This window comes from Hemiscyllium ocellatum, chromosome 49 (genome assembly GCF_020745735.1).
Source record: "Hemiscyllium ocellatum isolate sHemOce1 chromosome 49, sHemOce1.pat.X.cur, whole genome shotgun sequence".
Lineage (NCBI taxonomy): Eukaryota > Metazoa > Chordata > Chondrichthyes > Orectolobiformes > Hemiscylliidae > Hemiscyllium > Hemiscyllium ocellatum.
Genome location: NC_083449.1, coordinates 6879788 through 6951876, shown reverse-complemented (window position 1 = coordinate 6951876; position 72089 = coordinate 6879788). Strand labels below are relative to the sequence as shown.

Below are 72089 nucleotides of genomic sequence, written 5' to 3'. Positions count from 1 at the left end.
TTATCATAGTGAATCTGGGTCTTCAATATGACCAACAAATGAAGCACAATGCATAGGAGGAAATCTCTGTAAAGAGAGCTGAGGTGCCTCTTTCATACCCAGCCTGGGTTTTCTAACTACATTTTCCAAATTTTGCCAGAACATTTTTGAGAATTTTGAGAGGCTGGATTTCTCCTCATACCTCTTATAGAATCAGCAAGATATACAGCACGGAAACACGCCCTTTCGTCCAAGATGTCTACTCCGAACAGTTATTCTAATCTGATATAGTCTGACTTTCCTGCAGTTGGTCCCGTTCCCTCTATAAACTTCCTATTCATGTACCTGTCCAGATACATTTTAAATGTACAATTGTAATGGCCTGCGCCTCTTCCTCTGACAGCAATTTCGGTGCAAGCACTACGTTGTGCATGAAAAGGTAGCTGCTGAGATCCTTTGTAAATATTTCCCCTTCTCACGTTCAACCTCACCTTCTCTATCCTGAGAAAACGACCTTGACTATTCAGACTATCCATGTACTTTTGATTTTATGTACCTCTATAATGTTCCTTAAGCCTGCAAAACTCCAGGGAGGATAAACTTTAGTCTGTTCAGTCTCTCCTTATAGCTCAAACCCTCAGTCTTGGAACATCATTGTAAATCATGTTTGTATCCACTCAAGTTTAACAAAATCCTTCCATTGTCAGAGTGAACTAAATTGCATGCAGTATTCTTAAAGTGGCCTCACCAACGTCATGCAGAGGTGCAACATGCCAGCCCATGCCTCTACTTAGATCTCTGACCCGTTAAGGCAGGCGTGCTAAACACATTCTTAACCACCCTGTTTACCTGAGATGGCACGCATAAAAAAAAAATGCACCACTACCAGTCGGTTTCTTTGTTCCGCAACACTGTCCAGAACCATAGTATGCAGTGTATGAACAGTGCCAAGATTTATCCTTACACAATGCAGCATCTCACATTCATCTATTAGATTAGACTTACAGTGTGGAAACAGGCCCTTCGGCCCAACAAGTCCACACCGACCCGCCGAAGCGCAACCTACCCATACCCCTACATTTATCCCTTACCTAACACTACGGGCAATTTAGCTTGGCCAATTCACCTGACCCGCACATCTTTGGACTGTGGGAGGAAACCGGAGCACCCGGAGGAAACCCACGCAGACACGGGGAGAACGTGCAAACTCCACACAGTCAGTCGCCTGAGTCGGGAATTGAACCCGGGTCTACAGGCGCTGTGAGGCAGCAGTGCTAACCACTGTGCCACCGTGCCGCCCACAAACATGTTTATGTTTGCTTTCGTAATTTAAAAGTAATCTATTTAACATGTTCAGAATACAAAACCTGTGTTAAATGGATGCATCTTATTCTTTAACAAATACCGATATTGATATAAAAATGTTCATCAGTTGTGGCAGCATCCAGATGTCTTTTAAATGTTGAAATTGTACCAGGTTCCAGCACTTCGTCTGGCAGCTCATTCCATAAACACAACACTATCTGAGTGAAAACGTTGACCCTCAGTTCCCTTGTAAATCTTTCTCCTCTAAACTCAAAACAATGCCTTCTACTTTTACAATCCACTACTCCCGAGAAAAGACATTGACTGTTCACCCTTTCCAGGGCCTTCATGATTTTATAAATCTCAGTAAGGTGCATCTTTGACTCCAATCAATACGAATGGCTGGGCTTCCAAACAACCCATGCCTAAATTCTGAAATTCAAAACTATCAGCTCTGCTTTTTCAGTCAAGCTACAATTATATTTTTAAAAATATTCAATGTGTTCAGACATAAAACGAAACACCTCCATGGGATTTGAACATGGACATTTGAGTTCAGTTTTAAGAACACTGCCACCACTCAACAATACCCCTTAAAGCTGCAACATTACAGCTCTGTGTTTTGTTCATCAGCCTGTTCTGAAATGCTGTGACACACCTCTGCAACAGGCAGGACTTGAATCCAGACAATCTGGCCCAGTGTTAAGGACATTATCGTGCAAATTCAAGTACTGGAACCAAATCCAGCGCTCTGGCTCAGAGGCAGAGCCGCTACCAACTTCACAGCATCTAAATTATGCTGAGATGTTAGGTGACATTTTCAGCGTACTATAGATTTTTTAAAATCTGGTTAACTTTTCTGAACTACATAAAACATCTTGCATTCTTAAGAAAACACATATTTGCTTCATCAGTAGGATGTTGAATGCATGCATTGTGCTATTGAGATAAACTTTTAACATCTTTAATTGTTTGACTATGTTTTCCAGGTTCAATGCCTGTTATGTGTAGTCTGCAACATTAGGAAAAGAAATCCTCTCGACACACTCCGCACTATGAAGGGTCTTGATTAGATATTACTAGAACACCATCGAGGAAGCAAGAGTAGAATTTCTGGCACCAAACACCGATAACTATTTCCTGCCTCTAACTTGTGACTGTCCTCATCCGAAAACCATAAAATGACACAACGCCGCTGATTGCTTTCTTGCCTCCCCGCCCCATTGACTGGGTCGACCCTCCAGCCCGCGCCTCCTCCAGCTCACAGAAGGCAAACCAAAATCAGATTCTTTGTGAACATCAAAGCCGGAGTTTGTAGGCCTCCAGGAGATGGGGACCGCACATTTAAAACTGAAGGAGGAGGTGCGGTAATATCACTCACTGGACTGTGGGTTGACACATGAAATTTAACTTGGATAAACTAGTGGTATCGGATTCTGGTAAAACATCAAGGGCAGGGCTTATACAATTAAACGTAGACTCTTTGGCAATGTGGTGGAACAGAGGCTGAGGCCGTCAAGGTATCATTTCTTAAATTTTGCATCACATATGTATAGCGCCTTTAAGAAGGCGTTTGGCGTAATTATCATACTGGCTTTCATTATTTAGAAATTTGAGTAAAGGATTTGTAACGTCATGATAAATTTGGACAGGACATGGTGAGGCATCTTATGGAATACTGTTTCCAGTTCTGATTGCACTATTATAAGAAGGATATTACTAACCTGGAGAGAGTTATCAGAATGTTGTTCAGAGTAGAGATGTTGAGTTATGAGGAGAGGTTCCATAGGCTGCAACGTTTTTTTTACACTGGAGAGTAGGAGGTTGAAGGGTAACCTTATAAAGGTTTATAAAATCATGAGGAGTATTGATAAGTTGAAGGACAGGGTGGGAGATTTGAAGACTATGGGGATATTTTATTTTAAGGGGAGAAATTTTTTAAAAGGAGATGGGGGCAATTATTTTACACAAAGACTTGCTTGATGAGGAATGAACTTCCAGAGGAAATGTTGGATACCAGTATGATAACAATGTTTACACGACGATTAGATCAGTATATTGATAAGAAATCAGTATGATCGATGCTCTGAGGTGCTGCCTTCCTCCGCTCGCTCTCTCAATGATGGTTTTCACCCTCTTCCAATGCCTGTTCACTGACGTGTGGAGATCAGCAGAGGATGGCATTACATGACCACAAAGACTCTCAGACCTGACCCACACAGAACCACACAGATGCACAAACAAATGCACTGATACGAACACAGATAAATGAAGCCTAAACTGGAGTTATTCTGCTCCATGATTTGCCAATATTTCGTTCGTTCTGTCTGCTGTGTGTCAGATTTCTGTTGCTCCGTTGAGAGCATTTTATTATTTGACTCACTCTGTGGGAGTATATCAGTATTTCACTTGCTCCCACCAGGGAGTGTGGTAGGATTTCAGTTGTCCCATGGGGACTGTGATTCGATGACTATATCATTGCTTGTAGACGCAATCAAACCTGGAGGAATTGTAAAGTGTTTGGAGGACAGGACAGCGACAATTGGTACAATGGTCAAGTAAATGGTGGATAAGCATCAATGCAGCGCAGTGTGATGTGATACACCTTGGTAGGAAGAACATTGAAAGACAATATACATAAGCTTTACAGTTATAAAGGGCGTGCACGATTGAGTGGCCTGGGTGTATAGGAGCATGGATTGCTGAAGATATCAGGACAGTTGGAGACAGCAGTAGATGTCGCAGATTAGTTTCAGTATCTGAGCTACTTACACGAGAAGGTGCATGAGGGAGCATTCCTGCGCCCTTACTGAGAAGTGGTGAAGATGACCTTCTTGATCATACCCTCTTACCCACCGAAATCGGTGTGGATTCTATTTGTACCAGCTTGACATAAACGGTAGATAGCATCAGGCCCACGGACATCTATGTTGTGCCAAGTGTAAATGGAACTGACAGCTGGTTATAAATGAGAATTTCACTCCACTGAACATTGCTCCTTACTCGATTGGTGGGACATGGATGTTAAAGAATCTCCCTCGGAGTCGCCCCAGTCCTCTCTGCCTTGTACAGTGTGCTCCCAATGTGGCGTGAGGTGGGTATTGAGGAAACGGATATCAGGTACTCCATGACCTGGCCTTTTCTGTCCTATTACTGGCTGCTTCCCCTGGAATTGGAGAACCTGGGGAGTGAGGGTGGGTGTAAGTAGTCCTATAGTTAGTGCTGGAGTAGGTGGGCAGGGAAATGGTGCAGTATCTCGGGCCAGTCCTTCCACGTGTTCTATCCATGGAGTGTTATTAGTGAAAGGTGCAATGGAGAGGAGAGCGGGAGAGAGAGTGTGAAGGGCAGTAAGCAGTAGTGAGAGGAGTGGAGGCCTTGTTCAGGGTTAGGTGCAAAAACAGATGTATAGTAAATGTGAGGGCGCAGAGAGAATATGGCGATACAGAATGGGAAAGATTATTGATGCTGGTTCTTCCTTGCAAAGCAGACCTGCAGAACGCAGACATTGCACTGATCTGCGTGATGAGCTCAGACCATGCATGGAACTAGTGGTGTGGCCTGTTCTCAGAAGAGAATTGAGCCGTGAGGTAGCAGTTCTAACCAATGAGCCACTGGGCCACCCTGGTAATTCAATTGATCTAAATTGTTGATGTCAGTTTCAAATCGCTGAGGACCCAGCACTAGTCATTACAACTGGTATTTTTATGTTTTAGTGACAAAGATCAGTTTATCCCTAATTTCACCTTGCTTCTGGCCCAGTAACCAGAATTCCCCGTATTTTTGTGTAGCAGCATTTAAAGGGCGAAAATTCTGTTCCATTTCCTGCGTAACAGTTATGTGAGATTAAACTATCTGCTCCAATTGCTGAGTAACAAGATCAAATGTCTGAATGGCCTCATTATGTTCATGTTTAAAACTTCTGATAAGCCCAATAGCCTTTTCAGTGCAAGTGTTGTTGTGAACAATGCCGATCATTTTGGATCCATCAGAGAACAGCACACTTCTGATGTTATGAAAAATGGAAGCTCACTGATGTTGCAGCTACTGATGGTTAACTCTTGTTCATGGATGTCCAGTTTTTTACTTACTCGGTCATTTGGAAATATGCCCTCCTTTGCAGGAAGTAGTTCAACGGAACACAATTTTCAGTATCTTTAGTATGAGGCTAAAACGTTCCCTCTATTCGGACTGTGCGCTGGGTGCTTTTAGTGACAGATACATCTCTGAGAAATTTGCTGAGAATGTTTCCCTCTAGTTGGTTCACCCATCACTTCCCACAGTGTGGTTGCTGTGTCTTTGAAGCCTCGCCCTTCTCAGTCAGCGGTGGGCCTGTGGAGACACTCTTAGTGATGGACAGTGAAGCATCACACCCAAAGTATTTCTGTGTACTTGTCCCCATCAGTGCTTCCTCCGATTTGTTTCAACATCGAAGGGAGCAGGTCTATCACCAGGGGCTTGTGTGGAGGGCAGGAGATGCCCTCCACCATTTGCTTCACTATCTTTGACCTGTTGTCATGAGATTTCCCCGGTCATAAAAGGTAACCCCTTTCCTTACCGTATAGCATGGCGACCCCACCACTGGAGGGTCTATTCTGCTGGTGGGACAGGATACCCCGGGATCGTGATGGCGCTTCATGAAACATTACTCATCAGGACTGGACTGATTATTTGAGTATGACGGTGTCAGACTGTTTGCATACCAGTCAAATTGTGGAATCAAGTTGATAATAGAGCAGGGAATAACTGTTTAAAAAGCTGAATGAACGAGACTCTATCTGAATGTCCATTGTATTCTCAAAACAGATGGAGGAATTCAGTGTATCCATCGAGGTAATTGGTAATGTTATAATGGCATTAGAGAGACATTTGTGATCGATATTGGGAACTGAAAAACCAGAACATTTTGCAGCTGGGAGGGTGATATAAAATTGAAAAGGAGGTAGGGGAGGTCTCGGAATAAAGGATGACATCTGTATGATCGTAAAGAATCATCAAATAATTGTCTTCATCTTATTGTTTTTGTATGCAAAGTGTCAGTTGAGTTGGTTTTAGAGAGAGTGTCCCATCGTGAGGCTGAGTGAGAATGACCACAAGTTATGGGCAGAACGGCCTTTATGATATGGGTCTTTATGACTCTATTATATTCCATAGTCGAATTCTGCAGAACATTGTATACCCGACCTTCACCAGAACATTGTATACCCAACATTTCACGGAACATTCTGTACCGAACATTCCCCAGAACATTGTATGCCCAAAATTCCCCGGAATCTTCTGTACCCAAACTCCCAGAACATTCTATATCCGAATGCGCCAGAGCATTATATAACAGCCATTAGCTAGAACATTCTATACGCGACATTACCTTGAACATTCTAAAGCCAAATTGTTTGAAACGTCCCTATAACCGACATACCCGGTAATATTCAAGATGTGACATTTCCCAGAACATTCTGTATGTGACATTCAATGGAACATTCTATATTCAGCATTCCCTGGATTATTCTAGAACTAATATCATTTGTGAACAGCCCGACCATCCGTGAATTGAACAAAGGATAGGATCCTCAAGGGAAGACAACCTCTTCCAGGGAGAAGAAGGCACTCTCCTGAAGCCAACTCAGGCAGTTAAAGGGGTGAATACATTTTACCTGCATTTAACTTTTTTCGTGTCAGAGGGTCAAATACAATTTCGACTAAAAAAAAGGAATTTCCAAATTGCACTTGCCTTCAAGGAGCTGGGAGCCAGTCTTTAAGGGTGTTTATGTTTTCAATCTCCATCTTAGGAACTGTAAATAAGTGACCTGCGTCTGCACTCGAGTGATTGAGTGTGGGGGAATTTTCTAGAAACTATGCTTTCTCATGTATGTTTGTCTGTGTGCTTGGGGAGGAGGGGGGTATATTTTGTTTACATCACATTTTTCTAAGTAATACAGAAAATCTCACTTGTAATTTCAGCTCAAATGATTTCAGTACCTCTCTGAATGCGGTGACATATTTGAAAATCTATCTCTGCCATTTATCACGTTGAGAATTTTGACTCAAAGCTGATGTATAATTTGTTTCCCTTCCTCACAGTTAACGTAATGACGATCTACATCCTGCTTTATAAAGATTGTGGATTGTCTCCATGTGTTAGATGTTACCTGGTGGCCATGGCAGTGGCGGATCTGCTGGTCATTATCCTTGACCTGATTTTGAGACACATTCCCATTGTTTATAAGGAACAGTTTCATTTCCTGGAGTCCATCCCCGTGTGCAATATTCACGCTGTTCTGCTTTATGCAGCCGCTGACTGTTCTGTCTGGTTCACCGTCGCTTTCACCTTTGATCGATTTGTGGCCATTGGTTGCCAGAAGCTGAAAATGAAATATTGTAGTGAGAGAACGGTGGCTGTGGTTCTAGGAACACTGACTGTGCTAAGCTGTTTAAAGAATATTTTCTGGTACTTTATGGTCTCGGGTCGGTATTGGATGTGGAACTCCCCCTGGTTTTGTGAGGGAAGAATTGGTGTTCTTGAATCTCGTGCCTGGGCCGCAATCAGGTTCCTCCACCACATTCTAAACCCAGCACTCCCATTTCTCCTGATTCTGCTGCTTAATGTTTTCACCGTAAGACACATTTTAGTGACCAGCAGAGCACGCAGGAGACTCCGGGCTCACACCAACGGGGGTACTCAGTGTGACACAGAAATGAGAAATCGAAAAATGTCAATCATTTTACTGTTTGCGATCTCGGCCAATTTCATACTGTTATGGTCAACGTTAATGGTGTATTCTATATGGATAGAGATGAAGTGGATTGGGTATCGCTCTGTTTATCTTCGTCCTTGTATGAGGAAATTCGGATTCACACTGCAGCTCCTCAGTTGCTGCACAAATACCACGATATATGCCGTGACCCAGACAAAGTTCAGAGAGCAGCTGAAGCATGTGCTAACATATCCCTTTACCAAAATTCATGAAACAATCAAATTCACTCATTAACAAATCCATCCATGCTTTTCTCATTTCAGCAATGAAGCAGGCTGTGGCTAAGGTGAGAGAGAGAGAAACAGTTTTGCTGGTTTGTCCAACCTTATCCCACAGGGCGTAACAAGGACACATTTTAATAATTCTCTACACAAAAGGCACAGTGAGAGAAGACACCATCCCACTGAATGTATGTATCACTTGAATTTGTGAACAATAAAAATGTCAATCAAAAGTGAAATACATTGTTGTTTGTCTTCGTGTTGAAGAATCTGAGCTGGAGAGAGGCAGACCCAGAGAGTAGTAGGAGAGTGCAATACGCTGTCTGTGCCAGCAGACGTCTCGTCAACTTTAAGGGCATTTAAGTAGAGTTTGGATCAACATATTTATGAAAATGGAATAATTTAGGTTGGATTGGCTTCAGAATTCTTTCACGGGTCGCCGTGACATTGAGGGCCAAAGGACTGTAATTTACTTTAATGTTCTATATTGGACCAAAGGCTTGTTTCTACACTATAGGGAATCTAATCTAATCTAGACACAGATCTAAGTTCTGGTTCTAAGGGAAGGGGATTGTTTGGGATGGGATAAACCACTCTGTCCTTGTTTTCAAACCTGCTCCATCCAGTCAGACCTGGCCTCAGCAGAATTAATCTTAACGCCTTTGTTCTCTATCAACTCATAATGAATTTGACAGTTGGTGAGAGTGAGGAGAGCGATTTTGGTGGGTAGGCATGTATGGGGAAGTAAGCCTGACTTTGGATAAGTATGCGGGTAAGTGAGCATGATCGTGGGTGAGTGTGTACGGATATCAGCATGACTGTGGGGAACTGCGTGGGGAAGTGAGCATGATACTGGTGGTGTGTGTGGGGGAGTGAGAGTGACAGTGGAGGAGTGCATGAGGGTGAGGGTGAGAGTGGGGCAGCGTGCACGGGAGTGAAGGTGAGTTTGTGATGTATGAGGAACCATGAGTGTGATGGTGTGGGAGCATATGGGTGAGTCAGGATGACGATGGAACAGTGTGCTGGAGTGTGAGCATAACGGTGGGGGAGTGTATGGAAGTGTGAGTGTGATGGTATGTGAATGTGCGGGCAACTAAGTGTCACCGTATGGAAGTGTGCGAGAGTGTGAAAATGACAGCGGGCGAGTTTGTGGGAGAGTGAGCATGATGGTGGGCGTGTGTGTGTAGAAATGAGCATGAAGGTGAGGAATGTGTGGGGGTTTGAGCGTGACAGTGTGGGAGTGTGTGGAGGAGTGAGCGTGATGGTGAGGGATTCGGCAGGTCTTGCAATCGAGAGGATCGCCAACAGCGTATGCTACCTGGGCTTTGGCTGATGCTACGTGCAAATATGCTGAGATAGAGAAGGTTTGGCTATCATCTTTGGGATGATAAATTTCCAACAATATTTTTATGGACTTGAACTTGGTATAGCAATGGACCACAAACTTCTGAAGTGCGAGGCAAAGAAGACAAAGCTGTGTCGCCCGTTAACTTCTGGTCGAATTCACCTGTGGATCCTTATTCTCAGTGCTTCAGATTACAAGTTGCAGAACCCTCCAGGAGCCAACTGGCTGTTGTGGATGTCTTGAGCCGCCTCACACTGTCGGATATAACTTTAGTGCCACCTGCCTAAAATAGGCCATTCTGTTTTAAACTTTCAGTCCAACCGTCCACTCACCAACGACTATGTATGGAAAAAGAAATTGCCCTGCCATAAGTAAAATAGCTGGAGATAATGGGAGAAACTATCGGGCCATCACTACTGGAGCTGAAACCTTTCTGGACCTAGTGAGATCACATCAGCGTGCACGGGGAGCAAGAATGTTCCTCCTGAGAAAACATCACGAAAAGTTACTGGCTGAACTCCACCAGATTCGTCCAGGGGTTACCAAGGTGAAGTTGTTGCCAAGACATTATGTCTGGTCGCCAGAATTGTATATCAATATTACTGTTTTGGTGGAACATTGCCCAGAGTGAAAACAAGGATAAAACTTAACGTCGGCAGTACCCTCACCATCGTTGGAACTGCCGGGCAAACTCTTGGAATCAGTTACATATTGAATATTCCAGGTGTTTTTAGAGATGAATGTTCCTGGTTGTTGTGGATGCCCATTCCGAATGGTTGTACGTGAACAGCGTTTGTTCAGCAAATTCATGGCTATCAATTAAAAACTACGAGCATCGTTTTTAATGGGGTGTGAGAACACTGAAGTTTGCACTTAACTGTTTCCTCCTCCAGGCCGTTTATCCTCCTTATCTCTGTTACTAAAATCACGTGCTAGAATGCTACCGCTCTCTGTCACATATGCTGCAGGGTTGAAAATTGCGCTGATCTTCGTGTCCTCCTCCAATACCTACTGCTGCCCCTGCAACCTCGTCCCACATACTGAAACCTCTTCCGATATTATGTTCCTTACTTCTGATACATTTTGCGGCATCTATGAACCTTTCTGTCTGTGGTATCCTCTTTAGTCATCAGCCCTCACTATCTCTGCAACTACTCTAATCCTTCCAATGCCCACTTTCTATAAACTCCTCCAATCCCTATGTAGCTCCCCAACTATTAAGCATATTTTAATCCCTATAAACTGTGCCAAACTCTGCAGCTCTATGACCCACCCCCTTCCCAGATCCTACAAGTCTCTCTATCATGTACTAATGTGGATTATTCTCCAGCAACTACAACTTTGCATATCTCAGTTCACTGCTCCGCTTCCGGCAGCCATCCCGTCCTTTGTAAACGTGCACCTCAAACCCTTTGCCTTTGTGCAATTTACTCATGTCCCTAAAAAAGCCCTCTCTTTAAACTGCCCCAAACTTTCCAAACCTTTCCATCTCTATACACTATAGCAGCTCCTGCAGTCAAAAATAATCTCAAATTGTGGACAACTTATCAGCCTTCCTAATAGCGCAATCATTTTAAGCCCCTGCAATATTCTTGATCTGTCAAACTTTTTAACATGTCTGCGACTCTCCCAATCCAGTTCCTCCAAGCCTCACTATCTCCGTAACAGCGTCGTTATCACTCACCATGTCAATGTAAGCTCCGCTGTCTTGCCAGCATACCGTGGATCACTTGGTAGCTTGCCTTCTTTCTCAGTTTCCCATGTGAAAACTTGTGAAAAGGCCTTTCTTAAATCTATGGAAAGTACAAAAAATGCCCTACCCAAATGCAAACATTTCATCACCTACTGGAAAAATTACACTAGACTTGTTAGACAGAACCCTGGTATAGCCACAATGACTACACCTTACTCTTCTATAAACTTCGCTGTTCTTCTCACTCCCTCTTTCCTTGTCGTCCAGTCCTGAATATTCCAAGACATCAATGGGTATCTGGCTTGTTGTTTCGAAATTATGTCCCGAAGAGAACATGTTGGGCCTACAAACCTAACCACATTTTTTGAGAAGCTCCACTCTTTTTCTCTAGATTTAACCTCAAGTAGCTACTTCTGATCTTTTGTTTTGGCCAGAACTTGCATTTCTTGTTAAATTTGACTTACCCCAATACAAAACTCTTGCTTGCAGACCATCTTTATCCTTTTCCATGCCATAGTATTGTGATCTCTATCAATAACGTTCTCCCTTACTTTCACGTCGAAAGTCTGTACAACTCCATTACTCAGATTTACGTCCGAACTGTATTGCTCCTTGTAGGACCACCCGCATGAAAGGCTCTCATATACACATTTCAGTACAGCTGGCCCATCTAAACCCTTTCTACTGTTATGATCGTAATTAATGTTGGTGGATAATGAAAAAAAATCCCATATAGTTACCGAATTTCGAATTGTAAACATATTATAAATTGACTGCATTTATGATCCTCAACTGCCACTGGCTGTAAAGGGCCTATAATATACTCCTACCTGTGTGACGCCTCCTTACTGCAGTATCTGTTTCCACGACTAATAATGCAACGCAACCTCCGTGTTTGTACTCTTCTCTCTGTTTTGGCTGGTGACCCTGTATGCTGGAGTATAAAGCTGCTGGGGCGTCATTTCCTCAAGCAGGTCTCCGTCATGGCAGAAACTATTGCTGTTCCCTGAGTCAGTCTATGGTCTCAACCAACCTGTTTTAGCTCTTATATTTCTGACATCTATCCATGCCTTGCACGCTTGAGAATGATAATAATGAACTCGCTTTTGCCGTGGTTCATTTACGAACTTATGTTACGCTTTTATTGAGCTAATTCTGTTCGAACTCTGTTGAAACACGTGAAACTCCTTGCAACAGCACATGTTCCACCTGTTAATTAATCACAATCTGATTCGGGTTTTCGGGTGTGCGTGGAGAGACCCCACATTCGCCAGAAATTATGCATGTTGTCCAGAATCAAAACCCTCCCCAATTCTTTGGCCAATCGTCCATCTGATGTATCCTCCTATTTCTGTGCTCATTAGCCCATGGCATTGTACATAATCTTGAGATTATAACCTTCAAAGTCTTACTTATTGATATTGTAGCTACCCGTACTGGTTATGCAAGGCCTTATCCCTATTACTAGCTATGTCACTAATGTGTGCCATGGCATCTGCCTTATTATCATTTCTCTTCAAGATGCAATGCAACCGGCCAGTAGCATCAGGGAGATAACATACCACCTTGGAAAAACGTCAGTGGCCACAGAAGCGCCAATCTAATCCCTTAAATGATAAATCACCTATCACCACTGTTGCATCTTTCTTGTTTCCTTCCTCCAGTAAGACCAGCCCGTTTTGGATGCCAGAAGGATAATCCTCAGTGCATTTTCTAGACGTGCCAACCCACTCCTAAATTCCAGAACAGAAAACCGACTTGCGAGTGGGGCCACAGGAGTCTTCTGTACTGTATATGTGTTACTCTTTCATTGTCTGGTGATCAGCCTTTCTTATTTATTCATTTTGTATGACGTGGTGGTCATTGGCAAGCAAGTATTTATTGCCCATTCCTCGTTACAAATGAGAAGGTGGGTGTGAGCTAACTTCTTAAACCGCTGCAGTTCACCTGCAGAAGATTATCACAAAATGCCGTTAGAGGGAGGGAATTCGAGGATTTTGTCCCAGTGACATAAAGGAATGGCGATATATTTGCGACTCAGAATGGTGAGTGACTTGAAGGGAAATTTGAAGGTGGTTGTGTTCTCAAATATCTGCTGCTCTTGTCCTTTTAGATGGAAGTGGTCGTGGGTTTGGAAGGTTCTGTCTGAGGATGTTATGTGAATTTCTGCAGTGCATCTTGTAGGTAGTATATACTGCTTCTACTGAGCCCTGGAAATGGAGGCAGTAGCTGTTTCGAGATGCAGTGCCGATCAAGGAGACTGCTTTGTCCTGGCTGGTTTCAAACTTCTTGAATATTGTTGGGGCTTACCTCATCCAGGCAAGTGGGAAGTATGACATCACACTCCTGACGTGTACTTTGTAGATGGTGTAAAGTTTTTGAGGAGTCTGGAGGTGAGTCAGGCCGCAGAATTCATGGCCTCTGATCTGGTCTTGTAGTCACTGCGTTTATGTGGTGAGTCCAGTTGAGTTTCTGATCAATGATGACACCCATGATGTTCGAAATGAGGGAATTATTGATGGTAAAGGGGCAGTACAGAGAGATCTGGGTGTTCATGCAATGGTGGTAAGTATGAAGGTACAGCAGATAGTGAAGAAGGCTAATAGCATGTTTGCCTTCATAACAAGAGGGATTGAGTATAGAAACAAAGAGGTTCTTCTACAGCTGCACAGGGCCCTGGTGAGACCACACCTGGAGTACTGTGTGCAGTTCTGGCCTCCAAATTTGAGGAAAGACATTCTGGCTATTGAAGGAGTGTAGCGTAGGTTCACCTCACACTGAAAGACTGGAGCGACTGGGCTTGTATTCCCTTGAGTTTAGAAGACTGAGAGGGGATCTGATTGAGACATAAGATTATTAAAGGATTGTATACTCTAGAGGCAGGAGACATGTGTCCGCTGATGGGTGAGTGCCGAACCAGAGGGCACAGCTTCAAAATTCGGGGTAAACCATTTAGGACAGAGATGAGGAGAAACTTCTTCATCCAGAGAGTGGTGGCTGTGTGGAATGCTCTGCCCCAGAGAGCAGTGGAGGCCCAGTCTCTGGATTCATTTAAGAAAGAGTTGGATAGAGCTCTCAAGTATAGTGGAATCAAGGGTTATGGAGATAAGGCAGGAACAGGATACTGATTAAGGATGATCAGCCATGATCATATTGAATGGTGGTGCAACTTCGAAGGGCTGAATGGCCTACTACTGCACCTATTGTCTATTGTCTAACTTTGCTCGTTGCTTTAAGCGGGTGTAGAGTGGATGTTCCAGGAGTGATACAGCTGGCCAAACCACTTAGTTTTAACTGAATCATAATTTATTTGCTCATTTACCGAAAGAAACATAGACACAAGAGAACAGAATGTAGTATAACTCAACTATTTAAAAACTCAACAGACTACCCCAATTTGTTGATGTTGTTCCAAATTCCTGCAACAATCCCATAAGCACCTTTCAGCATGGAAGGTTAAACCAAACATAGGGTATTACAGGAGAGTGAGATGGCAGAGCGATTCAGCTTTGAACACCTTTTTCCATGTAGCATCTTCTTATGGATCAAAAGCTAACAAGTGAGCAGCAGTTCTGAACAGTCAGATGGCAAAAACAAAATCGAAACAATCCAAACCAGAGAAAAGCTGAGCTTGGAGAAGTGGCGACTCAGCATTCATTGTTTGTTTTAAAACTAAAAAGCTTCCTCAAGTAGACAAACTCAGACATTTCAGAATCTAAGCGTTTACGACCCTTCTGAAAAAAGGACAACCTAAAACTGTTAACAAAGCAGCATCATCGCACTTAGAACATAGAACTTAACGTAGAGGGTAGGAACTGCTAATCAAAGCACTGATGACATGGTAGTCTGGTGTCAGCCCAGATTTCAGGTCCTGTTTTCTCTGTCTTCTGTTCATGTCCCTGTTCCCACAGAGTAAGATGTTGTCTGTTCTCAGCTGTGCTGGATTTCTGCTGAAGCGTTGACCCCTGTTACACCTTTCAGAACAATAAAACAGTAAATCAGTCTATCAAGCCCCAACCTGCAATCTACCAGCCTGTCAACCATCCAGACACAGTGCCATCGTAGCAGAGAATAAAACAAGAAAAATGAAACAAAATAAATGCACAATTGGTGCTTGTGGTTAATATTTGTTCATTAGAAAGTAAACCAGAAATCAAGCTCTATTATAGTGCCCTACTTGAGGAATTATCTCTCCCTTACATCTAAATATTTGTACCTTGCTGATTTATCACAATATTTAAGTCAACAGAAATAAAACATCTCTTATCAAATAGATATAGATGTACAGCACAGAAATAAACGTCTCAATCCAACACATCCATGCTGACAAGATATCCGATGCAAATATAGTTCAATTTGCCAGCATTTGGCCCATATCCCTTCAAACCCTTCCCATTCATTTACCCATCCAGATACAGTTGTAATTGTATCAGCCTCCACCACTTCATCTGGCAGCTCATTTCATACACGCACCATCCTCTGCATGAAAGATTTGACCCTTAGGTCCCTTCTAAATCTTTCCCCTCACACCCTAACCTGATGCCCTCTGGATTTCACCCCCCCCCCCCCCAGGAAAAAGAGCTTTCCTATTTATCCTATCCATGCCCCTCAGGATTTTATAAACCCCTATAAAGGTCACCCCTCAGCCTCCGTTCCAGGAAAAACAACACCAGCGTATTCAGCCTCTCCCTGTAGGTCAATTCCTCTAACCCTGGCAAAATCCTTGTAAATCTTTTGAATTGAGTTTATTGTCACGTGTACCCAGGCACAGTGAAAAGCTGTCTTGCGAGCAATACAGGCAAATCACAGTTAAATATCATAGATAAGTAAATAATATATAAACAGCAGCAAAACAAAAACACAGGTACAGGCAAAGGCTGAGTTTGAGTTAATTCAGTATTCTAACAACAATAGAGTAGAAACAGTTTTGCAGACAACTGGTGCGTGTGTTCAGGCTTCTGTACCTTTTCCCGATTGGTAGAGATTGTAGAAAAGTATTGCCAGGGTGGATGGATCTTTAAAAATGCTGGTGGCTTTTCTTTGACAGTGGGCCTGGTAGATGGATTCCATAGATAGGAGGTTGGCCTTTGTGATTGTCCAGACAGAGTTCACTATCCTTTGTAACAGTCTCAGATCTTGAATGGTACGTTGCACTCCCCCCCCCCCCCCGCCCCCCAACTCCACCCCCACACCCAGTACCACGTAGTGATACATCCAGACAAAATACTCTCGATAGCGCACCTACAAAGGTTGGCAAGTGTATTCACCATCATGCCAAATTTTCTCAGCTTTATTCTTTTCTGAACGCTTTCAGGTTTTACAACCATCTTTCCTATGCTATAGCACGGAGACCAGAATCAAATGAACTGACCAATAAAGGCAAGCATACCAAATACCACCTTCACTACTTGCTCTACTTTCAAGATACTATGACTCTATGTTTGTGAATGATAACATATATTAGAAACGGGGTGATATGAATTGAGATTGGAGAGAGATAAAAAAAAATTGCTTGGTGGTATTTCACCCTCGCTTTGAAAACTTCTCTCTGGAAATTGAGCTCAATGTGTGTCTAATTTAGACCACTTTGTGACAGTGGAAAGTATATTCTTCAGTCTGGCTGTGAGAACATATCTGCTGTTTGTAAGAAGGAATTGATCACACTTGGCTTCATATCGAGGGGATGTTACATTGTCTTGGTCCTTCAAGTAATTGTCTGGAGGAAGAGAGAAGAGACATCTCCTACAAATCAGCATTAAGTGAGTTTGACAGTATCAAACCTTTCAATGTAACATTCATTTTATAATCATTAGGCTGTGTTTCTTTCAAGCCAGCAATTCAAACAGAACTGCAGGTCTGACCCCACTCTTGGCCCGAGTTGCTCTTTGTCTGGTGATTGTAGCAAAAGAAATCTATGCCAATTCACTGAGAAACAAATACTAACCAACACCTCTACATCTTCACAAATGGGACTACTCAATGCAAGTGCGTGTCTGGATATGAGAGTTTACTTATCCATCCATACCTGTTAGTTCCTGCTGGGTGAATGTGTGGGTAGTTTTCAACATGTACCTGTTAATTTCTGGTCTGTGAATATGGGAATGTAGTTATTAAACTGCACCTGTCAGTATAAGCTGTGCGAATGTATGAGTGAATGTAGTTATTAATCTGTCCCTGTCACTCTCTGGTAAATACATTTTGACATTGCAGAGACTGATAGGGACAGATTGACAACTACACTCATGTGTTCACATCACATAAACTGGCAGGTATAAATTGATAACTGAACTCATATCCATGTAGAAACTGGCAGGGACTGGTTGATAAATACATTTTATACATTTTAATAAATAGAATTGGTCCCTATGTGTTTCTCTGATGGGGATGTGTGAGTTCAGTTATCAATCTACACCTGTCAGTTCCTGCCATGTGAATGTGAGAGTTTACTAACTAATCTTTCCCGAGCAGTCTCTGCTATATATCGGAGAGTGCAGTTATCAACCTGTCGGTTTCAGCTATGAGAACAGGAGTGTCAATATCAGTATCTCCCTGTCAGTTTCTGCTGTATGAATATTACATGTAGTCATCAATTTGCACTGGTCAGTTTTTTCTGTGTGAATGTAGGTATTGACCTCTACCCGTCAGTTTTAGCTATATCAATATGTGATTGCAATTATCAAATAGTACCTGTCAGGTTTTGCTATTTGACTCCAGAGTGTCATTGTCAATCTGTTTCTACTATGTCAATATCAGAGTCGATACTAATCTGTCCCTGTCAGATTATTCCCTGGTATGAATACAGCTATTGAACAGTACCCATCACATTCTGCTGTGAATAGGAGCGTTTAAATCAAACTGTAGCTGTCAGTTTCAGCTATGTGAATGTGGGAATATAGTTATCGTTCTCTACCTGTCAATTACTTCTTTGTCAAAGTGAGAGTGTAATTGTCAATCTGTACCTTTCAGACTCTGCTGTGTGAATACATAAATATAGTTGGTCAATCTATACCTGTCAGCTTCTACGTGGTGAATATGTTTGCGTCATTGCCAATCCCTGCTAGTTTCTGCTATGTGAATGTGTGAGCTGAGTTTTCATCTGTCACTATCAGTGTCTGCTTTGTGAATGTGAGAGTTTAATTATCAACCTTTCCCAGTCAGGCTCTGTAATGTCAGTGTTCGAGTATTTATTAATCTTTTCCTGTCAGGTTGTGTGACTGTAGTTATCAGCCTGTACCTCTCAGATTCTGCTAAATTAACATGAGTTTAGTTATCCATTTGATTTGATTGGATTTATTATTGTCACATGTACAGAGATAAAATGAGAAGCATTGTTTTGTTTGCTTTACAGGCATATCATATCATACAAAGTGCACTGGGGCAGTAGAACAGAATCTGGAATAAAGTGTTAATGCTGCAGAGAAGGTACAGAGAGGGTGATTAACATTAAAATGTGAGAGTCTGGATCAGTGGTGCTGGAAGAGCACAACCGTTCAGGCAGCATCCAACAAGCAGCAAAATTGACTCATTAAAATGTGAGAGGTCCATCCAAAAGTCTAATAACAGCGGAGAATCAGTTCTTGAATCTGTTGGATGATACACTCAACCTTCTGTATTTTCCATCTGACAGACGAGGGTGGAGGAGAGTGTAACCAGGTTCGGATGGTCTTTGATCATGTTGGTTGCTTTCCCTAGACAGGGGAAGTGTAAATGGAGACTTTGGATGGATGGTTGGTTTCTGTGATGGATTGGGCCGTGTTCACAATTCTCTGTAGTTTGTTGTCGTCTTGGGCAGCACAGTAGCCACACCACGCTGTGACACATCCAGATAGGATGCTTTCTATGGTGCATCTATAAAAATTTGGAAAGTCTTTATGGACATACCCTATTTCCATAGCCTCCTGAGGAAATCTGCTCGGTGAATGTATTTGGGAAACTGTCAATCTAAACCTGCCAGTTTCTGCTATGTGAAGGGGAGAATTTAGTATTTAACAGTCCCTGTCAGTTTTCCCTTTGTGAAGGTTTAGTTAAGTTTAGTTAAGAATCCTTCCCAGTCAGGCTCTAATTTAAATCTGAGTGTATTTATCAATGTTTGCCCAACAGCTTTTCTTCTGTGAACATGTGAATATGGCTATCAATTGTACCTGGCAGTTTCTGCTCAGAGTATGAAAATGCAGTTAATCTCTAAATAAAAACCAAAACAACTGTAACACAGAAATAGAAGTTGCTTAAACAGCTCAGCAGCTCTAACTGCATTTGTGGACAGAACTCAGAATTAAAATTTTCGAGCCAGTAACCCTTCCTCAGAATTGATAGTAGCTAGGAAAATATTTGCTTTTATGCAGAAGATAGGTTGGATGGAAGGGTAAGGAATAAATTATAGGTCTGAAGAGCGAGAAGAACAGACAGTTGGACAGACAAAGGAGTGGGTAACTCAGATTAGGAGGGCGAGTAGCTATTAACAGGGACTGTTAGTGGCTAACAATTGGTGGTGTAGAATAGCAGACAATGTGTTAACAAGGCCAGGTGTATGGGGTTTCAGGTAATGACTTGGGAGAACTCTCGCCCTAAAGTTGTTGAACTCAGTATTGAGTTCAGAAGGCTGTAGAGTTCCCAAGCAGAAAATGAGGTACTGTTCTTCTAGCTTGCACTGAGCTTTGCTGGAGTACTGCAGAAAGCCTGAGACAGAGATATTAGCCAGAGAACAGGGTGGTATGTTGAAGTGGCAGGCAACTGGAAGCTCAGGATCTTTTTCAGGACAGAATGTTGGCATCCTGCAAAGTGGACACCCACTCTATACTCAGTTTCCCCAATATAGACGAGACCACATTGTGTGCATTTTCGTAGCTACCATCAGTTCTGAGGAACAGTCACTAGACCTAAAATGTTAACTCTGATTTCTCTGCACAAATGCTGCCAGGCCTGTGGATTTTCCAACAATTGTTGTTTTGTTATTAATATCTACCTGTCAGTTTCTGCCCCGTGAATATGTAACTGTCGTTATCAAAGTGTACATGTCAATTTATGTGATTTGAAATTGGGAGCATAATGAATCCAGGTTTTGCTTTGTGAATATAAGAGTGTAGTTATCAACCTTTCCCTGAAATTTACTGCCACCTACAAGTGAGTGATTTAGCAATCTGTTCTTGTCAGATTCTGCTCTATGGATTTGAGAGTGCAGTTATTAATGTGTATCTGTCAGCGTCTTGTTCATATTTGCGCAAATTCATTTATCATACTGTACCTGTCAGGATTTGCGAAGCGAAGGTGTTAGTCTAGTTATCAAATCGTACCTGTCATGTGTGAGTGTGTGCTTGCGGGAGAGACAGATTATAGTTCTCTCCCTTTCAGTTGTTGCAAAGTGAATATGAGAGAGCAGATATAAATCTATGACTGTCAGTTTCAGTTGTCCAGACGAGAGTTTAGGACGTGATCTTTACACGTCAGTTTCTGCTGTGTGACTGGGAGAGTGAAGTTCTCAATGAGTTCCAGTCACTTTCTGCTCTTATATATCAAAGTTGCTTAATTCTCTGGCAGCCAATAATATTCATCATGCATATCTTGTTGATTGTCAGAAAAAATTCATTTGGTTCAATAATGTCCTTGAAGGAAGAAATCTGCCATCCTTACCTTGTCTGGCCTATGTGTGACTCCAGACCCGTAGCAATGTGGTTGACTCATAAGTACTGCATAGGTTGTTTAGATGAACAATTAATACTGGCCTATCCAGTGATGCCCCCATCCCATGAATGTAGGAGAAAAAAAAATTCTCTCTGGCTGTGATTCAATCTGTGATAGCAGCTTTTAGTGTTGAGATTGTGCCTTAATCTCTTTGCATTTTGTGATTTATGACAATCACAGAATTGATACCACCATTCAGCTCATTGTGTCTGCATTGGGACATTCTATTCTTTATCTGTTTTCCATACTAGTTTCCACTAATCGTTGGGATTCTGAGCTTCATCCACACACTGCCAATGTCTCGGTGTAAATGCCAATTTGAAATTAGTTCTGTCGTTATCTGTCTTTGAATACCTGTATTCAAGTCTTTTCCCCTGGTGTCGGGGAGTCCAGAACTTGAGGGCATAGGTTTAGGGTGAGAGGGGAAAGATATAAAAGAGACCTAAGGGACAACATTTTCACGCAGAGGGTGGTACATGTATGGAATGCGCTGCCAGACGAAGTGGAGGCTGGTATAATTGCAACATTTAAGAGGCATTTGGATGGGTATATGAATAGGAAGGGTTTGGAGGGATAGGGGCTAGCTGCTGGCAGGTGGGACAAGTTTGGGTTGGGATACCTGGTCAGCATGGACGAGTTGGACTGAAGAGTGTGTTTCCATGCTAGACATCTATGACCCTATGAACAATCAACACTGTTCAACTCTTATTAAAAAAGAAGAATGACCAGCTTGACAAACTTACCAATTTTGGCTTTTCATTTCTTTCTGCACTGCTTTAAATGGTAATTATTGGTTCCATTGACTCCTTGAGAAAACTGTACCCAGATCCCTTGCTCTTCAGTAATATATCAAAAGGAGGATCAAGAGGAATGCAGGGCTCTTCATAGAACATTGAAACAAAGTTTGAAAGACACAGAATTATAAAAAAAAAGTTTCTTCTGGACTGATTTAAAAAACACTCCTGTTAGATGATGAAATGGAGAATGACAGAGGGGATGACAGCTTCTCTGATGCCAGGATATTTATAGAAATGGAATGCCAGTTGACAGGGATTAGAATTGTTAATTAGTCAATTGTTATGTTGTTATGGATTGTTTTTGATCAGTGCAGACTTGATAATTTGAAGGGACTTATTCTGTGCAGTGGACCCCTGACTCGAGATCTGAGAGTAGAAATCAGTTCGATGTCATGTTTTCTGATAGTTGCAGTGTGTCTGGATCTTCAGCATGGTTCAGTGTTGCAATGTGTATGGAATAGCTACTTCATATGCATTTGTTATAACAATGCTACTGCATGATCAATTTATTCACATTGATTGTAACTTTAAAAATGCCTTTACTACATATGGATTTAGTGCTGCTCATAAATGGATATTTATTATAAGCATATTGTTTAACCTGCTTCTGATCTTATGATAATTGGCTATAAATAATTTACTGTCACTGAGAACAGGGTAAAATGTGGATTTATATTTCGTCAGTTGTATTTGACTATTGGATTGAATATGCACTTCTGGAAATTGAGCTCAATGTGTGTCTGACTCAATCTACTCTGACTGTGGAAAGGACCTTTTCCACTCTGATAGTGGTAACATACCTGCTGGTTGTGAGAAGCAGCTGGTCACCCTTGGATTAGTCCATCAAATATTTGACTGGAGAAAGACAAAAGAGAGAGTTCCTGTAAATTATTAGCAGCTGGGTAGGAAGACAGAGTCATAGAGTTGTACAACATGGAAACAGACCCTTTCATCCATGCCGACCAGGTATCCCAACTCAATCCAGTCCCACCTGCCAGCACCTGGCCCATATCACTCCAAACACTTCCTATTCATATACCAATCCAAATGCCTGTTAAATATTGCAATTGTACCAGTCTCCACCACTTCCTCTGGCAGCTCATTCCATACACATACCACACTCTGCTGATCAGGTGTACCCTAAAAGTCTGTGGGAATCTAGGAAAGTGATTGCTGGGGCCTCTTACTGAAATATTTGTATCATTGATAGTTAAAGGTGCGGTGCCAGAAGACTGGAGGTTCGCTAACAAGGTGCCACTGGTAAAGAAGTGTGGTAAGGACAAGCTCAGAAACTATAGACCAGTGAGCCTGTTGATGGACAAATTGTTGGAGGGAATCCTGAGAGACAGGATGTACATGTATTTGGAAAAGCAAGGGCTGATTAGGAATAGTCAACATGGCCTTGTGCGTGGGAAGTCATGTCTCACAAACTTGATTGAGTTTTTTGAAGAAGTAACAAACAGGATTGATGAGGGCAGAGTGGTAGATGTGATCTATATGGACTTCAGTAAGGCGTTGACAAGATTCCCCATGGAAGACAAGTTAGCAAGGTTAGATCTCACAGAATGCAGGGAGAACTAGCCATTTGAATACAGAACTGGCTCAAAGGTAGAAGACAGAGGGTGGTGGTGGAGGGTTGGTTTTCAGACTGGAGGCCTGTGACCAATGGAGTGTCACAAGGATCGGTGCTGACTCCTCTACTTTTTGCCATTTACATAAATGATTTGGATGCAAGCATAAGAGTAAGTTTTCAGATGACACCAAAATTGGAGGTGTAGTGGACAGCGAAGAGGGTTACCTCAGATTACAACAGGATCTTGAACATTTCCCATCAACCACCACCCTCTGTTGTCTTCCAGTTAGCCAATTTCTGATTGAAACCACTAAATCACCCTAAATCCCATGCCTCCCTATGTTGTGCACTAGCCTACCATGTTGAACCTTATCAATTGCCTTATTAAAATCCACATACACCACATCAACTGCTTTACCCTCATCCACCCATATGGTCACCTTCTCAAGGAACTCAATAAGGTTCGTGAGGCACAACTTACCTTCACAAAACCATGTTGACTATCACTAATCAACTTATTCCTTTTGAGATAATTATAAATCCTATCTCTTCTAGCCTTTTCCAACACTTTACTCAACAAAAGTAAGGCTCACGGGTCTATAATTACCAGGGTTGTCTCGTGGGTGGCACGGTGGCACAGTGGTTAGCACTGCTGTCTCACAGTACCTGAGACCCGGGTTCAATTCCCGACTCAGGCGACTGACTGTGTGGAGTTTGCACGTTCTCCCCGTGTCTGCGTGGGTTTCCTCCCGGTGCTCCAGTTTCCTCCCACAGTCCAAAGATGTGTGGGTCCGGTGAATTGTAGTGTTAGGTAAGGGGTAAATGTATGGGTGGGTTGCGCTTCGGCGGGTCGGTGTGGACTTGTTGGGCCGAAGGGCCTTTTTCCACACTAAGTAATCTAATCTAATCTACTCTCCTTCTTGAGCAAGGATACACCATTTGCTATCTCCAGTCTTCTGGTACTATTCCTGTAGACAATGATGACATAAAGATCAAAGTCAAAGTCTCGGCAATCTCCTCCGTGGCTTCCCAGAAAATCTTCAGATGAATCCCATCTGCCCTAAAGAATTTATCTATTTTCACACTTCCCAAAATTCCTAGTAACTCCTCATAAACTGGGTCCCAACTCGTCTCGTAACTGTTTCTCAGCATTCTCCTTGACAACATTGGAAAAAGACAATGTGAATACTGACGAAAAATTATCATTTAGCGTTTCCCTCTGACTCGATAACTTCATCCCTGCCTGACAGTTACGTACTTACCAAGGACACAGTGTAGCTGTTCCTTAAAGAAGCTCCATATTTCTATTGTGCCCATCCCTTGCAGTTTCCTTCCGCATGCTATGCATCCTAAATCTTGTCTAATCACATTTTAAGTGACTTTTCCCCAGCTGTAGCTCTTGCCCTCCAATGTGTACGTATCCCTTTCCATCGCTAAAGTAAACATAACTGATTTGTGATCACTATCACCAAAGTGCCCAGCTACTTCCAAATTTAACACCTGGCCAGGTCCATTAACCAGTACCAAATCCAATGTGGCTTTGCCCCCTGTTGACCTGTCTACATACTGTGGCAGAAAACCATCTTGCACACAATGGACAAAAGCTAACCCAGCTAAAGTACTTCAACAATAGTATTCTCAGTCAATATTTGGGAAGTTGAAGTCCTCCATAACAACTACTGTCACTCTTGCTCTTATTGAGAATCAGCTTTGCTATCCTTTCCTCTAAATCTCTGGAACTATTGAGAGGCCGATAGAAAACTACCAGAGTGACCTCTCCTTTCCTGTTTCTAATCTCAACCCATTCTACCTCCATTGACGAATCCTCATGTCTTCAGCCGTAATACTATCCTTGACTAACAATGCCACACCCCCATCTCTTTTGGCATTTTCTCTGATCTTACTGAAACATCTAAATCACGGAACCTGCAGCAACCATTCCTGTCCCTGCTCTACCCATGCCTCTGAAATGACCACAACATCGAAATCTCAGGTACCTACCCATGTCTACTTTATTCCAGATGCTCGAATTGAAATAGAAACACTTCAAACCAACTACCAGCCTGACAGTGCCCTCTTGAAACCCTGAAACCTTATTTAGGGCCTCCTCTCAACTTCCTCTATACTTGAACTACAATTTAGGCTCCCATCCCCCTACTGAATTATTTTAAACCTATCCGAAGAAGCATTAGCAAATTTCCCCTCCCAGGATATTGTTAACCCTGTGGTTCAAGTGACGAGCATCCTGTTTGTAGAGGTCCCACCTACCCCAGAAAGAGCCCCAATTATCCAGGAATCCAAAATCCTCCCTCCTGCACTATTCCTCTTGTTAAAGTACAGATTTGAGACTGCATGGGGACAGACAGTTTAGTTTAATTTTAATCATCCCCTTCATTTATTAATACCATCACTGTTACATAACTTTGATACCTATAGGCCAACTAATTGGATTTTGGCCAGCTACTCCGTCCTACTATCAAAAACAGACTATTCTTATACACAGATTTACTGTCACAAACACAAAAGTTAACAAAAGCACTGCATATTCTGAACTAGACAGATAATAGCAAGGGACAACAATTTGGGAGATAAGTTAATCAATACAGAATTTCGTTCCGAGATCAGAATTAAACATTGTGAAAATTAATTTCACAAAGGAGCAACAGTGAATGTTATCATTCAGTGCCTTGTTTATACAGACTCGCTCCTGCCATGCCATTTTCTAGTATGCAGCAAATGTGTTCCATAATTCAAAATTACATTTTAGTCTCAATGATTAAGGACAACATTTAAAGCTATAAACTTTCTCACCCATTTTCCCTATTTCACGCCTCGCTCGCATGTGGCATGGGCGACAAACCAGAGGTAACAGCTCTGTTTGTCCTAGCTCTAAGTTTCCATCCTAGTTTTTTGAATTTCTGCCTTAAATCCCCATCTCCTTCCTACCAATGTCGTTGATGCCTATGTGGATTAAGGCTTGGGACTGCTCTGCCTCGCCTGCAAAGATCCCAAAAGTAAGATCAGAGACATCACAAACCCCGGGACCTGGGAGCCAACACATCAACCGTGAGTCTCTTTCATTCCCACAGAACGTCCTCTCTGTCCCCCAACTATGGAGTCCCCAATGACTAATGCTCTGCTTCTCTTCCCACTTCCTTGCGGAACAACAGGGACAAAGACCTGTACCCCATTGCTTATCCCCAGTAAGTCGTTCCCCCAACAGTATCTCAATTCTAAAGGGACATCCTTTCGCTCTGAAGCTGGGCCATTGGGTCCTAGTCTGTCCACTCATTGAAACATATTCTCCATGTCCACTCTATCTGGGCCTCTCAATAATCTGCAAGTTTCAATCAGATTTTCCCACACCTTTATAAACGCCATCGATTTAAGTACCAGAGTCCTCAACCTCTCCTCATATAAGTTCTTCATTCCTGGGATTTTTCTTATAACCCCCCCCCCCCCCCGACCCCCCTCCAAGTTCAGCACATCATTCCTGAGATAGGGGGCCCAAAACTGCTCACAATGTCCCAAATGTGGTCTGACCAGAGCCTTATACAGCCTCAGCAGTACATCCCTGCTCTTGTATTCTAACCCTCTCGAAATGAATGCTAACATTACATTTGCCTTCCTAACCGCCAACTGAACCTGCCTGTTAACCTGAAGAGAATTCTGAACTCGGACTCCCAAGTCCCTTCGTGCTTCAGATTTCCGAAATCTTTCCCCATTTAGGAAACAGTCTCCGCCTCTATTCTTCTAATCCCATTACATACCCTCCCACACGGTCATCCATCTGCCACCCGAACCTTAATAGGATCCTGAACTCGGACTCACCCCCGAGGACCTTGTTTGTGCTTCAGGCCTGGCAGCATCTGTCCAGAGACAGACAGAGAGAAAGCGGGGTCAACGTTTCGAGTCCGGGACAGCCGTCCTTCGGGAGAGTGGCCTTTGGTCTTGATGTGCCGCCACACAATTTCTTGTTCACTCCCACCTCTCTGTCTGTGTGTGTATTTGTGATTATTATTGAGTTTGGCGAGTCCCGGAGCCGGCCCTGTTGTTTCTCTCTCCTGAAAGGGTTGTCCCTTTAAAGAGTCTTTCCCCTGAAGCAGCTGCTAACGGTCACTTGGGGCACGAGGCGGCCGTTAACCGCCATCTCGCGCGGGGCCTGAGGGGGCGGGGCCTGAAGCTAAAATGGCGCCGGAGCCACGCGGGAAGGAAAAGCGCCGAGGGAGAGCGGACTGTGTCAACATGTCCCGTCCCCGAGGGTCAGGATGGTGGTTATTGGGGGGTGGAGGGGGACAGGAGAGATTCCCCCTCCCAGTGAGGTATCTTATACAAACAGCGAGGTCTCTCTTTTTATGTATCTCTGTGTCTTTATCTCTCTCTGTTGGACTGTCTATTACTCTCTTTAACTCTATGTCGATTAATCTCGACGACGCTGTGATTTGGTGCCTCTTTCTGACTCTGTTTGACTGTGTTTCTTTAAAACTCTATGTCCCTCTGTATGTCTATGTCTCTCTCTGTGTTTCTCCCTGCCTCTCTCTCTGACTGTATGGTCAGAGTACTGTTTGTTGCTGAACACAACAACTCCTGCCTTAGAAAAGTGCCTAACAGTTTGCTTTAATCACAGGCATCCTTGTGTCAATCCTATAGCTGACTGCCCATTCTGGAAATGAGGTGGTAGAGGGAGACAGTACCTTGTTAAACTGCTCTGTTCGACCCTAATTGAATATATTTTCTGTAAAGATGAAGAAATTTAGTGGGAATACTCCAACCACTGCAGAACCGTACACACAATCATCAGCATCAGCAAAAGTCAAGGACAATTAGCACTGTGCTGTTTCTAACTAGCAGGCAGAATCTCTCCTGAACAGCAAATGTATCGCCATTTAAGTGAGTGTTTAAGCAACTCTATACAAATTTACATCATCAGAGCAATGTGATAGCACTGGGGGAGCATGCAGAGAGAGATTTACCAGGATGTTGCCTTGGGGTCTGGACAGTTTCAGTGATGCAGAGAGATTGGACAGACTGGAGTTGTTTTCCTGAGGCCAGAGCAGATTGAGAGTGTGGGGACATGATTAAGGTGTATCAAATGATGAGCATAGATAGGGTAGACAGGAAGAAACCTCCTCCCCTCTCTTTGATGGAGGGATCAATGACTGGGGGAGGGATATGGTTTTAAGGTAAGGGGCAGGAGGTTCAGAGGGGAATGTGAGGGAAAACATTTTCACTCAATGGGTGATGGAGATCTGGAACTCACTGGCTGTAAGGGTGGGAGAGGCAGAAATCCTCATCACGTTGAAGGACGATTTAGATGTGCACTTGCAATCCTAGACTCAGATTAAATGGTCTTTGATGCTACATCTGTATATTGCTGCACAATTAGGGGCTTGGATAAGGTGAATAGTCAAGATCTTTCCCCCAGGGCAGGGAGTCCAAAACTAGAGGGCATTGTTTTAAGGTGAGAGAGGAAAGATTTAAAAGCGACCAGAGGGGTAACTTTTTCACACAGAGGGTGGTGCGTATTTGGAATGAGCTGCCAGAGGAATTGGTAGAATTGGGTACAATAACAACCTTTAAGAGAGATTTGGAAAGGTACATGGATAGGAAAGGTTTTGACCGATATGGGCCAAACAAGCAAATGCGGCTAGGTCTGTTTGGAGACTTGGTTAGCACGGATGTGTTTGGCCAAACGGCCTATTTCTGTTCTGTGACCTTACGACTGGGAGTATGGTATTAGAGAATAGAGAGGTGGCTGCTTTTGAGAGTGTGGAAGATGTTCAAAGTGGGGTGCAGGATGGGAACAGTGATGATAACCCCAGGATGTTGAATGTGGTGTGGGGGTGGGGACAGTGACAGTAACCCAAAGCTGTGGAGTGTGGGGACAGTGACGGTAATGCCATTGAATATCAAGAGGGCAATGATTGGGTGATGTACCATTTGAACATCCATAGTTACACAAATCTGTTGAAGTGTAAATTTTACAACAGATGGAAACTTTGCGATGATGTGAAATCTCAGTTGTTTTATTTCTCCTTTCTGTCAGTTATTATCCTGTCATAGAAGATAACATCTGCAAAAAGGAAAACAATTTCAACATCCAATCTTTTATTTCCTCTTTGTCTTGTTTTGTTCCAGTTCCTGTTGCTGGGGTTTTCCTCACCCCCAGAGTCAATAAAATGGAGGCTCCGCTTGGAAATCGTCTTGTTTGAGAGTGTGTATGGTGTCGAGGTACAGGACCGTATTTTCAAAGGTAAGCCTTAAACGATGCCAGCAGGAATTACAACTTTTATCTCAGACAGGAGAAAGCTGACCATTGAATCCTTCCAGTCCCAGCACCAAGGCAGATACCTTGCTGCAATCAACAGGGGTTGGAACAATATTTAATGTGACCAGAAATTCCATCAACCTCACAGAGCCAGGTAACTAATTCTTCATCTTTGATCTGTACTCGTTCTTCACTGGGGTCCAGCTGAAGTCTTGGCATGAACACTCTAAAAATATTGCTTCAGAAGTTCAGCAGGTCAGCAGCATCTGTGGGGGTGAGTGAGAGTAATTTGTCAGATAAGGAAGGCCTCCATAGCGAAAGGATTCAAATCCAAGTGCAGGGATGTCTCGTTACAGTTGGACAGGGTGAGACCACACCCTGGAGAACAGCATGCAGTTTGGGGTTTCCTTATTTGAGGAATGACATTGTGCCTATGGAGGGAGTGCAGCAAAGGTTTCCCAGAATGAGTCCTGGGATGGCAGGACTGACCGATGGAGAGAGACTGGAATGGTTAGGATGATATTCACTGGAGTTGAGAAGAATTAAGGGGGAATCTCATTGAAACTGATAAACTTGAACAAAGACAAGACAGAGTAAACACGAGGGGGGTGTTCCCGGTGGCCGGGCGGAGAATCCAGAGCCAGGGGGTCACAGTCAAAAGGAAATGGAGTGGGACTGAGATGGGGAGAAATGTCTTCATGCAGAGAGTGGGGCACTTGTAGAATTCTCTGCCACAGAGAGCAGTCAGGGCCAGAATACTGAATGTTGTTCAGGAAGGAGTTGGACTGAGCTCTTTGAGGTTAAAAGGAGAGTGCAGGGAGACAGGAGACTGTGTTGGGTGATCAGACATGATCCCTTTATGTGGGCCGAATGGCCGCCTCCAAATGGTATTTTTGATGTTTCTCTGAATGGCCCAGTTGCCGCTGACAGGTGGAGGACAAGGAACGTTTTGCCTCAATATATGAAAGCCTCAATAAATGAGACACAGTAATTTCTAGTTGACAATTGAGAGAGAGTGGGTGCAGAGTGATACTTTTGAGTTTAGCATCGAATAATTAGGATTGGTGGGATGTTGTTAATGAGAGAGGCTGCACAGAAACAATGATGTTACTGCAATGGTGAGGGTTTGGGGGGGATTTTACAGACACGAGTGTTGGCAGGGGGTCAGGGCAACAGGGAACAGGAAACACTGGGGTTGGTGTTTGCTGAAGAGATGATGTAATTGACCGGTAATCCCTCTCTGAATCCAGCACAGGCACACAGCACAGTACTCATTGTCCCACTGTTTCTGATCCTTCTCTCCTCACATTGCTTCCCATTAAACTCCGGAATTGGAAACAAGGTGAGGGAGACCTCCAGCAGGTAACTCCGGCGATCGTTCTCCAGTCTGCACTCGGTGTAGGTTTCAAACTGATGTTGCTCACAGTGTACGAAGGTGTGCGTGTGTGAGTACGTTTGAGAGAGAGTATGAAAGTGTACATGTCTGTGTGTGTGTGTGTGTGTGTGTGTGTGTGTGTGAGAGAGAGACAGACAGACATAGTTTCACCTGCGCACACACACACTCACTCAGTCATGTCTGCAGTGCACATTGTAGACCACACTTGAGAAGCCGAACACAGTACAGGGACAATGCAGCCCTTGCTTGATTGGCACCACATCCACTCCATTCACCACCTATCCTCAGTAGGAGCTACGAGATGCCCTGCAGAAATTCACCAAAGATCCTCAGGCAGCACCTTCCAAACCCACAACCATGTCCCTCTAGAAGGACAAGAATAGTTGATACATGAGAATATCACCTCCTGCAAGCTTCCCTCTAAGCCACTCACCATCCCAGCTTGGAAATATATCAGCCATTCATTTAGTGTCGCTGGGTCAAAATCCTGTAGTTCCCTCTCTAATGGGATCATGGGTCTACCTACAGCACAGGGACTGCAGTGGTTCAAGAAGGCAACTCACTACCTCCTCCTCAAGGGGCCAACGAGGGATGGATAATAAATTCTCAGTCCAGCCAGTGATTTTCACATCCCCACCAGTGAATTAAAAAAGAAATAAAGCACTATATGGGATAGTGCTTTATGAGGATGTGGACAGGCTGAACAAGTGGCAGACGAAATTACTTGGAGACATACAAAGGAATGTGCTGTGTTCAGAGGAATAGTCAGCACAGATATAAACTAAAGGTTAAAATTGGAATAATTGTTGCTTGTGCATCAGTCAAAAAATCCAGATTCATTTGCTAGCAGGAGAAGCTGAATATTTGCAGTAAAAATTTCCCATGTTCTTTCTCTCTTACTTTCCCCAGCTGATTCTTCCAACAGTTCCTGGTGGCATAGGTAAATTAGTGAGGTTAGCAACTTCAAACAGCATTCAAACACTGTTTGAATGGGCTGAAAAATCACTCTGGGTGCAAAGCCAGCAACTTTACATTTGTCAGACAAATTAGAGCAAATGAATTGTTGTGTCTGACTAGTTTGCAAATCTAAAGCACAACAGTTCAAATTGACGACACACTCACAATTTCCGTGAGACAGTGAACTGAGCATTGGTCAGTCCCATTAGCAATGAGGTTATCCATTGCAGTTGGAAGAATTAAAAAAGGGAACTTATCATCTGAATAGGAGAGAAAGTTCAAAAATATCAGTGCAAAGGCTACAGCAGTCACAAGGAAGACATTTATGACGAACGGAATGGCGGTAGCTAATTGTTACTGCACCTGTACAAGAGATTGGGGTTTCCACATCCAGAATACTGCAGACAGTTTTGGTTCCCTTCCTTGAGGGATGTAATTGAATTGGAAGGAGTTCAAAGGAGATCACTGAATTGATTGCCCAGATGAAAGTTTAGTCTTATGAGAAGATACTGGTACAATTTTGATCTCTTTACTTGAGGACAGACGCAGTTTATACTGGAGGTAGTCCAGAGGAGATTCACTCAATCATTTCCAGAAATGAAGGGTTTGTCTTAGATGAGAGATTGAACAGTTCCTCTGGAGTTTGGAAGAGAGGAGATCTAACTGAAGGTTATAAGATGCTAAAGGGATAAAAACAAAGGAGTTGGAGAGAGGATGTTTGCTCATGTGGGAGAATCTAGAATAAAAGGTTATCATTTCATGATAAGGGGCTGGGCAGACTGAAAACAGGTAAGGAGCAATGAATTCTCTCAAATGAGGTGGGGGTTGTAAATCTGTGGGAACATCACACACCCCCACCCAACCTCCCACCACTGCATAAATTGGAGGAGGAGACAAACAAATTGTTAATCAGTGGTGGGTCAAAGGGAGTGTTTGCAGGAAAGTGAAGTTGAGGCTGAGATGGGATCAGCTGCGATCGTATGGAAGAGCAGAGCTGGTTCCTGAGAGGCTAGGTGGACTCGACCTGATGCCAGCCTGGATGTTCTTGTGGAGTTATGTTGTTAGTTAATACCAAAACTGCTATGAGGGAGAAAATGAAGTTTGATTTAAAATAGGTTTTAATTCGTGAACATTTGAAAATAAAGAAAAACATGATTCAACACAAATTTAGCGAAGGGCGTTGGTTGAAAGAAATGGAAAGATAATACATTTAGGGGGATAAAAGAAAAACTAGAGCAGGTTTGGAGCAGAGGGAGCTGGGGGTATATATCCACAGATCAGTGAAGGTGGCATAACAGGGAGAGAGCAGTTAATAAAACGCACAGCATTCTTGGTTTTATTAATAAGGGCATAGAGTCCGAGAACAAGGAGGTGATGTTGAAGTTATAAAAGACACTGGTGGACCTCAGCTGGAGTGTCAAAGAGAGAGAGAGGGAGAAAATGATAACTGGTAGGTCGTGGTTTAACCTGAGGGTTACCATGCCTCACACAAGGGGAGAGATGGAGAAGGACAGTCCTGCATGGTAACCTCAGTCAGTGAGAGATTCAAACCCACGATGTCAATGTTAATCCACATTTAAAACCAGCCATCCAGCCAACTGAGCTAACCTGACACCCAACATAAAGCAGAGGGCAGAAAAGAAATTAATTGCAATGACAGCACAAGTACTGAATGGAGAATATTAGATCATATTGGAGATAAGCCTTTGATCTATTGGGTATTTCTTTGTATGTGTGTAACACTTAACCTTCACAGGCAACAGAAGCTGAATTTAGAAATACATTTGACCAAGAGAGTTGCCTTCTATTCCCCAGGCTGGTTTTGTTCTGTTCTGGACACCTTACTTAAGGAAGGCTGTTCAAACCCTGGAGACAGTATGAAGGAGATTTATGAGGATGATCACAACGATGAGGGATTTTAGATTCCGGGAAAGGTTCAGGAGATTGAGCTTATTCTCTTTCGAGCAGAGAAGATGAAATGTTGACCTTATTGAGATGAAAGTTTGAACAGTTCTGACGGGAACGCAAGTTATTGTTTCCCACTCATTGATCTATTAGTAACTGGCTGGTCAGAATTTCAAGATTGTCAGTGAGAGAGTGAGATAAGGAGAAACTTATTTGAGTTGTTGGGTTTGGAATGTGCTGCTTGGGAGACTGGAGGAGGCGGATTCCTAAGGAGGGTTGAAAAGAGAGCTGTTTATAAATTTGAAAGGGATGATGGTAGAGGGCTACGGAGATAGGGCTGGTGGGTGGGACTAGCTGGGTAGCTCTTTCGGGAGTTGGTACAGACACTGTACTGTAAAATTCTATGATTCAATGAACGTACAAGTTCTGAGCCACATTCCGGACTTCCAGGAAGTCATTCCTTGGGACCTTGGCTCAGTGACCTCGTTACCAGGGGTTTTGTACACAAACAGCAGTAAATTGTGGTCATGAGCAGGATTGGAACTTAGTTGGGTAATGATCTGGAAATATTTCATTTCAGGGGAGGTGATGGAAGATCAAGCTGAGGGTGTGAGTGAGGACAGACTTGCAAGAAATTTCAAATACACAGATCAGGTCAAGCTGATTGAATGGTAAGTATGATTCTGTGAGATGCTGATCCTACACCGTCACGTATTGGTCAGCGTTCATGCTGGTATTTATCCGATTGGGAAGATCCGCAAAAACAAATCTCTTCCTGGAAGTGTTGTCGAGCAGAGCGCCTGACGGGTTCAGGTCCATAATTCTTTGGCGTTTGTGTCACAGGTAGACAGGGTATTTGAGGAAGTGTTTAGAACACTTGCCTTCATTGCTCAGTCCATTGAGTGTTGGAGTTCAGACACCCTGTTGTGGATGTACAGGACACTGCTGTAGCCTGTTCTGGTGTATTGTGTCCAGTTCTGGTTGCCCTGTTAGAGGAAGGACATTATTAAGCTGGAGAGGGTTCAGAAAAGATATATCAGAATGTTGGTTGGAATGGAGAGTTTGCGTTATAAGGAGAGGCTGGATGGACTGGGACTATTTTCACTGGAGGGTAGAAGTTTGAGGGGTATAGAGGTTTATGAAATCATGATGGGCATAGATGAGGTGAATGGCAGGTGCCTTTTCCCAAGGGTAGGGGACTTCAAGACCAGGGGATATATTTTTCAGTTGAGAAGAGAAACATTTTTGAAAATGACATGACGGGTAACATTTTTTGACAGAGGGTGGTTCACGACCTTTGAAAAGGTCGATATCTCGCCAAGACTTTAGGTTTATATTCCTACTAGGTTGGGTCTGCGACCTAAATCATCACTCCGTATTTAATTTTGAGGTATCGTTTGCTGTTGGTTTAACATTCTGATCTCTAACCTTTTGGTTCACTTTGCTTATTGTTTCTTGATTGTAGATGACTCCGAAATAGACAGCAGTTTGGTGTAGCTGAAAATGTGTTGCTGGTTAAAGCACAGCAGGTTAGGCAGCATCCAAGGAACAGGAAATTTGACGTTTCGGGCCAGAGCCCTTCATCAGGTTGGTGTACTCAGTTTTCTTCATCTCCAAACCAAGAAATGCTGGTACTGGATACAATGTATATACTTTCATAACATTTTTGGTTCAGTGAAATTGGTGATTTTCTCTATCTTAATCCTCAAAGCTCAGCCACTTTTAAGCATCATTAGTGCTTCTCTTGCTTATAACATGGAGTGAGCCCACACTATTGGAATCTTTTTACATCATTTGAATTTATTAATAATGGATAGTGTTTGCAATCATCTAAATCATAGAGATGTTCCATCTATGTCAACTAAATTAACAACAGGGCAATGTGAATCGGAAGGGGAGACGTTACACCGATGGCTAATTGCTTTATCTGACATCTTGTTTTGAGGGGATGCCTAAATTTTAGACCCTGGGACATCAATCTGTTGATTACCTCAGTACAACAGCTTATTGTTTGAGAGTGGTCCCTTCGAGCCTTGGTCTTTGGAGCAAGGAGCCATTCACTTTGGGTCTACTATCATTCACATGAGGGGCATTGCCATTTCATTGTCCTGAGTGTTTCTTTGATGATAATGTTGAGGAAGGGGTGAGGCTGCAGAAGGATTTGGACAGGCTTGGAGAGTGGGCAATGAAATGGCTGAAGAAATACAATACGGGAAGTTATGTACTTTAGTAGGAAGTATAGAGACAGAGACTGTTTCCTAAATGGGGAAAGTTTTGGAAATCTTGCGACTTGGGAGTCCGAGCTCAGGATTCTGTTCAGGTTAACAGGCAGGTTCAGTTGGCAGTTAGGAAGGCAAATATAATGTCAGCATTCATTTTGGGAGGCGTAGAATACAAGAGGAAGAATGTACTGCTGAGGCTGTATAACGCTTTGGAACATTGTGAGCATTTTTGGGCCCGCTATCTAAGGAAGGATGTGCTGAACTTGGAAGGAGTCCAGTGGAGGTTTACAAGAAATTTGCCAGGGATGACGAACTTATCATATGAGGAGAGGTTGAGGTCTCTGAGTCTGGACTCGATGGAGTTTAGAAGGGTGAGGGAGAATCTGATTGAAACTTGGAGAATACTGAAAGGCGCGGATAGAGTGGACGTGGAGAAAATGTTTTCACGAGTAGGAAAGACTAAGACCCGAAGGCACAGCCTCAGACTGAAGGAAACTCTAGAACTGAGATGACGAGGAATTTCTTCAACCAGACAGTGGGGAATCTGTGGAACTCATTACTGGAGATGGCTGTCATTAAGACAAAGATAAATAGGTTCTTGATCAGTAGGAGGATTGACTTTTACAGATAGAAGGCAGGAGAGTGGGGTTAACAAACATATCAGCCATGATAGAATGGCAAAGCAGACTTGATGGGCCGAATGGCTGCTGTATATTATGGTCTTGGCTATTAAGTGACTAATGGCCTGTGATGAGTCACACAGTTCAGGCCCTCAGATTCAGAGTTTTCTGAGCATGTGCTATGAGGCACCCACACTAAAAAATGTGCAGGCAGCTGGACGACCAATAGAACATATGGGCTAGGAGCCCTTGGGAGCCTGCTTCCCTTGTTTCTTATGGCTGTGACTGTTCTCATCCCAGCCTCAATGACAGTTTCCTGCCCCTGCTCCCTTTAACCCCTCACTGATTGAATAAGTTGAAGGAAGGGATAGATAGATTGCCAGTTTCCTGACATGCCCCCCCGCCCCCCCCCCACACACACATTGGGGGATGAATTCCCAGATATTCCCACCCCCTCTGCCTTGGAGAGAAGTCATTTCTCAACATCTTTCTTTTCAATCTGCCCCACCCCCTTCTTCTGAAACAATGACCCCCTCATTCTAAATCCTCATACATGAGGAAATATCCTCTCTCTGTCTCCTTTGTCAATCCCACCCCTTTATCATCCTATATCCCTCAGTTGGAACTCCACTCATTCCTCTAAACTCCAGAGCGTATTGGCCTTAACTGCTCAATCTCTCTTTTGAAGACAAACCCCTCATCTCTGAACATGAAATATACAAAATCACTTTAGTTGCTAGCTTGGATGTAAAATACACATTTCAAAGTGAGTTAGTCATAGTTTCGGAGAGATCTGCAGCCCAGAAAAAGGCTCATCGAGCCTGTGCTGGTCAGAAACAACCACCTCACTATTCTCTAATCCTATTTCCCCAGTACTTGGCCCCATAGCCTTGGCGTCACGAGTGCACATCTAAATTCACCTGATGACAGTTTCTGCCTCTCCCACCCTTACAGGTAATGAGTTCTAGATTCACCACCACCCTCTGTGTGAACAAGATTTTCCTCACATCCCCTCAATCTCCTGCCCCTTACCTTCAATCTATACCCCTTCACCCACCTCCGTCAAAGGGGGAAGTTTCTTCCTGCCTCCCCTATCATCTTCCCTCATCATTTTATACATCCCTCTCTTTCAACCCACTCTGCTGTAAGGACAACAACCCCAGTCTGTCCAACTTCTCTCGATCATTGAAACTCTCCTGCCCCCAAGGCAATATGCTAGTAAATCTCCCTGTGCATCTTCTCTCAATTCATTTAGATTCCACGAAATAGTGAAGTGAGTAACAGTCAGCAAATGCAGCTTAACACATGGCTGTGAGGCTGGTGCAGGGGGGAGGGCTTCAGATACCTAGACCATTGGGGTACCTTCTGGGGAGAAGGTGGGACCTGTACATGAAGGACGGGTTGCACCTGGAGGGGCACAAATGTCCTGGGTGGGAGATTTGCTCACGTGATTCGAGAGGGTTTAAAATAGTTTGGCAGGAGGGTGGGAATCAGGGCCACTTGTCTGAGAGGGGGTCAGTTGCAGACAGGACAGTGACAGGATATATTGAATCTATCGGGAAGGTTTCTCACACGATGAAACAAAGGGATCAGTTAAAGTGTGTCTTCTTTAATGCAAGGAGTATCTGAAATAAGAGTGATGAACTTGGAGCATGGACCAGTACTTGGAGACTATGATGTTGTGGTCGTAATGGGTTTCACAGGGGCAGGAGGGGTTGTTTGATGCTCCAGGGTTTAGAACGTTTAAGAAGAACATTTACCCTACATTTACCCCTTACCTAACACTATGGGCAATTTAGCATGGCCAATACACCTGACCCGCACATCTTTGGACTGTGGGAGGAAACCGGAGAACCCGGAGGAAACCCACGCAGACACGGGGAGAACGTGCAAACTCCACACAGTCAGTCGCCTGAGTCGGGAATTGAACGCAGGTCCCTGGCGCTGTGAGGCAGCAGTGCTAACCACTGTGCCACCGTGCCGCCCAGTTAGTATGGGTGGAAGTTAGGAACAGCGAGGGAACAGCCACCGCATTGGGGGTTTTCTACAGACCACCTAATAGCAGTAGAGAGATTGAAGATCTCATAGGTGGGCAGATTCTGGAAAAATGCAAAAGTAGCAGGGTTGTTGTTATGGGTGATTTCAACTTTCCCAATATCAACTGGAACCTCCTAAATGCAGATGGTTTGGATGGAGCCATTTTTATCAGGTGTGTTCAGGAGGGTTTCCTTACTCAGTATGTGGACAGGGCGACCTTCCATCCCGACCTGAAATTCACCTGGACTGTCTCAGACTCCTCCCTCCCCTGCCTAGACCTTTCCATCTCTATCTCGGGCGACCGACTCAACACAGACATCTATTATAAACCGACTGACTCCCACAGCTACCTGGACTACACCTCCTCCCAGCCTGCCCCCTGCAAAAACGCCATCCCATATTCCCAATTCCTTCGTCTCCACCGCATCTGCTCCCAGGAGGACCAGTTCCAACACCGCACAGCCCAGATGGCCTCCTTCTTCAAGGACCACAGATTCCCCCCAGACGTGATCGATGATGCCCTCCACCGCATCTCCTCCACTTCCCGCTCCTCCGCCCTTGAGCCCCGCTCCTCCAACTGCCACCAAGACAGAACCCCACTGGTTCTCACCTACCACCCCACCAACCTCCGCATACAACGTATCATCCGCTGTCATTTCCGCCACCTCCAAACGGACCCCACCACCAAGAATATATTTCCCTCCCCTAACCTATCAGCGTTCCGCAAGGACCACTCCCTTCGTGACTCCCTCGTCAGAGCCACACCCCCCACTAACCCAACCTCCACCCCCGGCACCTTCCCCTGCAACCGCAGGAAATGTAAAACTTGCGCCCACACCTCCACACTCGCTTCCCTCCAAGGCCCCAAGGGATCCTTCCATATCCGCCACAAGTTCACCTGCACCTCCACACACATCATCTATTGCATCCGCTGCACCCGATGTGGCCTCCTCTATATTGGTGAGACAGGCCGCTTACTTGCGGAACGCTTCAGAGAACACCTCAGGGACGCCCGGACCAACCAACCCAACCACCCCGTGGCTCAACACTTTAACTCTCCCTCCCACTCCACCGAGGACATGCAGGTCCTTGGACTCCTCCACCGGCAGAACATAACAACACGACGGCTGCAGGAGGAGCGCCTCATCTTCCGCCTGGGAACCCTCCAACCACAAGGTATGAATTCAGATTTCTCCAGTTTCCTCATTTCCCCTCCCCCACCTTGTCTCAGTCGGTTCCCTCAACTCAGCACCGTCCTCCTAACCTGCAATCTCCTTACTGACCTCTCCGCCCCCACCCCACTTCGGCCTATCACACTCACCTTGACCTCCTTCCACCTATCCCACCTCCATCGCCCCTCCCCCAAGTCCCTCCTCCCTACCTTTTATCTTAGCCTGCTTGGCTACTCTCTCTCATTCCTGATGAAGGGCTTATGCTCGAAACGTCGAATTCTCTATTCCTGAGATGCTGCCTAACCTGCTGTGCTTTGACCAGCAACACATTTTCAGCTGTGATCTCCATTCACCCTGTCCATACGCCTCATAATCTTTCACACCACAATCATGTGCCGCCACCTCAGTCATCTCTGCTCTAGAGAAAAAACAATCCAAGCTCATTTAGTCTCTCCTTTCCTTTTGGAAGTCATATTTGTGTTTTGATCCTAATCCCCCACACTGGGTCTGGGGTTAGCACTGCTGCTGTCACTGTCCGTTTGTTGTGAATGATTTATTCTGGCAAGCTGAAGGAGCGCAGGCGCGATGCTGCGACTTCCCCAAAGTTGACTGTTCCTGAGTAGAGGCGCGCATGCGTAAGACCCTCCCCCAGCGCTGCCATTGAGGAGCATTTTCGAGTAATAAATGAGGTCTGCAGATGCTGGAGATCACAGCTGCAAATGTGTTGCTGGTCAAAGCACAGCAGGCCAGGCAGCATCTCAGGAATAGAGAATTCGTCGTTTCGAGCATAAGCCCTTCATCAGGAATAAGAGAGAGAGAGCCAAGCAGGCTAAGATAAAAGGTAGGGAGGAGGGACTAGGGGGAGGGGCGATGGAGGTGGGATAGGTGGAAGGAGGTCAAGGTGAGGGTGATAGGCCGGAGTGGGGTGGGGGCGGAGAGGTCAGGAAGAGGATTGCAGGTTAGGAGGGCGGTGCTGAGTTGAGGGAACCGACTGAGACAAGGTGGGGGGAGGGGAAATGAGGAAACTGGAGAAATCTGAATTCATACCTTGTGGTTGGAGGGTTCCCAGGCGGAAGATGAGGCGCTCCTCCTCCAGCCGTCGTGTAGTTGTGTTCTGCCGGTGGAGGAGTCCAAGGACCTGCATGTCCTCGGTGGAGTGGGAGGGAGAGTTAAAGTGTTGAGCCACGGGGTGATTGGGTTGGTTGGTTCGGGCGGCCCGGAGGTGTTCTCTGAAGCGTTCCGCAAGTAAGCAGCCTGTCTCCCCAATATAGAGGAGGCCACATCGGGTGCAGCGGATGCAATAGATGATGTGTGTGGAGGTACAGGTGAACTTGTGGCGGATATGGAAGGATCCCTTGGGGCCTTGGAGGGAAGTGAGTGTGGAGGTGTGGGCGCAAGTTTTACATTTCCTGCGGTTGCAGGGGAAGGTGCCGGGGGTGGAGGTTGGGTTGGTGGGGGGTGTGGATCTGACGAGGGAGTCACGAAGGGAGTGGTCCTTGCGGAACGCTGATAGGGGAGGGGAGGGAAATATATTCTTGGTGGTGGGGTCCGTTTGGAGGTGGCGGAAATGGCGGCGGATGATACGTTGTATGCGCAGGTTGGTGGGGTGGTAGGTGAGAACCAGTGGGGTTCTGTCTTGGTGGCGGTTGGAGGAGCGGGGCTCAAGGGCGGAGGAGCGGGAAGTGGAGGAAATGCGGTGGAGGGCATCGTCGATCACGTCTGGGGGGAATCTGCGTTACATGAAGAAGGAGGCCATCTGGGCTGTGCGGTGTTGGAACTGGTCCTCCTGGGAGCAGATGCGGCAGAGACGAAGGAATTGGGAATATGGGATGGCGTTTTTACAGGGGCTAGGGTGGGAGGAGGTGTAGTCCAGGTAGCTGTGGGAGTCAGTCGGTTTATAACAGATGTCTGTGTTGAGTTGGTCTTCCTTCGTGATGGGGGATGGAGGTGTACAAGGACTGGATGTCCATAGTGAAAATAAGGCGTTGGGGACCGGGGAAGCGTTCCTTCGTGATGGGGGATGGAGGTGTACAGGGACTGGATGTTCATAGTGAATTCGTGATTTCCCGCCGCACCAACCAGTAACTCAAAGCCCTCCGCTTCTTCCTTTCCCGCCGCACCAACCAGTACCCTTCCACTGACACCCTCCTTCGACTGACTGAACTGGTCCTCACCCTGAATAACTTCTCTTTTCAATCCTCCCACTTCCTCCAAACTAAAGGAGTTGCCATGGGCACCCGCATGGGCCCCAGCTATGCCTGCCTCTTCGTAGGATATGTGGAACAGTCCATCTTCCGCAACTACACTGGCACCACCCCCCACCTTTTCCTCCGCTACATCGATGACTGTATCGGCGCTGCCTCGTGCTCCCACGAGGAGGTTGAACAGTTCATCAACTTTACTAACACCTTCCATCCCAACCTGAAATTCACCTGGACTGTCTCAGACTCCTCCCTCCCCTTCCTCGACCTTTCCATTTCTATCTCGGGCGACCGACTCAACACTGACATCTATTATAAACCGACTGACTCCCACAGCTACCTGGACTACACCTCCTCCCACCCTGCCCCCTGTAAAAACGCCATCCCATATTCCCAATTCCTTCGTCTCCGCCGCATCTGCTCCCAGGAGGACCAATTCCAACACCGCACAGCCCAGATGGCCTCCTTCTTCAAGGACCGCAGATTCTCCCCAGACGTGATCGACGATGCCCTCCACCGCATTTCCTCCACTTCCCGCTCCTCCGCCCTTGAGCCCCGCTCCTCCAACTGCCACCAAGACAGAACCCCACTGGTTCTCACCTACCACCCCACCAACCTGCACATACAACGTATCATCCGCCGCCATTTCTGCCACCTCCAAACGGACCCCACCACCAAGGATATATTTCCCTCCCCTCCCCTATCAGCGTTCCGCAAGGACCACTCCCTTCGTGACTCCCTTGTCAGATCCACACCCTCCACCAACCCAACCTCCACCCCCGGCACCTTCCCCTGCAACTGCAGGAAATGTCAAACTTTTGCGCCCACACCTCCACACTCACTTCCCTCCAAGGCCCCAAGGGATCCTTCCATATCCGCCACAAGTTCACCTGTACCTCCACACACATCATCTATTGCATCCGCTGCACCCGATGTGGCCTCCTCCATATTGGTGAGACAGGCCGCTTACTTGCGGAACGCTTCAGAGAACACCTCCGGGCCGCCCGAACCAACCAACCCAATCACCCCGTGGCTCAACACTTTAACTCTCCCTCCCACTCCACCGAGGACATGCAGGTCCTTGGACTCCTCCACCGGCAGAACGTAACAACACGACGGCTGGAGGAGGAGTGCCTCATCTTCCGCCTGGGAACCCTCCAACCACAAGGTATGAATTCAGATTTCTCCAGTTTCCTAATTTCCCCTCCCCCCACCTTGTCTCAGTCGGTTCCCTCAACTCAGCACCGCCCTCCTAACCTGCAATCCTCTTCCTTACCTCTCCACCCCCACCCCACTCCGGCCTATCACCCTCACCTTGACCTCCTTCCACCTATCCCACCTCCATCGCCCCTCCCCCTAGTCCCTCCTCCCTACGTTTTATCTTAGCCTGCTTGGCTACTCTCTCTTATTCCTGATGAAGGGCTTATGCTCGAAACGTCGAATTCTCTATTCCTGAGATGCTGCCTGGCCTGCTGTGCTTTGACCAGCAACACATTTGCAGCATTGAGGAGCATTTACTCAGTGAGTGCAAGAGGTTTGTTTGAAACAAACCGCAATGGAGAGATCAGCGCCCAGGGAAGCGAGGGAACAGCAGGCTCCTTCCAGCAGCACATCGGGATGTGAACCTAGGACACAGAGGGGGCTCCGAGACCGGGATTGATTCGGGGTGAGTTCAGGGAGAACCGGGGGCTGTTTGTAAGAGGCCGAGCGGAGCAGGAACTGGTCCCGGAACTTGGAGTGAGCGGGCTGGGGGGGAAGAGAGAGGCCTTTCTCGGGCTGGGTGTGGGCCTGCTGAGGGAGGCAGAGCGGGAAGAAGCTGCTGTGGGACATTCTTGTGGTATTTAATCCCCGCAGCACTGATGGGAATTCTGTTTGGCTTCTGTTTCACGCTGTTGATATGGGACAGGTTGATGATGACACTCACATTCATATGACAGAAACTAACAGATGTTCAGCTCCATAACTAACATCACATACAGATGTAGGAGAAGCTGACAGCTAGAGACTGATAATTATACTCTCATTCACATTGCAGAAACTGAGATGGGTAACTGCACCCACATATTCACATAGAAACTGACAGGTACAAATTTATAACCACAGTCACACATGCATATTGCAATAACTGACAGGGATAGATTGACCCTCCCTATGAGATGTTCTTAAAAAAAGTAAGAAAACAATATCATTTATTCAAATTACCAATACAGCTTCCTACAACATCAAGGGATATACTTGATCAGGTCTGAGAGTTTGATGCACTTTTTTAACATCTCTAACACCTCCACTTTTGGCATGTGGACTGATATCAAATATTTTTCAAGATATCAATATATATTTCCCCAAGTTTCCTAGCCTCCACTCCTATGTCTCCAGGCATAGAACAGTAACTGTACTCACATATTCATATTACAAAAAATAGCAGATTCAGATTGATAAATGCATTCATACATTATCAAATCAGAAACAGATGGGGAGAGATGAATAACTAATCAATTTATATTTAAAGTTCAGCTAGATGAATTATTAAGATATAGTCTTTTAGTTAGAATTAGAATCCATACAGGTTTAAAGCAGGACGTTCAGCCTGGCAAGTCCACACTGACCCTCTGAAGATTATCTCAACCAGAGCCATTCCCTTATCACTCTACATTTACCCCTGACTAATGCACCTAACCCACACATCTCTGAACACGATGGGCAATTAATCTGTTCTTTGGACTGTGGGAGGAAACCGGGGCACCCAGAAGAAACCCACCCAGACACGGGGAGAATGTGCAAACTCCACGCAGACAGTTGCCCGAGACTGGAATCAAATGCAGGTCCCTGGTGCTGTGAGGCAACAGAGCCAACCACTGAACCACTGTGCCGTATAATGTGCCGCATTATACAAGAATATTCATACTGCAGAAACTGACTGGTACAGATTGATTACAACACTTGTATGTTCACAGAACTAAAACTGACAGTTACAGATTGATAACTACATTTTCATATTCACTTTGCAGAAAATGTCAGGGATGATTTAATGAATGTATTTACATTTTTGCAAGCAGAAACATTGAGGGATATATTAATAACTGCATTCATACATTCACATATCTGAAACTGACAGATACAAATAAAAATTGTAACTCGCTTATTGACGTAGCAGAAACTGAGACCCACAGATTGATACTTGCACTCATACATTCAGATCGCAGAAACTGACAGGCAGAGATGGATAACTACACTCACTTGGAGGAAACTGACAAGAACTTACCCATAGTATAACCGAACAGGTAAATATTTATTACTACACTTACAAGTTCACAGAGAAATAAACATACTGTCATGTACAGTTTGATAAAGATACTCAAACATAACAGATCAGAATCTCACAGGTACATATTAGGAACTACACTCTCTCATTCACCTCGCAGAAATTGACAGATGCAGACTGATAACTACACTGACACATTCACAGCATAAACTGACAGGAACAGGTTGACAACTACCCTCATTCATTTATGAAACAGAAACTAATAGTTACAGATGATAACCACCACTTATTTATTCACAGAACAAAACATTACAGTCATAAATTGATAACTGGACTGACACATTAACATCACAGAAACTGACATACATTTTGATAAAGGCATTTGAACGTTACCAAACGAAAAACTTACAACTTCGTGTTCATGTCAACACTCTCATAGATAGACAGCAGAAACTCAGAGGTAGGTTAGGAAATACACATACGTATTCACATAATGGAAACTGAAATGTCCATATTAATTAGGAGAAAGTGAGGACTGCAGATGCTGGAGACCAGAGTTGAAAAATGTGATGCTGGAAAACACTGCAGGCCAGGCAGCATCTGAGGAGCAGGAGAATCGATGTTTCGGGCATAAGCCCTTCTTTAGGAATGAGGCTGGTGTGCCAAGAGGGCTGAGATAAAGGGTAGGGGGGAGGGAATTTGGGGGAGGGGCGCTGGGAATACGATAGGTGGAAGGTGGTGAGGGTGAGGGGGAGGGTGATAGGCCGGGGAGGGGGTGGGGGCAGAGAGGTTGGGAAGGAGATTGCAGGTCAAAAGGGTGGTGCTGAATCTGGGGGTTGGGACTGAGATAAGATGGGGGGGAGGGGAAATGAGGAAGCTGGAGAAATCTACATTCATCCAGTGTAGTTGGAGGGTTCCTAGGTGGAAGATGAGGCGCTCTTCCTCCAGGCGTCGTGTGGTCATGATCTGGCGATGGAGGAGGCCAAGGACCTGCATGTCCTTGGCGAAGTGGGAGGGGGAGTTAAAGTGTTCAGCCATGGAACGGTTGGGTTGGTTAGTGCGGGTGTCCCAGAGGTGTTCCTTGAAACGTTCCGCAAGTAGGCGGCCTGTCTCCCCAATGTGGAGAGACCACATCGGGTGCAACGGATACAGTAAATATTATGTCCATATTAATGACTATATTTCGATGTTCACAAAGCAAAGACAGATTGATAACTCCACCATATTCGCAGAGCAGAATCTGACAGGTATATTTCCATTTGTACATGTCTGAAACTGACAGATTTACAAATTGATAACCTCATTCATATATTCACAACACAGATACTGACAAGGACTGGTTGATATATGCACTCATATATTCACCAAGCAGAAACTGACTGGTACAGATTGATAACTAAACTCAAATGTTGAAATAACAGAAACTGAAAGGTACAGACTGATAGCAACACTCTCATTCTCAAACTATTACTGCCAGATATTGGTTGAGATGTACACTCTCATTCACGTAGCAAAAATTGGCAGGTATAATTTAATTACTTCCTCGGATATATGGAGGAGACACTGACAGGGACAGATTGGAAATTACACTCTTCTAGTCACATAACAGAAAATCACAGGTACCATTTGATAACAACGCTTCCACTTTCACTTAACATAAACTCTCAGATACAGTTTGATAAGTACTCTCAATTTCACACAGAATCTGACAGGTAGAGATTGAAAACTACTCTCGCATATTGACTTGGCAGAAACAGATAGGCATAGATTTAAACCTGTGCTCACGTATTCACATTAACGAAACTGACTACTAAACTTCTGTATATGCAGAGAAAATTTTCTGACAAGTATAATTTGATAAAGGTGCTCATATTCATAGTGCAGAATGTATTGATCACAGCACTGTCTCACTGAGCAGAAACTGTCAGGGAAACATTAATAAATACACTCACATATTCACATTGCAGAGACTGACAGGAAGCATTGCTTCCGAATTTCTCATATTCACACAGTGGAATTGGTCGGGGATAGAGTGACAATTTCACACACATATTCAGTCAGAAAAACTGACAGGTATGGATTGGTAACTACATTTACAGATTCTGACAGGGACAGATTAAATTAAACTCTCAGAAAAACTCAAAGCAGAATCTGATAGATCCAGAATGATAAATGCATTTACGCATTCACAAACCCAAAAACTGACAGTTACTCATTGATAATTAAACACTCTGACTCAGAGAACAGAAACTAATGAGGAAAGATTGATCAATTTACTTTCACATTGCAAACACTGACAGCAATAGATTGATAAATACACCCACAGACACAACAGAAAATGTTAGGTACAGATTGATAACTGCACGCTGCTATTGATAAAAGCAGAAAATGACATGGACAGATTAGTAACTACAGTCACCCATTCTCATTGCAGCATCTGATAGCAACACATTGATTGACAATCTCTTGTTCACATGACAGAATTGACAGAGACCGAAAATGACAGTCACATTCACACAGCAAAATCTGACAGGTACAGATTGATAACAGCACTCCTACATGCATACTAACTGAAACTGGCAGGTATATGTTGATAACTGCATTCATCTATTAACAAACCAGAAACAGACAGGTACAGGTTTTACTGACACTCTCAAATTAACAGAGCAGAAACTGACAGGGACAGGCTGCTCAATAAACTCACACATTCACATTGTGGAGACTGACAAATATGTATTCATAACTGTATTTTGACATTTACAAGTAGAGATGGATAACTCCATTCAAATATTCAAAAATTGACTGGTCCAAATTGATAGCTACATTGACATATCCATGAAACAGACACTGGTAGGAACAAATTGAAAAATAAATTCAGATTGCAGAAATAGGCAGTGCTCTCAGCTGCAGGGATATGGGCTGTTAGCAGGAAGATGGGATTAAATGACCATCTGGTGTCTTTGGCTTGGATTGGACAAGATAGGCCAAATGGCCCTCTGATGTGCAATGTCATTTCAATGGATCTATAGTTCTCGATCAATCTGTCATTGTGAGTCACTGCTATTTGAATGCATAAGTAATTTAAGCAAGGCTGAGAGGCACAGAATGTCATAGTGTGGTTGTTATTCACAAAGTAGGAATTGACATGAATAGTTCAATAACTAAACTCATATTCACAGACCCACTTGCATTGGATAGTCCCATTCATGGAGCTGTACAGTTATTGGTTAGTTTCTGGACCTCAGTCAATTGGTATTGAATTAACAAAAAGAAAAATCATCAGACATGGAGCAAGAGTAGAATCAGACATGTTGTTCTGTTTGAATTCCTGGCTTTAAATACAATATCCTTATGATTATTAACAGAATGTTGCATTGATCAGTTAAAGATAGTCAAACTTGACTGATGGTGATTTGCAGGGGATTTCACTTCTGTCAAACAATTGAGAAAATATCAGTTTGTTTCTTTCTCACAGTTCACAATGCACATATGTCCAGTTTGAACAAATTAACCATTTACAGCTCATTGATATTTGCACAAATTTGAAACTGGAAAGTCTGAATTCTTGTCCAAAATATGCACTCACGAACTGAAACAGATCTGCCTACAATCACCCTCATAAGTATCACATAACGAATCACACCCTCACAGAGAATATTAGTGGCTGCCAGAGAGATACATCCCTTTACCAAATAGTAACTGACAAGCATGCATTGATACCTTTGTTCACTCGTTCACTTTGCAGAAACAAGCAAAAACGCATTGATGACAACACACGTATTAACAGGGCAGTTACACACACACACACAAAATCTTTTGCAGGCACTGTCATGGATAGATTCATAACACTCTGATGTTCACATGACAAAGTGACACACACTCTCTTATTTTCATTGCACATACCAACAGGAATGGGTTGACAACTACACTTTCATATTCAGATATCAGAAAGTATCACGTACAGATGAATAACTGTGCTCAAATGTTCACCTATCAGAAAGTGGCATTACAGATCAATAACCAAACTCAACTGCTGTCAGGTAGAGACTGAAGGTGACACTCTCACTCCCAGAGATAAAAGACAAACTGACAGGTATGTTAGGATAGCTAAAATTACATTCAGATGTCAGAACCTGACACGGACATTTAGGTAAGTACACTTGCACTTTTGCACAATAGTAACTGTCCTAGAAAGATTAATAAGTGCACTCCCATATTCACAATGCAGAAACTGACAGGAACAAGTTGATAACACTCCGATTTCACAGAACATGAATTGACAGGTACAGTTTGATAATTAAACTCACATTCACACAGCAGAAACTGAGAGGGTAAATTTATAACAGTAGTCACACGCTTGAATTGCAATAACTGACAGGAACACATTAATGACAACATTTACATGTTCATGTGACAAGAATGGACAGGTACACGTCAATAGATGAATTTGCATATTCACAATTCGAGAAATAAGAGATTGAGACTGTGGCTTTAACAGGTTTTTGTCTTTTTGTTCTTGAAGAGCAAATTTAAGGCAGAGACACCGAGCCATGAGAGGAAACAGTTTGAGGCCTATTGGGCATCTTTACAGAAAGCTGAAGACTCAACAGAAATACTTCATGTTTGAGAAGGACACCTTCAGGTTATTATTTTTGGAGAAATTTAAGAACAAAAATTACAGACTGTTTAGATGAAGTTTACTATCGCAGCCATTCACTTTGCAAATTACACACATGGCAGGACGAGAGAACCTAATTGCCAAAGTGTTGTTGCGACTTTGATGATAAAAGATGGAAGCGTTACATAGCAGGAAAACATGGACTGTCGTAGTGAGTGTATGTATGCTTGGAGTCAACTAAATGTGCACATATTGTTTACTAACAATGTAAAGCTAAGGAATTTTTAAAAATTAGGCCATCTCTTTATATTGATCAGTTCTTTTTAAGAAGGGTGGAAGGTTTGATGATATTGTAGCTTTAAGATATTTATTTTGTTCTTTCTTTCTTGTTGAAGAGAGGTTTTATGGCAGAAGTGCCAAGAAGTCTGCACTAGAGTAAACAGTTTGAGGCTCCTTTTAAAGTTGGAACAACAGAAGCAGCCTGAATGGGTGTGGTCAAGCTCTCAAAGAATGACATTTTTAGTTTTGGCTTTCAGCAAAACTGTCAGCGTCTTGGAGACAGTAAACTATTTTTTTTCCTCTCAGTTACAGTCAGCAGCTGCAGATTTTCTTTTTGTTACTGGAGTCAGATGTGAGACTATATATTTTATTGAATTTGTCTTTTGCCAAGGATGTTTATAAGATATTACTGTATTGGAACAGTTAATTAGGAAGTGGTACTGTATCCATTATTCTGTTAAGTATTCCAATTTCTTCTTTATTGCGTTGTATGTTAACTACTGTGGACAGGACAAAATGCACCTTTTAAAGCCGCACAATCATTCTAACTGTTACCTGCCCTCATATTCACATAACAGAAATAGACTGGTACAGATAGATAACTACACTGCCATATGTACACCAGAGAAACATTCAGGAACAGATTAAGCCAAATTTAGATATTCATAAAGCAGAAGCTGACAGGTACAGATCAATAACCAAACTCTCATATTCACAAACCAGAAAATGTCAGTTAAAGATTGATGACCATGTTTATAACACAGAAACTGACAAGGTGAGACTGATAAAAGCATTCACACAGACTCGAAGCAGAGACTGATAGGGATAGACTGTTCATTACACAGACATATTCACTGAGCAGAAACTGACAGGTACAGATTGAGAAAGCCAGTCAAACGTTCACATAACAGAAATGAACATAAAGACATGGTTAGCAAAACCCCCATTTACATAGCAGAAACTGTCAGGGACCAATTAGTAAATACACTCTCACATTCACAGAGCAAACACTGACAGGGACAGATTGATGACTAGACCGCCATATTCGCACATCACAACCTGTGTGGAAAAGTTTAACTAAACTGAGCTACTCACAAAACAGAAGCTGACAGGTACATGTTGAAAACTACATTGACATATTCCCAACAGAGAAATGAACAAGGTAACACTGATAAAAGCACTCCCACATTCACATAGCAGAGACTGATATTGGGAGATTGATAATTACACAGACAAATTCATTGAGCAGAAAGAAACGGGTACAGATTAATAAAGCCAGTCAAACAGTCTCATAGCAAAGACTGATAGGCATTGCAATGATAAATACCCTTACACATTCTCAAATCAGAGACATTCTGAGATTATGATAATTATACTAACGTAATCACTGTGGAAGAACAGACAGGTAAAGACATACTACACTCAAACATTCAGATGGCAGAAACTGACAGGGATAGATTGTGAGAGAGTAATAATCATTCACCTCCCGAAAGCTCACATGGGCAGATCAAATACCACACTTCAGTTTTACACAGCCAATAAGGAGAGGTAAACTAACCCTTAACCAACCTGAAATTCTGAACAACGCTATCTCACAGTGTAAGCAGGGAATCACAGTGATAAAACAAATAACACGAGATTGTCACAATTAAAATTGGCACAGGTATCATGTTCAAAATAATCTTTAAATAACAGTGACCAGTTCAGAGTGAGTACAAATGACTTGTGACCAAATAAAGTTCAGAGAAAATCCACATAGCAAAGTTCATAATGAAAAAACTTCTGCTAGAAACTGAAATGCACCAAATAATGTCTATTCGAATGTAGTGCAAAGTAAAATTTCAGAAACTGAAGTATTGGCAGGAGGCTGCTGACACCGAACAGATAGAGAGTAAAATTCATGTTGTCAGCAGGAAGCAAAAGGCACAGGTCGCCCGAAACGTTGATTTTACTGCTCCACAGTTGCTGCCTGAACTGCTGTGCTTTTCTACTCACAGGTCACAGTACGTCAGTTCCCTTTAGTCATTGAGGTAATCAGAGTAGAACTGACAATGATACGCACCCTGGCAGCTATTCTGAGTAATGTATGAATACTTTGGCTGATACTCATTGGAGATTTGAAGAAGAATAGAGGAAAAGATAACTGAAGGGAGTTTACAGCGTAGATAATAGGATGTCCTTCACCTTCAGAGTGTAGAGCAAGAAACGCAAGCAAAAGACAACATTGCTTAACTCCCCATTTTCCTCCAACACGATGCACTTGTCAAGTAGTTCCATCATTTCCAGGAGTAAAACACACTCTCTGTCAGATTGCAGTGCATTTTCTCACTTGACAACAAATGTGATGCTATTTTAAAATGGAAAAGAAAAGAAAACCATCGAGTGAGGTCGGAATTTGATCCCTTCACAAAATTTTGGTTTGTGTTTCCGATGGTATTACAGATCCTAACAGATCCACTTGAGTGCCACACTAACCAATCAGAGCGAAGTTACCATGCCTACACTACCAATCAGGAGCCAGGCTCTACCCCACCCACCCAATCCCTCATTACCGTTGCTAACGCTATCAGTCTATAAAAAGGGAACTCCAAGCCCACTTTCCCTTATTCTGTGTCTGGAAGTGAGTAGGACGATGGCTGATGAGAAGAAAGCACAGCAAGCCTCCAAGAAGGGCGCGAAGAAAATTATCAAGAAGGCGGCAGGAAGAGGAAGCGGTCCAGGAAAGAAAGTTACTCCATCTACATCTACAAAGTGATGAAGCAGGTTCACCCCGACACCGGCATCTCCTCCAGGGCCATGAGCATCATGAACTCGTTCGTCAACGATATTTTCGAGCGCATCGCGGGGGAGGCTTCCCGCCTGGCCCATTACAACAAGCGCAGCACCATCAGCTCCCGGGAGATCCAGACCGCCGTGCGGCTGCTGCTGCCCGGGGAGCTGGCCAAGCACGCCGTGTCGGAGGGCACAAAGGCGGTGACCAAGTACACCAGCTCCAAGTGAAGGACCGCACTGCACTGAAACATACACATCCACAACCCAAAGGCTCTTTTAAGAGCCACCCATAACTTCCCTGAGACAGCTGAACTAATTCTTTACGATTTGATTGTTTTGTTTTGTTTTGTTTTGTTTTGTACAATAATTCTTGACGAGGTAATTTTAATTTCAGTGCGATATGCATTTGTTTTTACAAGTACTTTGCGGATTAATGGGGGTTGGGGTGGAGAAAGCGGATTAAGTGCCAGTGAGTCATCTTTCATCTTGTATATTCACCCGTGGCAGACAAAAAGTAAGTGCCCATATCCTTCAGTCTCACTTCCTGTTCTCAGAGAGAGACTTTCAAAGTGAACCGAGAGAACACTGTTACCGGACTGAAATGTGGAGCTTTTGCTGAATCTGATCGAGAGCGACAATCGAGGACGTCTGTAAAAGATCGTCTTAAAATCAGTGTTCTCCATTGATCCTGAGCCGGAAGAACGTTGTGGGCCGCGTTCTCAGCATGTTAGTGTGCTAAAGAAATGTGAAGTGAAAAGACCGGTTGCAGATTGCAGTGTTTGGCCTGTTTTGTTTCAGCTTCTTCTCAAGGTTTAGAAAATAACCCACTTTCAAAATCAGAAATGGTCAGGTAGAGGTCGGCAAATGAGGGAGACTAAGACGGTGTGAAGTACACATTTGTAAATTAAAAGTAAATTAACAATTGTATTAATGTTTTTTTTAAACTTCCTCACTTTTTGTACTTCATTTTTCATGTAAAACTTACTCCTTTGTTTGGAAATTGGCGGGCTTTTCAAATTGGAAAGAAAGCGGTTGATGATTTGGCGCCGGTATTTTCCGCCCCCCTCCCCGGACCCTCACCGATTGGGAAATGAAACTGTGATCTGATTGGGGATTGAAACAACATTAGGCGGGGCTGAACAATGGGACCAATCGGAAATAGTCACCCCACCATTCCTCCCGACAGTATAAGAGGCGGAGTGCAGTATTCTCTTCGAAAGTGTTTGTGGCTATGTGTGGAAGAGGGGGAAAGTACAGTGGGAAATCTCTTTCCAAGGCGAAGTTGGATCGTCCCCGGCTGGCCTGTAGTTCCCGGTGGGCCGTGTTCACAGGCTCCTGAGAAAGGGTAACTATGCTAAACGTGTGGGTGCCGGAGCGCCGGTCTATCTGGCTGCGGTGCTGGAGTATCTGATTTTGAAATCCTGGAGCTGGCCGGCAACGCGGCCCGGGACAACAAGAAGACCCGCATCATCCCCAGGCACCTGCAGCTGGCCGTGCGCAACGACGAGGAGCTCAACAAGCTGCTGGGAGGGGTGACCATCGCTCAGGGCGGGGTGCTGCCTAATATCCAGGCCGTGCTGCTGCCCAAGAAAACCGCTGCTACGGGAGCCACTAAAAAGTGAAGAAACTGTTCTTGAATTTGACAAACCAAAGGTTCTTTTAGGAGCCACTCACAGCATCTGTGGAAGGAGTTAAACACTCCCGTCTGTCTGAGTGAATTACCTTCATTTAATTGATATCAATGTCGGTCCCTGCCTTATTCGATACTGCACTGTCACTGTGTGTGTGATCTGAAAGGAAACCTTTTCTCATGGTCGTTCACCGTTTGAGCCGTAGCACAAGGAGCGTGAAAAGCGCAGCAGGAAAGGCTTTTGCCTGAAACATCGATTTTCCTGCTTCTCGGATGCTGCCTGAACTGCTGTACTTTCCGAGCACCACTCTAATCTCCAGCATCTGCAATACCCACCTCCGCCGAACAGAAGTGCCCTATCTTTGAACTCCATGGATAGATTCATTTTAGAGTAACATTTCCAAACACAAGAGTGTCGTTTGATTGCACAGTACTCTGAATGAGACTTTCTGCTATTGTTTGGAAGCTTTCAAAATGAACTGAGATCAAACCAGAACACTAGCCTCACTGCAAGGGTCAGTCAAATAGCACAGATCCTCCTGTCCAACCAGTCCATACCCAATATAATCTCAAGATAGACAAGTCACACCTGCCTGTTTTTGGCCCATAACCCTCCAAAATCTTAACAATGATATACTTATCCAAATGTCTTTTCAACATTGTGACTGTGTCCATATTCATCACCCCGTTTCAAAGATAATTCCACACAATCTATGCTGTTTTTATTTTAAAAACTTACTTTTAAAATCTTTTTCCTTTTACCTTTAAAAATGTGTCTCATAGTCTTGCAGTCTCCTACCATAGAAAAAGATACCTACCATTCCCCTTACCTTTAACTCTTATGATTGTCAAAACTCTATCACCCATCAAGATCTTAGGCTCCAAAGAACAGAAGTTCTAGCCTATTCTTATAATGGAATCTTCCATTCCCATCAATATCCTAGTAAATCTTTTCTGAACCCTTTCCAGCTTAATAGTATACTTTTGATAACAGGGTGACCAAAACTTGATACGGTAATCCAGAAGAGGATTCATCACCATCCTATGCAACCTCAATACAACCTTCCAACTCCTGTGTTCAAAGGTCTGAGCAATGAAGGCAAGCACACTAGATGTTTTCTTCACCACATTATCTACATGTAAAGCAAACTTCAAAAATATGCACTGGCCAACTAGGTCTCTCTGTTCAACAGCACTACCCAAGGCCCTACTTGTAATTGTATAAGTTCTATCCTTGTTTGTTTTGTAAATATGCATTGCCTCAATAACTCCATCTACCATTCCTCATGCCATTGACTGATTTAATCAAGATTTGTTTCTAATCTGAGATAGCCTTCACTGTCCACTATGCCACCAATTTTGATGACATCTGCAAAATTATTAACCATGTCTTCTGCATTCTCATCTAAATCATTTACATTAAAAAAAAACAAAAGTGGACCCAGCACCGAATGGGGTGGAACATCATTGGTAACTTGTATCCAGTCTAATAAGCAACTGTCCACCTCCTCTCCATCTCCTGCTGTTATATCAATTTTATATTCAATTGGCACGCTCAACCTGAATCCCATGTAATCTAACCTTGTTATTTAGTCTACCATGCAGAAACTTGTAAAAGACTTTACCAAACTTCAAGTCAATAATGTTTACCAATGTGCCCTCATTCTTCTTGGATACTCCCTGAACAATCTCAATCAACTTTGGGAAAAATAATTTCCTTCTACAAAACAATCCTGACAATTCCTAATTATTCCTTGCCCTCTCCTAACACTCCTCCCCAAACCGTACGTTTGAATCCTATCTTTCAGAATCACCTTCAACAATGTACCCATCACACAAGTCAGACTCACAGATCTATACTTCCTAGGCTTCTCCTTACATCCCTTTTTAAAATAACGGCGAAATATTCCCCAATATCTGATCATCCAGCACCACACCATAGTTACAGATGATAAAAATATTTCTGCACGGGGCACCACAATATCCTCCTTCATTTCCCACAATGTCCTGGGATACATTCAATCAGGTCTCTGAGATTATCCAGCATTTCCTCTTATGTAATGTGAACTATTTTCAAAACATCAACATTCATTTTCCTGAGTTTGCCTGCTTCCCAGTAAAAACTGATATGAAAATTCATTTTCTGCTTCATGTCTTCTGAAATTCAAACAGAACTGCATAGGTGAATTGGATCTGCGGGTAACAAAATGACCCATGTCTGCTCCCACAAAATAGCTGACAAATGTCTACCCTTAGTACATTGTCATGAATGGCTGTGAGTAATCTATTTTGTCCAGGGAAAATCAGGGTACTTCTGAAAACTTACTAACTTTCACACATTGGCATAAATGTTTTGGTTCTATGTATCTATGCTGGAAGTCTTTGAAAACCGACCTAAGCCTAACTAACCAGAACAGAAAACATTCTTAGAAATCTTATAGTAACAAGTTAAAACTAAATGTCTTTGGTATTTTTTAACACACATAATTAGGACAATGGGAAATATAAGAGGAAAAACAGAATTTCATAAAGAAAGCACATGAGATACAATGAATAACAGAATTCAAACTGACTCACAGATAAAGCCAGTCTGAGAGGCCTGAAGGAGTCCAGCAATTAACTTTGGAATGTGAATGAAGAGGATGCATAGAAAGATGGCAAGGATGCATAATTATAGTGTCTTTTCAATGCCATGAGGTCATGGGAAGCTGAGGCCTGTTAAAGGAATGACTGTCATTGATTCAGTGTCTTATAGGATTGGGTTTACGAAGTATGAGGGAGGATCAAAGTGATCAAGTTGTATGCAATTGTCATCAGCAAATTTATAAAATTACGGCTTTATGTTACAAATTCAGAGTGTGTCATGATCTCCCCTTCAGGGCTGGTCTCTGGAGAGGATCTTTTGTCCCTGCTTTAAATGGGTTTTGCATGAATAAACCTCCACCTGCCTGAGTTCTGCCTGCCTGCTGAGGTTGCATTCCGTTTCGGGGGGGGGGGGGGGTCTCCGACAACAACAACTACATGTTTGATCTTTAAGGTGCCCTACTCTCTTTCTCTCCCTCATTGTTAACTTGCTTTGAACGATCTTGTAGAATCTCATTGAATTATGCTTAACCTTATCTGCCAAGACTGTCTTTGGATTAGATTACCCACATTGTTGAAACAGGCCCTTTGGCCCAACAAGTCTACACCGACCCGCTGAAGTGCAACCCACCCAGACCCATTCCCCCATATTTACCCCTTGACCTAACACTATGGGCAATTTTGCACGGCCAATTCACCTCACCTGCACAATTTTGGAGTGTGGGAGGAAGCCAGAGCACCCAGAGCAAACACTTATACACGGGGAGAATGTGCAAACTCCACAGAGAGTCACCTGAGGCGGGAATTGAACCCGAGTCTCTGGTGCTGTGAGGCAGCAGTGCTTGCCACCATGCCACGCCTTCTTTGGTATCCCCTGTTTGATTTCCTAATCTCCCTCTCAAGAATGCCCTTACTATTTGCATAATGTTCAAGAGATGCTTTTCACCCCAGCTGTCTATGTCTAACATATGATTTATTTGTACTTGCAAATAAAACATTGACTTTGCTGCTCCTCTGATGCTGTGCTTTTCCAATTTCGTTTTTATCAACTCTGACTGTCCTTACTAAAAACCTTACATTGTGAACAGTAGGATTCTAATCATGATTCTTGCCATGACTCCTAGTCACTGCCTGCCATCGAAAAAATGATCCATTTATTCCCTCTACGTGTTTTCTTTCAGCCAACCAGTTTTTTAAATCCATCTCAACACCATGTTCTTTATTTTGTTTTATGTGAGATTTTGTCAAAAGAAACATCCGAATGATGCCATCTGCTTATCACCTCTACTCCAGCAGATTTGCCAAGCTGAGAACATAGAACATTATGACACAGGAACAGGCATGTCGAATCCATGCTGACTTTGTTTGGTCCCAATCGTTTTTGTCCCGCAGATACTCTGCAAGTAATTTTTTTCCTGCAGGCTGAGTGGCCTATAATTCCCAGATTATCTCTAACTTGCTTTTCAAATAGATTGGTTACATTAGCTAACTCAATCTGTTGAAAATATTACAATGTCTATGGAATCTTGGAACATGACCATTCACTATTTCTGTGACCACTATGTTAAGTACTCTGGGATGTGGATGATCAGGCCCTGCTGTTTCCCAGCTTCAATCTATCCATTGTCCCAATATAATTTTCCAAATAATACTGATTTGTTTCAGTTTTTCCCTCTCACTGAACTCTGTGTTTCACAACGTTCCTTGTGTATCATCTGTGTTGTCCTTTGTGATCAGAGAACAACAGTTAGATATTTGGATGGATAGCCATTTTTGCTCCCCAATATAGACTGTCTGTTTTTGATCGTAAGAGACCTGTCTTTGTGTTAACCAACCCATGTATTCTTCCATTTTCCCTTTACACATTTATCAATAATTTACCAGTTAGTTTCTTTTTCAAAACATCTGCAAGTTTACTCCAGTCCTCATTCTCTCTTTCTTGATCAATGCCCTTTATCTCATCACTTGCTGAATTCTAAATTATGGCAAATGTGAGGACTGCAGATGGTGAAGATCAGAGTCAACATTAAAGTGGTGCTGGAAAAGCACAGCAGGTCAGGCAGCATCTAGGGAGCAGGAAAATCGACGTTTCGGGCAAAACCCTTTCATCAGGAATGAGGCTGGGATCCTCCAGGGTGGAGAGATAAATGAGAGTGTAGTGGGGCTGGGAAGAAGGTAGCTAAGAGTGTAATAGGTGGATGGAAGTGGAGATGAAGGTAATAAGTCAGAGAGGAGGGTGGAAGGGATAGATGTGAAGGAAGATTGGCAGGTAGGACAGTTCATGACGATGCTGCTGAGCTGGCAGGTTGAAACTGTGTAAGGTGTGGGGAGGGGAAATGTGGAAACTGGTGAAGCCCACGAAGTTGATTCTAAGCTTACGGTGAAACCTCTTGTAAGGATGCTACCTTGAAGAAGTTCTCCTCCTCTCTCTACAAAGATCTCAGTGAGTTTTTCTCTCACTGCAAACCCCAGGTCATCTCCTCTTCCCTGAATTCTAAATTGTCCCCAGGCTTTATGTTTGTCTGTTTATTTTTTTTTCCAATTTGTATGCCTATTCTTGGGATCAAATATTATCTCACAGAACCCTAAATTTTTGTTAAAATTACAAAAGTAATAACTTGTAAATTGTAACACCTTCCAAACTCAGGGCAACCTCCATCTGAAAAGTCAAATGCAGCTGATATAGGCAAACATCAGCTTAATAGAGGGAAAGTTTCTCTCTAAGCCACACACTATAATCACTTGGAAATACATCCCCTTTCCTTCACTGTTGCTTGATCAAGACCCTGGAATTCCCTGTTCATGTCATTGTGGGCAGCACATGGACAACAGCTGTTCCAGAAGGTGGCTCACCACCGCCTGCTCAAAGGGGAATAAAGGTGAAGCTCAGCCAGCAACATGCACGTCCCCAGAGTGAATAAACAAAAACACCTGGGGTCTCTCATTGTGGCATACCATACATGACAAAGCTTCTGTCTGCAACATACCTGACACTAACATCTGTTGTCCACAATACACTAAATCGAGGCCTAGAGACATTCTTGCACACACGCCTCCTGAACCAGAAAGAGGACTGACACTCCGCAACAGTTATATTCTGCCTTAGTAAGAGTGTTCCACTTATTTCATTTGTGTTACTATTTTCCACTTATGTCACTTACTTAAAGGTCTTAATATTTGTGGATGAGGGTCAGCAGGATTACCACAGTTAATGTGATGTTATTGAATGGGGGAGCACAGGGGGTGGGCCGAGTGGCTGCCAGTTTCTCCGCTCCCTGATCAGATTGTGAGAGAGCGGGAGGGAGGAGTTATTAGCATAACCTGGGAATGAGCTTCATAAAGGGACAATGGCCCAGCTTGAAACCTTCTCTGCCCTTTCCTCCAAAGCCCCAGTTCCTTTGCTCAGACTGGGAGAAAAGGGAATTGGGGAAATGATCAATTGATGTTTGTTTCTAGGAATCGTTGGGAAAAGCAGCGCATGCGCGATGCAGTCCCTCCTCCAATGCTGATTGTTCCCGAGTAGAGGAGCGCATGCGTGAGGCCTTCCCCCAGCGCTGCCATTGAGGAGCATTTACTCAGTGAGTGCAAGAGGTTTGTTTGAAACAGACCGCAATGGAGAGATCAGCGCCCAGGGAAGCGAGGGAACAGCAGGCTCCTTCCAGCAGCACATCGGGATGGGAACCTGGGACACAGAGGGGGCTCCGAGACCGGGATTGATTCGGGGTGAGTTCAGGGAGAACCGGGGGCTGTTTGTAAGAGGCCGAGCGGAGCAGGAACTGGTCCCGGAACTTGGAGTGAGCGGGCTGGGGGGGAAGAGAGAGGCCTTTCTCGGGCTGTGTGTGGGCCTGCTGAGGGAGGCAGAGCGGGAAGAAGCTGCTGTGGGACATTCTTGTGGTTCTTAATCCCCTAAAAACTGATGGAATTGATTGTTTGGCTTCTGTTTCCCGCTGTTTGTTGCGAATAGACTTTGAATCGTTGGGAAATAAAGGACAGTGATCTAAATGTGATAAAAGTGCCCGTTGTTCTTCCTTCAGCAGTTAGTGTTTTTTTTGTGGAAGCTGAATTTTGAACTGTGTAATTATTCTATTTTTGGAGCTGTGCATATGTTGGTTAGTTTTCTTTCATCTGAGTAAATTGTTTCAGAATTTCGCAAACAGAAAAAGACTGGGAGGAGCTCCGTGTTGTTTGTAACCAGACCTTGTTCTTTTTAAAAACAGAAGTATCATGATCATGACTTGAATGTTGTGTTGATCAGTTGATTTCTTTCTACTCAGAAATGATGATATCTCTCTTTTCTTACTCCAGGCAAATGTTTGATGGACCAAGATAATGTAATATTTCCTCAGTACAAGCCAAGTATGACCATCTGCTTCTAACAACTAACAGGTATGTTACAGTTGTCAGATTGGACAACATTCTTTCCTCTGTCAGAGTGGATTGAGTCAGATACACATTGAGCTCAATTTCCAGAAATATGCATTCAATCCAAGAATCGGACACAACTGATGAAATATATTTTTTACAAATTCTCTTTATACTCCTATCGGAGTGGACGGGTTGGACCGAAGAGTCTGTTTCCATGCTGTACATCTCTATGACTGTATGAATACTCAATGCTCAAAAGCACCGTTCCAACAAATTCCATTATACATAGCTAATTATCATTTGCAATATCTGAAGTGGGATAGACTGTATCCTCATGAAATATACATTCAGGAATTACATTAATCCACGTGTAGTAAAGGTAATTTTAAAGTTACAATCAAGGTGAACAAACAAGTCATGCTGTTACATTGTTACAACAAGGCTATATGAAGAAGATATTGAGTGCAGATGTAGAAGGAAACTTTGATAATTTCAGTAACTGAGAAAGTCAAAATTACATTTTCGATAAATCATTGTCCTGGAAAAGACACAACAATTAAACTATGTAAATTCCAAATGAATGTCTGGGCCAAAGCCTGATGTGGAGAGAGTGCTCATCGTGTGTACACACCCACAACCACCACCTCCATCCCACCCCCATGTGTGTGTTTGTGCATGCACGCACACTATTCTATCTTATACAGAGCTACTGACTGATTTACAATAGTTGCAAATTCGTACACCATCCTGAGATACACATTACAACATCTAACAGTGATGAACATCCATATACACCGCAACTAGCAGAAAACATTTCATCAAACTAATTTCTACTCTCGGATCTCAAGTCAGAGATCAACAGCACAGAATACGTCTATTCAAATTATTAAGTCTGCACTGATCAAAAACAGTCTATAACAACACAGTTGATTGAAAGGGATTAGAATTGTTAACTCAATGAGTATTCCATTTCCGTAGATTTTTCATGGCAGCAGAGAAGTTGTCATCCCCACCTGTATCATAAAGCCATTCTCCATTTCATCATTTTGTCAGAGTTTGTCTTTTCAGTCCAGGAAGAAAGTTTTTTTATTCTTATTCTGTGTGTCTTTCAAAATTTGTTTCAAGAAATCTATGGAGAACCCTGCATTCATCTTGACTATCTCTTCATTAAACTACAAAAATAAATCAAGGAATCAGGATATAGTTTTGCCAAGGAGTCAATGGAATCAGATCACTACTATTTACAGTAGTGCAGAAAGAAAGAAAAAGCTAAAATTGATAGGTTTGTCAAGCTGCTCCTTTATTTTAACCAACACAAGTGTATTGTTCATTAAATTGAATTTGACTGTTTAAATATTCTTCACTGATAGTGGAAAATAAAAGACCTTTTGTTTTCCCCCGCCCTACCAGAGAGCAACACAAGAATACTGCTAATGATTTGCACCAAATCTTGTCCAAATTGGTAAATAAAATAGAATTGGCCAGTTCTCTTTTCTGCACAAGGAGCATTGTCTTCAGTCAGCTGCAGTGCTGTTGAAGTATTCACCTACCTCAAAGTGTATCAGATCATGATATGCAGAACTGGAAACATAAGGAGATATGCAGAAAATGTCAGTGTTATATAGACCAGTACCGCTCCTTCAAAGTGATACAGATTGGCAGCACAACAGAAAATTCACTCACACTCAGCCAGTTAATGGTGAAAGGGAAAAAAATAATGAAATTTAGGCTCAGATATTTCCAAATATGGACAGTTGTAAATTGACACACCAAACCATTAATTGCTTCAATTAGTGTTAGATGTTACATTTTACAGCAGTAACTGATAAAGACTCCTACATACATAAAATGTAAAAAAAAAAGTCTGAAAATAATAACATTCAGATTCATGGCAAAGGTAAACATTGAACCAACATTCATCTCTCCCACACAGTGTTAGTGAATATTGATCGAGTTTATCCAACACTCAGACCAAACAAATACTACTCAACGTATAAATGAGAATGAGATTCTCACACTCCACCTGATGTTGTTGCATACAAAACCAAACTGGCACTATAGTTATTCAATGGCAGAATACTGCAGAACTAATTTCCCATTAGCATTTACCTTGAGATACTGGCAGTAGGTGGATGAAGTTCAGACGCCCAACAATTAGTGGGAATTAGTATGGAGAACAGATGAACAACAGAATGTCCCAGTGCAGACACAGTGGGCTGAATGGCTGTATCAATTCTGTGACTGTCATAAATCACAAAATGCAGAAGAGTTTAAGGCCCAACCACAACACCCTTAAAAACTACTATCACGGAATGAATCTCAGTCACAGAGAATTCTTTTTCCTAAATTCATTCATGGGATGAGGGCATCACTGGCTAGGCCAGTATTTATTGCCCATCCCTAACTGCTCAGGGGGTAGTTATGAGTCAACCATTTGTGGGTGGCACAGTGGTTAGCACTGCTGCCTCACAGCGCCAGAGACCCGGGTTCAATTCCCGCCTCAGGCGACTGACTGTGTGGAGTTTGCACATTCTCCCTGTGTCTGCGTGGGTTTCCTCTGGGTGCTCTGGTTTCCTCCCACAGCCCAAAGATGTGCTGGTCAAGTGGATTGGCCATGCTAAATTGCCCGTAGTGTTAGGTAAATGGGTAAATGTAGGGGAATAGGTCTGGGTGGGTTGCGCTTCGGTGGGCCAGTGTGGACTTGTTGGGCCGAAGGGCCTGTTTGCACACTGTAAGTAACCTAATCTAAACCTAACCACATTGCTGCAGGTCTGGAGACACAAGGATGGCAGTTTCCTTACAGGACATTAGTGAACCAGATGGGTTTTCCTGACAATCAACCATAGATTCCTGGTGATGACTGGACTCTTAGAATATTATTGGCTGCCAGAGAATTAAGCAACTTTCGTACATAAAAGAGTTGAAAGTAGTTGGTACTGATTGAGTACTTGACTCTCTCAGTCACACAGCAGAAACTGACAAGTATAGATCAATTCCAAAACACTCATGTGGACATGACAGAAACTGACAGGTGTAGACTGATAGCTGCTCTCACATATTCACTCTGCAGAAACTGAAAGGGAGGGAATGATACATAAATATACACGTGCGCGTGCACACCCATAGACAACTAAACTAACCCATTCACTTAGCAAACACTGGCAGCTACAGTCTGCTTAATGCATTTGCACATTTATAAATAAGATGCTGACAGATACAGATTCATAACTCCATCCTGAGATACCCAGAGCAGAATATAATGGGGACAGATTGAACAATCATGCACATGTGCACACAGCAGGACATTTCAGAGGAACACTGATAGCTACATTCTCATCATCAAAACTTATTGGAACAGATTAATAACACTCCCTGTTTCAAATCGCATACATTGACATGTACAGTTTGATAATGACACTCATGTTTACAGCACAGAAACTGACAGGTAGAAATTAAGAACAAAAATTGCTGGAAAATCCACAGGTTTAGCAGATTGATGGAGGGAAATCAGACTTAACATTTGAGGTCTAGTGACCCCTCCTCAGAACTGATTGTGTGCATTTTCCTAGCTACCATTTGGTCTTGTGGATTGGGTGTCCACTGTGCAGAACACCTACATTCTGTCCACAAAAAATGTCCCTAAACTTCTAGTAGCGTGCCACTTCAACACACCACCCTGTTCCCTGGCCAACATCTCTGTTTCAGACTTGCTGCAGTGCTCCAGCAAAGTTCAGTGCAAGCTGGAAGAACAGCACCTTATTTTCTGCTTCGGAAGTCGACAGCCTTCTGGACTCAATATTGAATTCTACAACTTTAGAGCTAGAGCTCTCCTGTATCATTTCCCAAAACCTCTCACGTCATAGGGTCTTCTATTGTACACCACAACTCACTAACAATCTCTATTAATAGCTATTACCATCCCTGTCTGACTGTGATCCACTAGTTTATCGGTCCAACTGCTCTTCCCACTCTTTGGATTCTATATCCATCCACCATTTATTCCCTTACCCTTCAACACACCCTATCTTCTGCAGTAAAACTAATATTTTCCTGGCTACCATCTCTTCACAGGAAGGGTTACTACACTGGAAATTTTAACTGATTTCTGTCCACAGACTCGGTCAGACCTGCTGAACTTTTCCAGCAATTTTTTTAGTTTCTGATTTCCAGCATCTGCAGTTCTTTTGGTTTTCATTTAGAGATTAATAACTACATTTTCATATTCACAGCAGAAACTACCAGAGAAAATTGATAACCACATTCACATGCTCACAAAAGAAAATCTGTCATGCAAACATTTGATAAATGCACTCACATTTACGTAACAGAGCCTGACCGGGAAGGGTTCTTAACTAAAAACATTCATGAAGCAAAAACTGACAGGGACTGTTAAAAAATAAATTCTCATATTCACATAGCAGAACCTGGCAGACTTAGATCGACAATTACCCAAACACATTCAGTATTGAGTACAGTTGTTGGGAGATCATCTTGCAGCTGTACAGGACATTGGTTAGGCCACTGTTGGAATATTGCATGCAATTCCGGTCTCCTTCCTGTAGGAATGATATTGTGAATCTTGAAAGGTTTCAGAAAAGATTTACAAGGATGTTGCCAGGTTTGGAGGATTTGAGCTATCGGGAGAGGTTGCATAGGCTAGGGCTGTTTTCCCTGGAGCATCAGAGGGTGAGGGGCGACATGATAGAGGTTTATAAAATCATGAGGGGCATGGAAAGGATAAATAGACAAAGTCTTTTCTCTGGGGTAGAGAGAGTCCAGAATTAGAGGGCATAGATTTAGGGTGAGAGGGAAAAGAGACCTAAGGGGCACATTTTCATGCAGAGGGTGGTACTTGTATGGAATGACCTGCAAGGAGGAAGTGGTGGAAGCTGGTACAATTGCAGCATTTAAAAGGCATTGAGATGGGTATATGAATAGGAAGTATTTGGAGGGATATGGGCCGGGTGCTGCCAGGTGGGACTAGATTGGGTTGGGATATGTAGTTGGCATGGACAAGTTGGACTGAAGGGTCTGTTTCCACGCTGTACATCTCTATGACATTCACCAAGCAGATTTCCTCAGATGGCTAAGGGAATTCAGCATATCCATAAAGACTCTTGCATGTCTTTATAGATGTACCACAGAAAGCATCCTATTTGGATGTGTCACAGCATAGTATGGCTTCAGTTCTGCCCAAGACGACAAGAAACTACAGAGAGTTGTGACTCAGCCCAGTCCATCACTGAAAGCAGCCTTCCATCTAAAGGCTCAATTTACACTTCCCCCTGTCTCAGGAAAGCAACCAACAACCCATCCGACCCCAGTTATACACTCCTCCACTGGTCTGTCAGGTACAAAATACAAAAGTTTGAATACACTATCCAATAGGTTGAACAACTGCTTCTCCGCTATCATTAGACTTTTGAATGGACCTCTAAATTGTGATGCTAATGAAGGTGGGGTCTGCACCTTCTCTGCAGCTTTAACACTGTATTCTGTTCTATTACCTTGATGGGCTTTGGATGAGATGATTTACCTGTAAGGTGCACACAACAATACTTTATCTCAGGACATGTGATAACAATGATATAATTAAATGAATAACTGTAGTCTTATGTTCATATAGCAGAATCTGAAGGGAAAAGGCTGATAACTACAGTCACACAAACTGACAGGAAAAGATGAATAAATACACTCAAAACACTGGAATTACAGAGCGTGACAGGGTAATATTGATAACTAAACTCTCACATTCACAAAGCTCGCAAGTTCACATAGCAGGGATAGATTGACAATTATATAAACATATTCACCAAGTAGAAACTGACAGCTGCAGATTGATAACTATATTTATGTATTCACGCAGCAGAGTCTGAAAGGTACAGATTGAGTTACACTCACTGTGACAAAGAAGAAACTGACCAGTAGAGAATGGTAACTGTACTCCCACATTCACATCGCTGAAACTGACCACTACAGTTTGATTAATACACCCATATTCACAGCAGAATCTGATGGGTACTGATCAATAACTGTATTCACATATTGACAGGGAAGAAACTGACAGGGACAGATTGGTATCGACTCTCTCAAATTGACGTGGTAGAAACAGATTGACAAAGACACTCTGGTGTCAAATAGCAAAACCTGACAGGTACTGTTTGATAATTGCATTCACACATTGGTATAGCTAAAGCAGACAAATAGAGATCAATATCTACATTCACACAGAAGAACTGATGGGTACAATTTGATGACTGCATTTAATATTCATACAGCAGAAACTGACAGGTAGATACTGATAATGACACTTGCGTTCTCATAGCTGAAACTGACAGGTTCAGGTTGATAACTACCGTCTACATACAGTAGAAACTGTTCAGGACAGATTGGTATGTAAACTCACACATTCACAGGGCAGAAACTGACAGGTACATATTGATGACTAAACTCTCACATCCCCATCAGTGAAACAGATTTTATTTATATAAAATGTATTTAACAACCAGTCCCTGCAAATTTATTCTGTGTGGATATATGAATTTAGCATAAACTGACAGATATACATTGATAACTATGTGAATGTGTGAGTGTAGTTATTAATCCATCCCTGTCAGTCTCTGCAATGCCAAAATGTAACTATATTTACCAGAGTGTGACAGGGACAGATTGATAAGTACATGCACTCACACGTTTGCACAGCTTCTATTGACAGGTACAGGTTGACAGCTGTACTTCCACATTCATCTCACTGGAACTGACAGGTAACTGTCAGATCCAGATACACACTTGTATTGGTAGCCCTATTGTGGAGCTGTGGAGGCGTTGGTTAGTACCTGGTTCTCAGTGAATTGGTATAGATATTTTTATTATAATCACCAGACAAAGAGCAGCTCAGGCCAAGACTAGAATCAGACCTGTAGTTCTGTTGGACTTGCCGGTTTGAAAGAAAAGCAGCCTAATGATTATTAAATGAATGATACTGTCAAACTTAATGTTGATTTACAGGAGATGTCACTTCTGTCTTCCTCCAGACAAATACTTGAAGGACCAAGATATATTCTCTCGGGGCAAAGCCAAGTGTGATCAGTTTCTTCTAACAAACAGCAGCTCTGTTACTATTGTCAGACTAAAGAACGTCCTTTTCACAGTCTCAGAGCTGTTTGAATTAGATGCATATTCAGCTCCATTTCAAACAAAGAGTTAAATCCCACCAAGGAATTACAATGTTTTTATCACTCTCCATGCACATCACCCCATTTCCAATAAATGTTATTATTCACTGCCACATAGTCATAGATTTATACAGCACAGAAACAGACACTTCGGCTGGACTCATCCATGCCAACCAGATATCCTGAACTAATCCAGTCTCATTTGCCAGCACATGGCCCATATCCCTCTAAACCCTTCCTGTTCGTGTATCCATCCAGGTTCCTTTTAAATGGTGTAACTGTACCAATCTCCACCAACTTCTCTGGCAGCTCATTCTATACACACATGCCCTCCAGATCCCTTTTAAATCTTCCCCTCTAACCCTAAGCCTATGCCCTCTCGCTCTGGACTCCCCTACCCCATGGAATAAATGTTGTCTATTTATCCTATCCATAGCTCTCATGATTTTATCAAACTCTATTAGTTTACCCTTCCGAAAACAGCCTGAAGCCTATTCAACATCTTCCGATACCTCAAATACTCCAACGCTGGCAACATCCTTGTAAATCCTTTCTGAACCCCTTCAGGTTTCACAATATCTTTCCAATAGGTAGAGATCAGAATTACATGCAATATTCCAACAATGGCCCAACCAATGTCCTGTACAGTTGCAACATGACCTGCCAACTCCTGTAATCAATTCACTGACCAATAAAGGAAAGCATACAATACGCCTTCTTCACTATCGTATCAACCTGCAACTCCACTTTCAAGGAGCTATGAACCTGCACTCCAAGGTCTCTTTGTTCAGCAACACTCCCTAGGACCTTATCATTAAGTATATAAGTCCTGCTAAGATTTGCTTTCCCAAAATGCAGCACCTCACTTTATCTAAATTAAACTCCATCTGCCACTTCTCAGCCCATTGGCCCATCTGATCAAGATCCTGTTGTAATCCGAGGTAATCATCTTCGCTGTCCATTACACCTCCAATTTTGGTGTCATCTGCATACTTACTAACTATACCTCTTGTCAGGTGAGTCAGTGGGCTGAGGAGTGGCAGTTGTCGTTTAGTTTACATTTTGAAAAGGCAAACCAAGACATGAATTCCACACTTAATGGTAGGGCGTTAGGGAGGGTTGCTGAATGAAGAAACCTCAGTGTGCCGGTGAAGATTTCCTTGAATGTACTCCAACAGGTTTATTTGGAGGCATTAGCTGTCAAGGCACTGTTCCTTCAACTACCTGATGAAGGTGCAGTGCTTCAAAAGCTAGTGTTTCTAAATAAATCTGTTGGACGAAAGCCTGGTATTGTGTCATTTTTCACTTTGTCCACCCGAGTCCAACACTGGCACCTCCAAGTCCAAGTCACAAATAGACAGGACGGTGAAGAAGGCATTTGGCATGCTTGCCTTCATTGTTCAGAATGTTGACTGTTGGAGTTGGGAGGTCATCTGGTGGCTGTGCAGGACATTGGTGAATCCACTTTCAGGAGATTGTGTACAATTCTCATCAACCTGCTGCAGGAAGGATTTTGTTAAACTTGAGGTGGTACAGTAAAGATTTACTAGGATGTTATTGAGATAGTCGTACAGCTTAGAAACAGACCTTTTGGCCTACCATGTCCACGATGTTCAACAAACATCAAACTACATTCATCCCATTTACCTGCACTTGGCCCATAGCTGACTATATCTTGGCTTTTTAAAAGCACGTCCCGATGCTGCTTAAATGCTGTGAGAGTACTCAATCACCCTCTCAGGCAGAACGTTCCAAACTTTACCCATCTTCTGGGTAAAAATATTTTTCTCACATTTCCTCTAAGCTGTTTTCTCCTCAACTTCAATTTGTGCCCTCTGGACTTAGACACATCGGTCACGGGGAGAAAGAGTCTCTCAATCTACTCTGCCTACATTTCTGATGATTTGGAGATGCCAGTGTTGGGCTGGGGTGTACAAAGTTAAAAATCACACAACACCAGGTTATAGCCCAACAGGTTTAATTGGAAGCACACTAGCTTTCGGAGAGACGCTCCTTCATCAGGTGATAGTCACCAGGTGACTATCAGCTGAGGAAGGAGTGTTGCTCCGAAAGGTAGTGTGCTTCCAATTAAATCTGTTGGGCTATAACCTGGTGTTGTGTGATTTTTAACTTTGTACATTTCTGATAATCTGGTATTCTTTAGCCAGATTGTCCCTCAGCCTCCTATGCTCCAAGGAAACAAAACTCAGCCTATCTAGTCTTCCCTCATAACGGTGACTTTCCAACCCACTACCCCTTCTCCAGTACAATCGCATCCTTCTGATAGAGTGGCAGCCAGAACTGCACACAGTATTCCGTCTGTGGCCTAATCAATGTTCTATAAAATTGTAATAAGACTTCCTTTCTTTTAAATTGTACAGCTCAGGTAATAAAGGCCAGCATTCTGTTTGCCTTCTTCAGCAGCCTGTCTGCCTGAGCTGTTTCCTTCTGGGATCTATAGACTTGTATACCAAGGTCTCTTTGTTCCTCAGTACTCCCTAAGGACTTACCCTTCATTGTGTAATTCTTTCATTTGTTAGACCTCCTAAAATGCATTATCTCACACTTACCAGAAATATCAGAGCCATTGTTCTGCCGGCTGTACTCAGACTGTAGCCTGAGACCGTCCCCTTCACTGTCAACAGTGCTGCCAATTTTCATGTCGAAGAAGAAAGAACAGTACAGCATAGGCCCTTTGCCCTCCAAGCCAGCACCAACACATTTTGTACTTCCACACTAAAATCTCATCTACAAACATAGTAATTGTACCTTCTACATTTACATCCAAGTCATTAATGTACAGAACAAAGAGCAAGGTTCCCAGCACTGATCCCTGTGGGACACTGCTGGTCACAGGCTTCCACTCACAAACACAACCCATCACCATCACACTTTGCATCCTGTCTGCAAGCTAATTTCAGATCCAGTTTGCTTAAGACTCCAAGAGCCAATCTTAGACCAGTCTTTTATATGGGATTTTGTCAAAGACTATCGGGGTGGCCTGTACCTGCCAGAATAGAGTGGCCCATATCTGTTTAAACAAACTGGCCGATAAGTGGAAAGTAGAATTAAACAGCAGGACGTGAGAGACAATGGCAGAAACTAAGCACATCAGCCTGTTCGCACAGTGAGGCATAATGATACCATTGAACAAGCCATTCAGAGGACAGTAAAAAGGACCCAGCCTGTTCCCATTCGAAACAGTTCTGACACACACACCTAAGGTCAGAGAAATGAGTAACTTCAGCCACATTAAATGAAAGGGAATTGTACCAGTAAATGAA

At 43.3% G+C, this 72089-nt stretch overlaps 1 protein-coding gene, 1 long non-coding RNA gene and 1 pseudogene across 2 annotated transcripts; all 3 read left to right on the top strand.

Annotated features, from left to right (window-relative positions):
• The first annotated feature begins 26291 nt into the window (after positions 1-26291).
• LOC132837308 (late histone H2B.L4-like) lies at positions 26292-53280 on the top strand. Its single transcript, XM_060856979.1, has 3 exons — positions 26292-26357; positions 29482-29596; positions 52928-53280. The coding sequence occupies exons 1-3, from the start codon at positions 26292-26294 to the stop codon at positions 53278-53280; spliced, it is 534 nt and encodes a 177-aa protein (XP_060712962.1).
• Positions 53281-53452: 172 nt separating this feature from the next.
• On the top strand, positions 53453-55033 carry LOC132837307 (histone H2A, sperm-like; annotated as a pseudogene).
• A 5785-nt stretch (positions 55034-60818) lies between these two features.
• LOC132837251 (uncharacterized) lies at positions 60819-70762 on the top strand. Its single transcript, XR_009647468.1, has 3 exons — positions 60819-60988; positions 61571-61651; positions 68639-70762. It is a non-coding gene; the product is annotated as an uncharacterized LOC132837251 (long non-coding RNA).
• The last annotated feature ends 1327 nt before the right edge of the window (positions 70763-72089 follow it).

What these genes read in the sequence shown, in the direction of transcription:
- LOC132837308 (XM_060856979.1), top strand. Translation starts at nt 26,292, where the DNA reads ATGTCGTTGATGCCTATGTGGATTAAGGCTTGGGACTGCTCTGCCTCG. An exon ending in CGCCTGCAAAGATCCCAAAA is followed by an intron (nt 26,358 to 29,481) that starts GTAAGATCAGAG and finishes GTTTTGTTCCAG; the next exon opens with TTCCTGTTGCTGGGGTTTTC. An exon ending in ACAGGACCGTATTTTCAAAG is followed by an intron (nt 29,597 to 52,927) that starts GTAAGCCTTAAA and finishes GCTGATGAGAAG; the next exon opens with AAAGCACAGCAAGCCTCCAA.